At 41.2% G+C, this 71498-nt stretch overlaps 7 protein-coding genes and 3 pseudogenes across 9 annotated transcripts; 9 read left to right on the top strand and 1 right to left on the bottom strand.

Moving 5' to 3' along the window:
• Nucleotides 1-6631: 6631 nt before the first annotated feature.
• LOC145450218 (peroxisomal 2,4-dienoyl-CoA reductase [(3E)-enoyl-CoA-producing] pseudogene) lies at nucleotides 6632-8692 on the top strand (annotated as a pseudogene).
• A 68-nt stretch (nucleotides 8693-8760) lies between these two features.
• LOC145450195 (FHF complex subunit HOOK-interacting protein 1A-like) lies at nucleotides 8761-14709 on the top strand. The gene has a single exon (XM_080328702.1). The coding sequence runs from the start codon at nucleotides 8768-8770 to the stop codon at nucleotides 12068-12070; it is 3303 nt and encodes a 1100-aa protein (XP_080184828.1). The 5' UTR covers nucleotides 8761-8767; the 3' UTR covers nucleotides 12071-14709.
• A 30-nt stretch (nucleotides 14710-14739) lies between these two features.
• Nucleotides 14740-16760, top strand: LOC145450207 (THO complex subunit 5 homolog). The gene has a single exon (XM_080328714.1). It carries the CDS (start codon nucleotides 14740-14742, stop codon nucleotides 16678-16680), a length of 1941 nt encoding a protein of 646 aa, XP_080184840.1. The 3' UTR covers nucleotides 16681-16760.
• A 2841-nt stretch (nucleotides 16761-19601) lies between these two features.
• LOC145450691 (denticleless protein homolog A-like) lies at nucleotides 19602-26147 on the bottom strand. 2 transcript variants are annotated; one of them, XM_080329195.1, is made up of 10 exons: nucleotides 25916-26144; nucleotides 25729-25817; nucleotides 25600-25636; nucleotides 25251-25538; nucleotides 25030-25190; nucleotides 22360-22486; nucleotides 22134-22305; nucleotides 21950-22070; nucleotides 21050-21260; nucleotides 19602-20377 (listed from the first exon to the last, which is right to left on the bottom strand). In XM_080329195.1, the coding sequence occupies exons 1-10, from the start codon at nucleotides 25989-25991 to the stop codon at nucleotides 19746-19748; spliced, it is 1914 nt and encodes a 637-aa protein (XP_080185321.1). In that variant the 5' UTR covers nucleotides 25992-26144; the 3' UTR covers nucleotides 19602-19745. The 2 variants fall into 2 exon arrangements, with proteins under 2 accessions (XP_080185321.1, XP_080185320.1); XM_080329194.1 differs by having other exon boundaries at nucleotides 22134-22486; nucleotides 25916-26147.
• Nucleotides 26148-30187: 4040 nt separating this feature from the next.
• On the top strand, nucleotides 30188-30791 carry LOC145450228 (prefoldin subunit 2-like). The gene has a single exon (XM_080328731.1). The coding sequence runs from the start codon at nucleotides 30268-30270 to the stop codon at nucleotides 30688-30690; it is 423 nt and encodes a 140-aa protein (XP_080184857.1). The 5' UTR covers nucleotides 30188-30267; the 3' UTR covers nucleotides 30691-30791.
• Nucleotides 30734-32499, top strand: LOC145450211 (tRNA ligase complex-associated NAD(P)H dehydrogenase PYROXD1-like). Its single transcript, XM_080328717.1, has one exon. It carries the CDS (start codon nucleotides 30734-30736, stop codon nucleotides 32183-32185), a length of 1452 nt encoding a protein of 483 aa, XP_080184843.1. The 3' UTR covers nucleotides 32186-32499.
• Nucleotides 32500-32531: 32 nt separating this feature from the next.
• On the top strand, nucleotides 32532-34801 carry LOC145450220 (aspartoacylase pseudogene; annotated as a pseudogene).
• Nucleotides 34802-34820: 19 nt separating this feature from the next.
• LOC145450219 (aspartoacylase pseudogene) lies at nucleotides 34821-36472 on the top strand (annotated as a pseudogene). Its single transcript, XR_013918452.1, has one exon. The product of XR_013918452.1 is annotated as an aspartoacylase pseudogene (transcript).
• Nucleotides 36473-36504: 32 nt separating this feature from the next.
• On the top strand, nucleotides 36505-37787 carry LOC145450221 (aspartoacylase-like). The gene has a single exon (XM_080328725.1). It carries the CDS (start codon nucleotides 36505-36507, stop codon nucleotides 37423-37425), a length of 921 nt encoding a protein of 306 aa, XP_080184851.1. The 3' UTR covers nucleotides 37426-37787.
• A 16-nt stretch (nucleotides 37788-37803) lies between these two features.
• Nucleotides 37804-49165, top strand: LOC145450206 (poly(A)-specific ribonuclease PARN-like). The gene is made up of 10 exons (XM_080328713.1): nucleotides 37804-38002; nucleotides 38911-39016; nucleotides 39075-39250; nucleotides 42241-42412; nucleotides 42985-43176; nucleotides 44472-44661; nucleotides 45421-45574; nucleotides 45636-45748; nucleotides 46868-47077; nucleotides 48481-49165. Exons 1-10 carry the CDS (start codon nucleotides 37804-37806, stop codon nucleotides 49024-49026), a joined length of 2058 nt encoding a protein of 685 aa, XP_080184839.1. The 3' UTR covers nucleotides 49027-49165.
• Nucleotides 49166-71498: the final 22333 nt, after the last annotated feature.

Below are 71498 nucleotides of genomic sequence, written 5' to 3'. Positions count from 1 at the left end.
GAGGCCTACCTAGCTCGGAGACGCCAGATCGTAGAAACCCACTTTACGAATGCAATTCAATTTGTTATCATAAATAAACTGCGGTGTAACTTGTAATCATAAATAAAGAAGGAAAGAAACTGCGGTGTAACTTGTATAAGACCGAACGAAATGGAACAGAACAGTACCTATCAATAATGCACAGTTACATGGCAATAGCGAAAAAAAAGCATTAATATAGCGGTGCTGTGTTGCAAGTCGAGGCTTATGCAGTTGAATGGGCATAGCACAGGGTTGTAATGACTCGACTCGGGTCACGATTTTCTGATGACTCGAGTCATTTTCTCAAAATATGGAAATGACTCGACTCGTAGGTAGACTAGTTTCTCCTAGATCTGGTGAAGGCGAGCTTTTGACTTGCATCTGCTATCAACAGGTGCTTGGTCACAAGTACCAAGTGCAGATAAACAAGGGACTGCTGCTCCTCCACTAAGAGCCTTTGCTGTTGCAAGCAGTCAATTTCTAATTCAATCTTTTCCACTTTCAGCTCATGCTCCAAGAACATGGTATCCGCTATGAAGTTATTAACTTCAGCTCTTTTTGGTTTCTTTTTTGACAACCCTGTCTTTTCCGTTTCTTTTACCACCGGTGTTGCAGTCGTGAAGTCACATCTGAAATAGGGACATATGATATAGAAAGCCCTCATTGCATAGCAAATGCGGATAAATTCTAATAACTTCTATACGGTATGCTTATAAAGCTTTGCTCATGTTAGTCATGTATCTGTATATATTTACACAGATTTTAGTTAACGCTCATTAATAATAAACAATATCGATGACCACACCACATCGAGGATATGTCCTAGACCCAGATCACCATTGACTGGCTATGGTCCTCACGCCTAACCCTAACCCTAACCCTAACACCCTAACCTTAACGCCTAACCCTGGCTATGGTCCTATCAATCACTGCGCTTTGCTAATTCTGGTCAGTGTTAGCTTTCGGGTTTGCGAACATATGGTTTTACAGTTATTTAGATGGAGCGATTTTGGAGGTTTTACAGCTAAGCGGTAACCCAACACGCAGCAAAACCTACATAACCAGAGTCAGCGATGCTCGCATATCAACAGCGAATACCGTTGACTATACTAATTTGTGGGGATCACTGCTTGATATGGTGCTTTTAACCATGAAGTGTCCATTATTATGGCATACCGTACCTGAAGATGTTGATGAAGATGTGGCTCGAATTGTTCTGGTATCATGCTATGGATCATCTGTGACATATATGGTACTGCCTTGGTTGGAGGGCCTCCAGTTGTCGCCATGTGGGCCCGCCCGTTCCTCTGTAATATCTTCTTTTGATCTGATGAAATGCATACGCATTAGAACTGGCCTCGGCAAATTCCTAGAATTTCATCAAAAAGCTTACCTCGTCTTCATGTTAGTCCAACATTTTTTAAGCTGCTTGGATGATACCTTTCGAGCATCCGGGAAGGAATTGTATTGAATGGCAAGATCTTCCCATGCACCATTTTTCCTTTGGATAGAACTCTATCATTTCTTTTATCCTAAGTACATCCAGCTTTGCACTTTACATAAGACGGCTCTAGTCAGCCAAATTAAACCTTAATTTTGACATACTGTAACTGAATAAAATATTCCTGTTGATATCCAACAAGTCTGTCACATGATAATGTTCAGGTAAAGCAGACGCATCGAGTAACTTTTTCTCTTTATGTATCAATACACACCAAAACCTATCTATGATTATACAAACCACACTATTTCAACGAAACCTCATGCAGCTGGATTCAATATTGAAACCAATTGATAACCTGAATAATAAGAGTGAATATCACGACTTCTCTGGCTCCTTAAATACACTCCTGATATTAATGCTTTGATAGCCGCGCCAGTGGCTATGTACTGTATCACTAAATAACCTGTTCTGATTGCCCTATATCCTATCCGCACCAAACATACCTGCATTTTTAACAGCCAATCTGGCCGACAAACCTGGCGCTTTGCCCGCTTCATGCTATGAAGCGACAACAAATCTGACGAGCATCCCGTCTCTCGACCGTGAATCACGTGTTGCCCATCTATCCGTAGGTTAGTTATCTATAATAATACACTACCCATCTACACATCCGTGAGAATATAAACGCATAAACTACATTTGTTCCATTCAATTCATACAAGGAGGTCGGATAAGGTGGGCACTGCGTGATGTAAGCCGTCTAAGAAACAGAGACACGTTTGCAATTAGATTATACTTCTGATTTCACATAAGCGTAAGCTGTCATCAGTTCGTTTTCGGTCAATTTATTTGTGATGTAACAAGGGGGGCCACTGAAAGGTACAATCAGTGAATTGACTGATTGCTCTCACAAGTGACACATACGTATCAGAGTTGGATCAATTACATTATTTCAGTTCAATTACAATTACAATTACTTTCATGTATGTTTCAATTACATTACAATTACAATTACTCCATACTAAAAATATCAAATTACAATTACTCCTTGCATGCTTCAATTACATTACAATTACAATTACAATTGCTGCTGTTGAACATGTAATTGAATAATCATAAATTCAACCGTGCTCCTTGACAACCGTAGCGTCGTATTTAACAACAATTCAAGTCTAGTTCAGATTGTGTAGCAATAAATGCGTTTATGTGCGTACATAGTATGCTATGTAAGATGTCATTGTGACGTAATATAAGCGTGTTTTGTATGCTCGGTAATTATGGCTCACGTAATTGGAAATGTAAAATGTTATTTACCAAATTTCCTATGGGTTAAGATTAAGGATAGGGTGCAGTATGTCGTTGAAAAAGTATTATAATATATGCACGTGTTGGATTTGCGTATATAGTATATAATTAAAGAAATAATATTATTTTTATCGAGGGACGTAGGAATTAGGATGAGGAGTAAAAACAAAACCGTGCTTTGTCAGATAAGACGTTATATAATATCCAGTGGTCTGGTTAGTTAGCCAGACGAAGTAACGATGCAGCATCGTGATCTGAAATCGTATTGTAGATTGCCAACCCACGGATAGATGCGCAAGATGTGAGTCACGGATGAATGCACCGACAAACGTAGTGCAGAGCCGGCTAAAAGCAGCAAACTTTGTAGTCCTAGAGCTGGCGATCCATGCGTCCAAATTTGATGCATCTGGTCTTTATCGTAAGCTATTGATGTACTAATTCCGAAAATACAAAATAAAATCTTGTCAGGGCAATGTAACTGCTCCAAAATAGCCGTTTAAGGCCGACTGTTCTGAAAAGTGAGAGCGCTGCAGCAGCATGACCACAACAATTACCAATTACGCCCAGCGATTGTTCAGAACAATGCCGATTCCCAGACTTTCACGACTATTTTGGGATGGTACCATTGCCTGGAAATATACTTTTATTGCGGAATCAGTGCGACACTAGCTTTCGATTAGGACCATACATATTAAATTTCGTCGCTTGGATCGCCAGCTATGGGACTATCAATTCTGCTGCTTTTAGCCGGCTCAGCAGTTCGCTTCTCGGCGTATTCAATCGTGAGTCACGTGTTGCGAATCCATCCGTTGGTTAGTAATCTAAAAATTGTATACAATGGCAGCCGAGGCCAGCATAGCGGTAAAAATAAAAAAAACTTCGCCCGCAAGGGCGCAGTCAAGGGCTTCCGCGAATGGATCCACCAAATTCCTTGTCGACATTTAAAGAGAATGCATTATAAGTCAATTATTTTATGTTGTGCTTGTCAGGTCTCAATAGCAATTTAATGTAATTGAAATTGTAATTTGCAAAATTTTTGTGAAATTACAATTACAATTACACAAAATAAAAATGCTTCAATTACAATTACATTACAATTACATTGAAAAATGCAATTAATTACATTCAATTACAATTACAAATTACAATTGATCCAACTCTGATACGTATCGCGAATAATCCGAACATAAAAATGATACAGAGATTTAATCGACACAGTTTACTTGATGACTTGAAATTGACTCGTAAATTTTTCTCCGAGTCACGAGTCAATCCGCATTTCTGAAGCGCCGAGTCAAGTCAAGTCAAGTCAAGTCATTTTTTCAAAGTGACTCGAGTCAAGTCAAGTCATACGAAAAAGTTGACTCGAGTCTGACTCGAGTCAAGTCATGACTCGAGTCATCCCAACACTGCCCAGCAGTACAGATACTTGTTGTGAAGATGAAAGTCACAGTTAACGTCCGATATCAATATCTCCGTAGCAATTTACAACGTTGGTATAATGGCACTAAATATAAATACTATGGTATAATTGTAATACCATAGCCTTTATTTGGCGTTCATGACAACTCAAGATCAGTGGTGGCTTTTGGGGTGGGCGAGGTGGGCGGTCGCCCGAGGCCCCTCGCTGGTCAAAGGGCACCCCTCTTTGGTTTTAGCGCTTTTTTCAAGTAATGTAGCGAATAGACGTGCGAATCCTTGTACCAATCAAGAAGATGATTCCGTTCAGACTTCAGATGAGTCAATCATCAAATCTCCGTACTTGTTATAAAAGTCCCATAGCACGACAATCATCAAGTCTCTGCATGTCTGTTAAATTGGTGGCCGACAGGGGGTGTGGGGGGCACCGTCGCCCAGAAGCTGCGATTTCATACTTATAGGGGGCCCCCCGGAAGTCTCGCCCAGCCCCCCCCCCAATCATAGGGCCACCACTGCTCAAGATACTTTTTATCGTATCCTTTATCAAAGCCTGGCCTTTGTGATGGCCGTGATAATGATAAATATTCGATAAAAGCTATGGGTCCTTTTTTACATCGCCTACGCCACGTGGCTGTCTGATTTCTAAGACTACCTCAAGTCGTTTCGACACCTTACGATCTTTCACTGTGTCGCAGTGTTGTGGTGTATTGAAATGATAAAAAGTTTAGCAATAAATTTTTAGAGGAGATTGACGAATATACGTCAATAAAACTCCAAGACGCAGTGACGCGTGACGGCGTTGAAGACGCTGATGCTGCAGCGGTTGCCAGTAAACTCGCCCCAAAGTAAATTCGGCCCAGGCAAATTCGGCCATTACATCAGTAAATTCGGCCCACCGAGAATATTGTATTAAGATGTATTACCAACCGTTAACATGAATTAATTACATAATTATACTATTATTAAGTGATTTGGATGTCAGGGTATGCGTAGATCGCGTAATCACGGGAGATAGCGCGGATATTCACGGGGACCGAATTTACCGACGGCCGAATTCACCGGTCAATTCACTGGTTACTCGGTCAATTCTGCCCTCGGAGAATTTTTTATAAAAATGTATTACCAACTATTAATGTGAATTAATTTCATAATTATATTATTATCAAGTGATTTGGGGAACAGGGTATGCGTATAAATATATATATGTATATATATATGCCGATGTTTACGGGGCCGAATTTACCGACAGCTGAATTCAATCGGTATATTCGGCCCTCGGAGAACATTGTGAGAAATTGTATTACGAACTAATAATGTGTATTATATTACATAATTATAATATTATCTAACCTGAACCCTAACACTAATCCTAACCCTAATTCTAACCTAACCCTAACCCTAACCTAACCCTAATCCTAACCCTAATCCTAACCTAACCCTGATCCTAACCTGACCTAACCATAACCCTAACGCTAATCCTAACCCTAAACCTAATAACTAATAACTAATAATGTGTATTATATTATATAATTATAATATTATCAAGTGATTTGGAGGTTAGGGGTTACGTTTAGGGTTAGGATTAGCGTTAGGGTTAGGATGATGTTAGGGTTAGGATTAGGGTTAGGTTAGGTTAGGATTAGGGTTAGGTTAGGATTAGAGTTAGGTTAGGATTAGGGTTAGGGTTCAGGTCAGGTAATGGTATTGTAACTGTTATTGTTACTCTGGCCCTGGCCGAATTTACCGAGGGCCGAATTTACCGACGGCCGAATTCACCGACGGCCAAAGTGACCGAGGGCCGAATTCGACGGGCCGAATTTACTTTGGGGCGAGTTTACTGGCAACCGCTGCAGCAGCAGAGAATGCGGGGAAGGGAAGGAGGGAAATTATTTACAATAATAAAAATACAGCTGTATATTTCTGCTCCAGTGTAATCAATAGCAGTCTGGACAACACATCTAGTCGATCCACAAAGAATGTTTTCGTTTTAATCGAGGTGATAGAACATCCATTAAAATATCAGGGGTACGGTATAGCGTAAAATTCACAATTCTTATTCATAGCTATGCGCAGTTCAGACTTCAGAGTCCATTAATTTCCTCGAATATACAGTGCTGTATATAAAATTTCCGTAATACGCGACGCTATAGTCATATTTGGTGAGTACTCACCATGTACGATCAGTAATGTATATAGTGCGCCGGTGGTATAGCGTGAGTGAGTTGAGACAGGTTTTCATTAATATATCTGGGTACCCATTTGAATAATATACATAACCAGAAAATTATTCAATTTTACACAGAAGCTCTGTACCTCGCGGAGTATCTCCAAATCCAGTTTTTAAGCATATGTGATTTTATGAATCATGTAACACTTGCCACTAAACAGACATTTTCACACTGCAATCTCCTTAATCTCCCATGATATTTGTAAATGAATAAATCCAACCAACTGATGTGTATCGTAATGCTGCAATGTCCTCGATTTTTCAGAATAGATATGTCCTTAGCAATCGTGAAGAGACTATATTCACCTACGTTAGTGCGTAACGTTGCTTTGTCCGGTCGAATAAGATGTTCCTCTTCAATACCCCGAAACACTGAAGTGGATTCTGATGACTGCTTGAAGAGTTATGATTCTGTCTTCAAGCCGGACTTGCTAAAAGGAAAAGTAGCTTTTATCACAGGGGGAGGATCTGGCATAGGGTTTCGCATTGCGGAAGTGTTCATGCGCCATGGCTGTGATACAGTGATCGCTAGTCGGCGACTGGAAAAAGTTGCAGATTCATCGAAAAAACTTGAGGCAGCTACTGGACAGAAATGTCTGCCTTTGGCTCTCGATGTGCGCAATCCGGAAAAAGTTGAATCCTGTGTCGACACCGCCGTAGACAAAATGGGAAAAATTGATGTATTGATCAACAGTGCCGCCGGCAATTTTCTTTCGGATGTCGAAAGCCTATCGTACAACGCATTCAAAACCGTTATTGATATCGATACAATTGGCACTTTCAATTGCAGTAAAGCTGTCTTTGAGAAGTATTTTAAAGAAAACGGGGGAAATATAATCAATATAACTGCCACATTACATTATAAAGGCGACTCCTTGCAGAGCCACGCTGGTTCTGCCAAAGCTGCGATTGATGCGATGACAAAGCATATGGCTGTCGAATGGGGCCATAATGGTGTCAGAGTGAATGGAATAGCCCCGGGTCCTATCGGTGGAACAGTTGGTATGAACAAATTGGGCGGTGGGTCTAGTTTGTTTCAGCAAGCTATTGAGGGAATGCCATTGAAAAGATTTGGTCAAAAATGTGAAATAGCCGATACTGCTTTGTTTTTAACGAGTAATGCGTCTGCTTACGTTACTGGAACGGTTTTTGTTGTGGACGGAGGCTACTGGTTAACATCTTTCAATAATTTTGCAGTTCTCAAAAAACTCTTTCTTGGATCAAAGAAATGATTAGAGCATCCAACTTGGCCTATGCACTTTTAATTCACAACTCTTAATATTCCACTGCGTAATTTCAAAGTTCTATTGTGAGTAGGCCTATATATTGACATTGGGTACCGCGGCTATTTGCCAACTGCATAGTAGCTACCTGGATTTAAGTTTGTGTTAGGCCATTTTACTGTGACTCACAATCTGAAATGGTTTTACGTAAGCATGCTGGGTGGTATACACTGACCTTGGTTGTTTTTAGGACCATAGGCTACTCACCGATACTTATTCTAGGGCAAGTTTTTGTTGCAGTCAAATCGGTGAAAAGTTGCACTTATTTTTCACAAAAGTTGCACTAATTTATGGACTAATTCCTTGAAATTATTAGGGTATAAGATTCTCGAATCGATCTATATCCAAGGCGCTGTAGCAAAACTCATTCTTGGCGACTTACACAAAATTAATATACAATTCAACAATTGAATAGTATCTACATATTGAAATGAATATACTATACAATTGTATATTGAACCTCCAAGTAGCTGTACAAAATCAATAGCCTGAAATAATTAACCTAGCGGAAATGTAATTTTCGGCGGGGTAGCCTGAATGTACGTCAAATCAGAAAGGACCTCAAATTTAAACTACAGTGAAATTATCAAGCGATCTATTTACATATAGTGCCAAATATTTCCAGTAAAAGGTTGGTTGGATGAAAAATCGAAAAAAGTTGCATGAAAAATCGATAAAATGCAAAAATTTGCAATATAAGATTTCTCCAAGCAGCTTAAAACACCATACTACATGACTTCTGAGTATTTAGGAAGCTGACTGAGGCTGTAAAAAAAGTTTCAAAAACTTGCCCTACTTATTACCCGTAATTTATGATGTAATGATTGATGAATAATATGCTTTCTTTTAACAAATTGTAATGCCAAATTAGCTATCGGTTGCTTTCGTTTAAACATGTTGATTGGTTGTATCAGATACATAATTTCCTTTTATATCAAGCCGCTCGTCTTTTACAATGTCTTTGATTGACATCATTATTACTTATTTCTACAGTGTATTTGTAACAGTAGTTGATGTTGCCACCGCTGGATGTAATCATCTGTCGGATATATATATTTGTTACTCATCATGTCGTCGTGGATCAAACGAAAGCTTAGTCAAGTAAAGAACAGCGGAAACAACGCACCGACTTCGCCGACCAAATCGCAAAACCCGGATGTAATTCGTTTCGAGGTCTTCAGATCTCACTGGACCCAGATCGCTGAGATCATTTGTCTGAAAGATGTGGACCTCACACTAATCGTAACGAACGAGACTTTGCTACGACAGCCAAAGCCGGTAACGCAGGACGATGTGGATGCAGTTAGAAACCTCTTAGAACAAATGGTTTATTTATTAGCGGATGAACAATCGACCGGCCAGCAGCTCGGCCCGATCTTAGAATACATGGTTATGGACGGGATCATGATTAAACTTTTCGATTGGTATCTAAGGTCGGGAGAATACATGAAACAAGTAGCTATCAATCTCATCAAAGTGTATGAGGTGATAATCAGCCAGGGAGAACATTCTCTGTTGCATCACAAACAAATCGTCACTCCAATGTTGAAGTTATTGTCGTCGTGTTCTGAGATTAATTCCGAGGAAGTTGATGGGCATGTAGTGTTACTATTGAATTTGTTGTGCGTTTGGATAAGCCGCGACCCCACGCTACTCAACGTGTTCTTTTGGTCCTCTGATGAGGAAGGTTCTAAAAATTTTATCATATTCTCTCACCTTGTCGCTTTCATACATCGGGAAGGCAGCATTGGACAACAGTCTCGCGACGCCTTGCTTTTATGTGTATCCATGTCTTCCGAGGATACCCGTGTCGCAAATTATATCGTCAGCACCGATTTTTGTCCCGTGCTCGCCACTGGGCTGAGTGCGTTGTATTCCAGCTTGCCGAGGCATATCGACGTCAGGACGGAGGAATGGCACTTTTTGAGGAAAGAGGACTGGAGTAGAGTTCCTGCGCTTGTTAATTTTATGAATTCTTTCGAATTTTGCAATTCCGTCGTCGAAGCTGCCGAGAGTATCGTCGGTGAGACCTTGCTGGATTATATCTACCACGGATTTTTAGTTTCAGTGTTCGGCCCGGCTTTGCACAAGCCGTCAGCGAGCGAAGTCGTGGTCACTACGGCTTATCTGAATCTTTTCTTACAATCTGTCACGGCGCCGTCACTGTTACGGTGTTTTTTGCGCTTTCTCCTCTGTCACAGACACGACAACTCCCTCATCATCAACACTCTGATCCAAAGGATCGGAAGCAGCAGCAAGCTGGCGTCTGTATCTTTATCGCTGTTCCACACCCTTCTCGATCTCAATTGCGAGGATTTAATGCTGCACTTGGTGTTCAGGTACTTGATCCCTTGTCAACATATCTTGTCGAGTCAGCACAGGTCGATTTGCGACGTTGATATGTATTGCGCTTCGGCGCATCGATTTGTTACGTTATCGCCGAAATGTTACGGTGCTCAACTCGACGATTGTGACTCCATAAAGGGGGATGTTACAGTCGATTCAGGCGTGGAAGATTGCAAAGATAATTCAGTTGCGGACGTAAAATCTCCGGTCACAAAAGAAAGGTCTGCGTCTAAAACATCGTCCGGGTCGAATAATAGCAGCGACCAATCCGCAGTTATCACAAGTCCGACCACCATGGCTGAGTTTGGTCCCGATCATGAATCTCAAATGTCTCTGCGCACTAGCTACATGGATTATCTAGAAAACGCAAATGCTGCCGTGTTGTCCTGCAAGGAAGCGTGCGAGACATGGTCCGAGCCTTACAACGGCGCGAGTCCACCAACTGACGCTGTCACAGAAATTTCTAGTATAGCGGGAGTGTCTTCGTCGGGGCTTACGCGAACCGCGATTAGCCTGAGGTCGATAAACGAGACTAGTGTCATCCATAAAAAACACGCGGTATCGGATCCAACGCCGATGCAGTCTCGGAAAATGACCGACAGCACGAATAACCCGGCTTTACATGCGTTGAACGCGACGTACCAGGCTCTCAACGCGACCGCAAACATCTTGAATAACGGGCCGACTGTGTTCATTCCGAGCAGAGAGAACTCGCCCAGGAAGGATGCGTCTGATTCTGGTAGCGTTGAAAAAGACGTGCCCGTTTGTTCGAAAGGTGATTGTGAATCTGAAATCGTCGTGGAAATGACTTCAGAAACGAAATCACAAAGTGATGAAGAGGCCGCTACATGTGAAGACGTTGAAATTAATTGTGACTCCGTCAATTGTGAAGATAATGAACAAAATTCTGACGCTGGCAATTGTGAAAATGCTGAAAAAAATTCTGGTGAGGTCAATTGTGTAGACGCTGTGTGCAATCCGGCAAGGATCAGCTGCGGAGACGCCAAACCGACCGAGGAAAAAGGCCCGGCGTCTCCGATGCAGGCATCTTCCGTTGACGAGTTTTTCCGAAAACTGATGGACAGCGTACCTGTTAACGCCAGGCAGAACGTAGAAGCTCAGATCGCGTCGATAGACAGTACCGACCATGGCGAGGCATTACCGAGTCCCACTGAAGAAGAATCGGGAGGCTTTGATGACAATGTCAGTAAAGATTCGGAATCTTCTGATGTAAGCGTCACCGACAGTGTCGGGGATGATTATATCGATGACTCCGTATCTGTGAACTCGTCGTTTTATGAAACAGATTTGGAGTACGCTCCTGTAGAATTTTCGACCCCTTCTCTCGCCGCCCCGTTGAAAATGAACGCCACCCCGTACACGGGTCCGTTTTTAAGCACTTTGTTCGGAAAAATCGATCAAATGCCCAACAATTCGCTTTACGAGAATTTGCTTCTGACCGGGATAGTCTCAAGATTGTCGTGTTACCCGCAACCGTTGCTACGGTCGTTTTTGTTGAACACGCATGTCGTGTTTCACCCTGCGGTGCGGTCTCTGTATCAAGTTTTGTCCGGCGTGCGCGATCGTATCGACGCATATTCGCAGACTGTGGACGATTTTTCCGAGTTGCTGTGTAAGGCTGAAAAATATCTGCTAGTTCGCGACTCGGGTGAGGAAAACAAAGGCGCGAATCTTATAAAAGACATGCCGATGCCGGTGCCTAGAGTGAAAACGCGCAACACCGTCTTGGGAGAGGTGTTCATGAGACGGAGAAGGCAGAAACAGACTCAACGTGTCGGAAAACTCGAAAGTCTGATCGAGAAACAGAATCCGCAGAAATCAGGGATTGAAGGGCAGTCCATGTTTTACGCGAACTTCGACTCGAAGTTCTCGAATCGTATCGGCAAGCAGATAAGCGACTCTCAGACGAAGAACGTGGTGTTCGCGTGCGTCGTACTACACGAGTTTTTGAAGGAGCTAGCGGCCGTGTCGCAAGAACACGCGGTCACATGCGGCTGGATTTAACCCGGCGATTTTCAACCTTTTTACGGTCGTGACCCAATATCCGATTTAAAAATGTTCCTCGAGAGCTGATTATAAGGTGGACACCTTTGCACTGACCTACTCACGGGCTATTTAGGAAGCTGGTAACTCACAGAAAGGCTAGCACCTTTGTACAGACCTACTCCTGGCATATTTTGGAAGCTGATTACTCACGAAGAAAGTTAACATACTCACCCACTCATAGCCTATTTGAGAAACTGATTACTAGAAAAAAAAACGATCAGCAGCTTCGCGACTCCCCAGAATAAAGGCAAGCTACCCCCAAATCAAAAACCACTGCTTTAAAGCGATAGGATGCTGTAGGTACGCCATCATGGTACGCAATTATATTTGTTTGTCGTTTTAGTTGAATCGTCAACGGAAGAGCTGTTACGACCTCTGTAGCAATGTAGGTCTCGTATATTTTTGTTATTGATCCCCGCGTTCTGCTACTTTTGCCTTGTTTACGATGCCTGTTGTCGCACTTTTTTCGGTGTTTGCCGGCCTGCTATAAAAAATGCATGAACCCTGTGACTTATTTGAAATGGATATGATATGATGACTTTACGTGCCGACAGTATTCAACTTTGGTATGTACGAGTCTGCAAATATGGTGCCGGTGTTAGCATTGTGCTATTGAGTTTGTGCCTTTTATGTTGAATAATCAATCCATTTTTGAACTCCCAACGATGATGGGTGTGGGAAAGTATCAAATCATGTTTATCTACAATTTTGTAAACTCGGCCTAGCATACAAGCATTTTATGGTTTCAATGTCGCTGTCGTGCAGGTGTGTTCCTTGCGAGTGAGTCCAATGATAAATTTGGCCTTATGAAGTTTCAGTTTCATTAGTCAAACATGGTCGGTCGCGTAGAACATCTGAGATCAATGTAAACTGTGGGTGTGTCACCTCTCTATTTTATTGTTTAATGTTAATAAGTTATCCGTATCGACACAGAACAAATTGGCTTCTTTGACACTTTTTAGACTTGGAATGTTATCAATGATACCTTGTTATATGACATACTTTTAATAATCCACCATGTACCATGAGCATTACATAGGACTAGATGCAGAGTCATTACCATGTCCAGATACTTGCAAAGTCTTATTGTGATACAATCCCCCCCTATGCTGTGCCTTACTTTTTAATGCTGGGTTTCATTGTGAAATTCATTGGTTTCAGTGTAGTTTATAACCCACCTGATTTTATCCCATTGAAAATGTCTGCGTTTTACGTTTCAAACATGCAAACACACGATTGGTGATAGCCTATTACTTTTGGGTATGTGACAACGTTGTCGTCCCATATTTAACAACTACATTATCTACCAAGTTCAATTTGAAAATAATGAATATTGCAACATTTGAAATAATTATCTTTTAGTCCCCGGATAATGTATGATAGGCTATTACAGATTGAAGCCCATCATGTGATGACAATGCGGATTAGTTTTAAAACATCTTTTATTGCTCCAAAGAGTTCTTTTATCTATGTTCGGTGAAATGCATTTGAAATTAGAAAATTTAAATTTGAAAGATATTGTCTGCACACATTAGTCGTTGATAACGCAAAACGTATGTTTCTGACACCATCTAATTTGTGACTAGAGTTGCCAATTATTTATTTCAGTCTGCTCTTTTTTCAACTGGAATACATTTCCTTTCCATGAAGTATGCCCACATCAATATTTTCCGTTTCAATGTGGAAATATATTTTAAGTAATCCTGTATTTCTCTGATGGGAATGTGGGTTCTAAACCTTGTTTAGTCATAGCCGAATTCAAGGTGTTGTTGAAATTAGTAGGAATTTTGTCTTTGTGACATAAAGACAAGGAAGCGACTGTATCCTTTCTATGTTGTGAATTTACCGACTTTTGCTCCTGATGAGTCAGCCTGTTGGGCAATATTATTTACATCAAAATACAATTGAGTAGTATACTCATATTGTAATGAACCCGAATATTTTCGGCTGGGGTAATCGTCAGCAACTAGTAGAGAATTGGAAAGAACATTGTGCATCAACAATCGTACCACAAAATATGACATCACCGGCATGACGATTGCCGTTGCGATTGTTGATATATAATGTTCTTTCCAATTCTCTACTAGTTGCTGGCGATTACCCCAGCCGAAAATATTCGGGTTCGTTTAAATATGAATATGCTATCCAATTGTTCCTCCGAAAAGCCAGAACTAAAGTTATCGTTGACTTCACAACTTTCAAATTGCTCCATGCCACATAAACTGCTCTTCTGACCCACCAGTTGAGAACCACGGAGCTGGGGCTGGGGCATTATCATTGGCGACCGTATCTCTTTCATCGTCGTTGTTATTATGTCATTTCTTATGGATCCATGTATATGCTTTGTAACGGAATTATCAGAAATACGATTACATATCCTGCTGCATAGGATATATGTGTTATTCATAGCGACGTGTGTTTCTGCACGATCTGCCAGAGTTACGGATGGTTTGTTCTAGGATTGCTTGCCCGACTACTAATTTTATCGCAAATATTTTCGTATGTCGCTCTACGTATCCTTTTTTTCTGATTTAAAGATACTATATAACATGCAAACTTCTAATCTTTCTTTCATATTTTTCTGCGTTTCAAATTAGTTACGGTAACTTAACCGCGTCGGTCAAACGATGGCGACTTACGACGAAGCCGCCGAGGTGAGGTCGGAAGACGCCTTGCGAGACTTGAAGCTGTTTTCGACGGTGACGCAGGAAATCCGGGGCATCCTGGAACAAGTGGTGGTGTTGAAAGAGAAAACTCCGGACGATTGGAAAGACACGGTACAGGAGTTGCGCGTCGACGGGTCGTTTCAGTTTCTGACCTTGAAAAAGCTGAACAGGATGGCGCAGATCAGAAGCAAGAACTCGAAAGACGCGACCGCCGAGGCCAAGCAGAAGTTGGACGAGAATTATCTCCGCCTGCAGAATTTACAGTACGAGATCAGCCATCTCGATCGCGAAATCAACAACTGCCTGCAGTTTAAATCGAAGCACGAAGGCGTTGACCTCGTTGAAGTTGATGAATTTTACAAGCAAGCCCCTGACGAGATAGCCAAACGGGATTTGACTACGGACGACGAACATTTGCGAATGCTCGCGCGCTTGGATTGGGAGTTGGAAAGCCGTAAAAACCTCGACAAGGAGCTTAAGGCGACGCACGAGCGAAAGGAGGCTTTGGCGGAAAAGATTAAGAAACGGAAGCAGGACTTGGAGAGTTTGCGTCCGAATTTAGACACAGTACTTAAAAGTACGATGCCGCTGCAGGAAGCTCTCGGAGATCACTTTACTGAGAAAAAAGCGCTTGACGCAAACGCTCGATTTCTTCCCGGGCCGCTGTACGTGCTGTTTGTAGAGTCGAAAGCCTTTTCCGAGGCTTGCGATCACGGCACCGAAATTCAAATTGGCGGCAACGTGGAAGCGGCCGTGAAAGCGAAGAATTTGGAAAATCGGGCGTTTGTCGACGCCACGAATTTGTATCGGAACCAAGACGACGAGGAGAGCGATTCTGATAACGAAGACGAAAGAGAGAATCAGAGCCTGCGTAGGAGAAGCACGTCAGTTAGTGCGGCAGCGGCTGACAACAAGGGTAAGCCGGATGCTACGGCAAAGAGGCATCCGTTGTACGTATCATTGAAAGTGTCTCTTGACGCAGGTTCGGAAAATTCACCATGCTTACTGTTGAGATTCTACCATTATCGCGACCCGGATTTTGTTAGCGTACTACCAAGCTTGGAGCTGCCCGGCAAGTATGCCGGCGTCAAAAATAGTGCGGTACTGGTGGCCGCATCGCTACTGCGAGACCTTCAGGAAATCGATAGTGTCAATGGGAGCTTTCGTGAGGTTGGGGAAGGGGAAAAGCGGTATCTGTGGGCGCAAAGACTCGCAGGGTTGGACGCGACTGATGGTGACCGTGAAGAACGTTATTCGAATATGAGATCGGTGATACGCTTGATACGTCACCGTATTAATGCCAGGATCGCCGTGGCTGAACAGTTGATCAAGTTTAAAAGTGGCTCGATTGATTGCGACCAAAGCATTACCGCTTCTTATGCACCTGCCTTGTCGTTTAATTTAGTAGCTTGGAAAGCGATCGATTTTAGCGGCTACTGTAAATTAGCGTACACGAAATCTGTGTTAGACCTTGGTGTCGTGTCTGAAAACGATTTTTTCTTTTTGGCATCCTTGCAACGCGGTACTACTGCGAACGCGAAGGTAGCCGTGGCCTTGTCGAACCAGTACCCCAAAAAGTGGCCCTTGCTCGTAGTTCATTTACAGTGGCGCGGCGATCACACTTCAGAGGAGGACTTGGACCTGCGAGAGATCGAAGTTGAAGTGAACTGCAACGTGCCGGGTCAGATATACCCGCGTAAGAAGCTGCGAAACGCGCTGCTGTCGTATCAGATGTACCGGCTGCTGGCCATGCTGGACGTGTACGTCGAGACTGGTTCGAATTGCGGAGGCGAGATGCCGTCGGAGTTTCCGGCGACTAAATTGTGTCCGCGGATCGCGAGGGGGCGGTCGCGGACGAAGCCATATAATTACGACGCTCGGTACAAGTTTCAGTGTTATTGAGCAACGCTGCCGCGAGAACCGTTTCTTTGTCGTGTTCAAAACTGCCTTTTATACTGAATAAATGACGACGCTTTGGTATAGTGCTGGCGTTATGGAATTTTGAGTGGTAGCCCTGGGGTTTGCAACATATGTCATGCAGAGAAGTTTGATTGGTGTGCAAGGCTACGGAATTTCTTGGCACAGTTGGGCTTAGCATTGAGCTTGCCCAACTGAGCTAAGAGAAGGGTCAAAAACACTGAAGTATGTGTAATGGCATACGTATGCCAACTTGGTGCATGATATTTTTTTAAAACAATTAGTACATACCAGAGGTGGTCAGTAACGAAGTACTCAAGTAGGTTTCCCCTACTTCTGCCACTTGCTCAAGTAGATTTGTTTTTTTGCTACTTCTACTTTGTAATATTCTGTGAACTACTTACATACTTTTCGCTATTTTCAGTTTGTCTAGTAGAAGTAGTTTAATCCCCCAATAAGAAAGATAGTCTGAAGTTTTTCGGGACTGTTTTCACGTGGTACCAACATTTAATTTTCATAAAAGTCATGTAATGCCCATAATTTTCGTTGCGCTTCGCGCGCTGTAGATATGGCGTGACAAATATGTTTTAACGGAAGTATCACTGAGTATAATTTAAGATAGCGGGTTGCATGGTTCCGTTCACACCGCATTGTCACCTATACCAAATATTTCATCACAGTAAGTATGGCCCCCCATAACGTTTGATACTATCGTTTCGCAATCTAGCAATAACCTATTATACTTAGCAGCCCATGACGTGTCCAAATCTGGAAAAGTGGACTTCGACTTTTTTTAACGTTAGACCCGTTTTAGCAGAACACTGTTGAAACTTACTGGGCAAAAGACATGAAATATTTTTTCCGCTTTCTTGGTATTTTTCTTTAAATTACGAGTATTATACGTTGAGTTCTAATCATTGTTTCAGTTATTGTGTAAACATTTTGAAAACATACATGTTAAAGTATGAAAGCAAGTGTAGCAATGCCTTATATTTTCCGAAAATAAAGCTATACACTATATGGCATTTTTACGATCTGTCATATTTTTGATTAACGTTTACTAATCGCGCAAAGTGTTAAAGCCGTATCCGACACAACTTGTCAGTATTGCTCTTCGACTGAACTAGGCGCCTTATATTAATATGAGGGAGGGCGCCATGCCATGATATTCTCTAAAACGGGGTGTTCAAGTAAACAAAGAATTAGTATCGTATTCCATATCAATACTATTATTTACATCCCATGATATGGACAACTGCTTATTCTGTCAAAAATTAAGCCCTCCTGGGATGCATCAATATTAATCAAGCTCTATACTCCTTCCTCACAGCTTAATTTGCAGCTTTTGACAGTCAATGTGAACGAATTACGATGATTTTCAGAACTACTTACTTGAGTAGATTTAAAGTCGGTCAATTCTACTTCAAGTAGTTTTAGATTGCTTATGGAAAAAGTACTTCTACTCGTACCTGAGTAGATTTTTTCGTCGCTACTTCTACTTGAGTAGCTTTCTTGACTACTTTGACCACCTCTGGTACATACCACGAGCATTTTTTCTCACTTGATGCTATGTGCGAAGTCTGGCATCAGATTTTATTGAATAATTTCGTCAATGCCGTCACCACTACTTAATGAGACTGTGTCACATTGCTGATTATTTGTGGCCTGTCTGTCGATAAGCTTGTACAGTACATGGCCTGATGTAGGCGATTGCACACTTGTACTTGTAAATCACAGGGCATGATGGACTGATGGTGCTAGATTGGAATGTTGTGGGCATACATTTAGCGTTAAGGAGTAGTACGGCGTTAGGCTACTTTAGATCTTGAAGTTTCGTGTGATAGTTAACAGATTTGCGTGTTGAGTGAATCTTTCGACATCAGATGCATTGCCACCAGTTGTGGTTAGTACAGGGGTGGGCAAACTGCGGCCCGCTACGCCGTTCTGTGCGGCCCGCGAGAGTCTAAAGAAACATTTCAAAAATTTTGATAAAATGCGTACTAAAAATCTAATTGATGCACCATGATAATTCCAAGACAGTGGTTTTCAAACCCCCCTTCCCTTGGAGGCGTGAAAGCATCTGATGAAGGGCGCGAAGCTGAGTTCAACTGGAAAAAATTTTCGTCCTGTTCGTATTATTGATATGTATTTAGTATGAATTACATAGTAGAAGCGTGTTTGAAGCTAACATGGTTATGATGCTGTCAGCATTGTATGTCCTGGAACTGAGCCGAAAGTTGAATTACTAAATCTATGAACAGATCGTTGCTCACTAATTTATATTTAAATCCAGTTCTAGGAATCGGGCCAACCGACTTTCATCTCTATAGTTTTGACAAATTGGTTGAGGTCCGCCAGCCTATGAAATCTCGCCACTATATGTTTCTGACGCGTGTACGATATCATTGAAGCAATATTTGGCTTCTTTTAAATAAGCGCATATATTGTCTCCATGTCCTCACTATATAGCGTTTTGGTTTATAATCCCAATTTTATATAGTGCGGCCCACGAATGAATTCAGACGTTGAATGCGGCCCGCGAGCTCAAAAGTTTGCCCACCCCTGGGTTAGTAACTATGAAATAATTTCTAATAGAGTGTAGTAACATCTTGAGCGATCGCACATAATGAACACAACACACTACGTCAGTCACATACATTATTTTGACTATAAATTCTTACTGATGTGTACGTCTGTACGACACCAAGATAGTCAGAAACTCTACTTAACTTGACTCAGAATCAAATTGGCTAGGTACTCAATTTTGCCAAACTGTTCATCTGATCACCTTCGATTATTGTTGTGTGATGTCTTACCAGAAAACAATCATCCTATGATTCTCCATCTGTAGGGCTCTCGCGCTAGCAAACTTCCAAAACGGCAATTTCAGTGAAGATAGACAAGAATACCACTTTTGTCAATTCCTTCAGTCAATGCAATTTAAAAGCAAATTACTAAAAGACCATCGGCAGTACACAGTCAAAAACACGACAATCGACAGGCAGTGCATTTCGCCTAAAGAATCAATAAATGAGTTGTGATTGCAAATATCACCTCAAATTACCGTCTTTAAAATACGACGATATCGACTTGACATTACGTTTCGGAGTTCTGTTTTGGTTATCGGCACTCAGCGGCGACGCAAGCGATCTTCTCTTACGCTTGGAAGCGGACCCCCCGCCACTGTTAGACTTTCGTTTCTCACCCAATTCTTGCAACCAATTTTTGGTCGGGGTCACGTACGAGTTGGCCACGGAAGAAGCGTTTTCCTTTTCTTCAACTACTGATTTTTCCTTTGGTTCAATTGCTGAATTGCGCATTTCCATATCGAGACTTCGCGACGCTTTCGGTTCGCTATGCCCCCGTTCCTTCACGACTTCTCGTTTTACGAGCCATTTTTCGATGGAAGGAGGAGTCATGCCTGTGTCCTTGATTTTATGGCGGGGCGTCGTGGCTTTTTTAGGCGGCGGAGTAGTCAAACTTTTGGTCGGTGTGAAAAGGGAAGTCACCGACGTTTGCACGAGTTTTCGTGATGGCGTTTGAAACGCGGGAGTCTTTTCTCTCAGTGATTTAACAGGAGTGAACAGTGGCTGCATGGCGTTTGAAGACGTCGGGGTCGAGTCGGGCACGGAACACCTCGATGCAGCCGAGATGGGACTGAAATCGCATCCGCATTTGCACCCTAAATAGAGAGAGAAAAATAGTTATTAGTCACTATGCCGTGTACAATGGACAATCTCAAAATAGTACATTAAACTTGAGTGATCTCTTCGCTACGATTATTCGAAATTTCATGTCATATGTAGTGATACCAATGATATACAATGTTCTTTCCAATTCCCTACTAGTTGCAGACGATCACTCCTGACTAGTGTCAGCCGAAAATATTCGGGTTCATGTCAATATGAATATACTTTTCAGCTACTATGCTGTTGATTGGATGTGACCAATATAACAAAAGAGGTGGTTCCATTATTCTTATCCGCTCAAGATGCACGATGCGGGATAACGAACAGATGGGAGTGCGTCATATCGACTGTGACAGGTCAAATCAATTCAACATTCACCATGTAGCCTACTACTTATATATCTAGTATTAATGGTCAACATAACAGCGACATAAGATAGTATTCATGTCTCTCATTCTATTCCGTTTATTGAGTTTTTCAACTCTTGAAACGCGATAGAGCTGGGACTCGAATCAGAAATCTGTAGTTTCTTGACAGAGGAATTTAAACAGCAGCACCAAGTGCATTTTCAAATTTTTCATTTTGGCGCCGAAAGCTTCAGACACCTACATTTGTCGCCATCATGCATTGCAAAACGCGGGCAGTAGTGTCAAAACTTGCATTACCTAGTACTACGTCTTTCTTGACCGTCTCCGCGTATCCCTCCAACGGCAAGTTGGGTGGTTCCTGGCGCGGCATGTTCCACACACGGACGCCGCAGTCATCGGAGCAAGTCACGAGGTGAGCGATATCGCTCGGGCACCAAGCCACGGCAGTCGTTTCCGCCATAGCGTCGCTGGACAGAGAGACAATCGGCAGCTCGCATTTTCCTCCCGCCTGAATTGAAAGAGGGACATGAACCGAGGTGATCAAAGTAGTCAGAATTGCTACTAGAAGTAGAAGTACTGACATAATAGCGCTACTTTAGAATTAGCAAGACGCTTCTGAGCAACAACACAAAATCGCTGATGACACTACAAAGAAAGCAATTTTCGAAAACGTGTTACACAGCCATCATATAGTGGCTATTTCAGCAGGTCGATATGAAGATTTCACTGGCAATAGAGTGATACAAACCACTCCCACAATTTTCTACTTTACAAAGGCCAAAATGCAAAATGTAAGTAGTCAGGTGACCAAAACTTCCAGGCAGATATACTAGTCTGAAAACAAAACTTTTGATCTCGATTTTTGAAAAAGCGAAACTGGGGCAACGAACCAAGGACATTTGCCTTTCGACGAAGAGTGGTGATGATCGCATGTATAGCAACCGCTATACATACACAACAGTGGCACAGTTAACCTTTTGTTTGTTGCATAATTTCTGTAGATGTAGTTGGGATTATGTTCATAATATCATAAATCTCCTTATGGAACAGTCTGCCGCTAATCTATCATCATCACAAGACGAGACTATTAATATTCACTTTCAGTTAGTACAAAATGTTGTAATACTTCATTACTGACCACCTCTGGTCATTAGTGATCGAGAATAATTGTAAAAACATACACATTGAAAAACTTACATTCCATATGTAACCCTTGTTGTCGCAAGAGCCGCTTAATAAAAACTGATCGTCGCAACTCAAGGCAGTCCCGATATAAAATGACGAGCTGATGTGACCGCGATATCTACAAATCGGCTCTCTGCATGAAACAAAATCAGAAGTAGCAATGTGAGCTCATGATTCAATGACACCGGTACTACACCTTTTTCCATCGGGGCACGCTGGCATGAGGTGATATTGGTAGATGGAGTCATCGGTACAGGATGCGTAAAGTAGAGTATTTGTTGAATCTAGAGTCAAGCAAGTGTAACCTCTTCTTCGTAAACTGTTTCCGGCATACTCCAATGTTTCAACTGGTTCTACTTTTTTTTTTGCTGAAATTGAGAGATTGTACATTACTGTGACGGGTAATGAGTAGAAGTAATTACCTGATGTCTTTCTGGTCTGCTTGATTTTCCGGATGTCCCAGAGTTTTATGGCGCCATCTCTTGTTCCGGCTGTGATCACAGTGTTGCAGTCTTGGAAAAGCGCGCATGACACTGACTGCTGTGAATCCTGGAAGATGAATGTTAATTATCATGGCAAACTGTGATGAAATTTTGACATATCTTTTGAGGGCCCTGTGGATATAGGCCTTTTCGTGTATCATGTCTGGATTGTTTTCACATCCATCTCACGCTAAGGTACCATGTCTGGGTGTGTTCAAGTCTGTCGGATGCTCAAGTATCATGTCCGGGATGTGTTTACATATGTTTGACTCTCGGTTATTGCAGGTGTGATTCAGATATCTCCCCATACACATTATAGATAATATACATGTGATCATAGGCGCCGAGTTACGGGGTGACCCAGCCACACCATGACACAATTATAGGGTGGCGGCCACCCCATATAAAATGCTTAAACACAATTTCAAATGTTTGTATATTTCTATTGTCTGGCCAGTTCGATACGACATCAGCCAAACGCTATCATCAGTGCGCTGTCAATGAAGGAGTCCGTGATAGCGCGTAGGCCTAAATGCCAACTATTTATCATTAACCGATACGTGTGTTTAACGAAATATATTGTTCACGCCATTTTAAGATTTGAACAATAGGGAGTGTTGTGAACTGACTTAATTCCCTGAACTGATAATACCTTTGTGAGTCGTATAATTTGTCGTACGATAAATCGTACGATGTTTGGTGCATGTAATCGCTCGTGGATATTCGAGATGTACGTGTGTAATACCACGTAGAGACGTTGATGCATTCGTTGGTGATTATTAGATGGTTCGGAAGTCGATATACATTCATGAATATGTCGCTGGTTCGGAAGTCGATAGACATTCATAAGTACTTCGCCAATTGCGAGAAAGATATATTGCATTTTGAACCATACGTGATAGGCAATAAAAGTTACAAGTCGTGGAGACAGAAACAAAATATATTCGTCCGTGTGATCCATCGAATACGTGTGCAAGTGACAGGCTTCGTGGAACGTCAGCCAACAAGGCCGTACGGCGTGGTTAGTCGGTCCGTCGAACGAAAGAAGAAACACGCAGCGAATTGTAAACGCAACCTTCTTGGAGTCAGATATACAATTATACAACTACAAACATTCGCTCTGCGTTAAAGTGGTGACCCCGACGTGATGCTCGGAAATCGCAGAAGCTTAGCAGATTTGCGGACAGTGGTGATCCAAGCATGCATCACACGGATTAGAAAAATTTAAGGTAGATCGATTTTATTTTCTTGCACTACGACGTTAGTCGGTTACTGTTATTGGGATATTGACAAAGTATAGTTTTGTAAAGTAACTTGCAAACATTGGTTTCTAAACCCAGGTAGGGGTCGCATTTCCTGCGGGTCAAATCCTGCGCTGCTTGCAGATGTATGACGCAGGTGCTTATATAGCATGATGTTTTGATAAGAGATGTGTGCGGGTACACCCGTGGCAAGAAGGCTACCCTATTTATTCGATGCCATGATGCATCCACTAGCTGAATAGCTTGATATGTATGTGTAATGAATAATGATATATTGCAAGCCTTATGAAGAGATATTAGGCCTCTGCCATACAACGATACCCTTATGTTGAGTATATCATTGAGAAAATATGCACCGCGGTAGTGCATGATATTTGCAAACATTGCTTTGCATGTAATACAATAAATAGGGCACACTCTCGTTCTGTTGGTATATTCTGTTGGTATATACCAATGTTAAATGCTACGTGATATGAATTAGGAAGTTTCATATCAATTTAGAATAAAATGATTGCAGGTGAATATTCGATTTTTTTTATACCCATAACAGTATCTTGCTAATTAGAATAATTGAATACCGGTACAGCTTTGTCGGGGCGACGACAAACTAATAAAGTGTAATCCGTGATTAGTAATCAGACAATCGAATCGACTTCGTTTACGGTTGATTTCGACACACGTGCGTTGAGAGACACCATCTCCTCTCTCGAGCAGACGAGCGAATTCACGTTTTCCTTCTCTTAATTGAATTGTATTTGCGCGCATATTCGTTTACAGAATAATTCTTGAGTTAGTTGAATCTCGATAGTCTCTTTTATTGGAGCGCGAAATAGGACAGTGTGTTTGTGTATGCTTGCGCAAAGTGCGCATATTCATTACTCTAATAAGGCTTTGCCAACTTTTATCGGGAAATGCAGCAATGCAGCTGCAGCGGATGGAATGTCCTATTCCCCCGCCAATGTGTGGGAATGTGCAATCCAGATTGACATAATTAGTTTTATTTTCCTTCATATGCAGCTTCCTCGTCTTCAAATAGATGGCGACCAGGGTGGGTGAGTCTGAGTCACAATTTGATATATGAACGATTAGCCTAGACATAGACCTGTCAGTGAACGATTTTCTGAGGTATGCAATTGCTTTGATAATTCGAAATTAGGATCATTGTCATGGTTCTGGTAAAACTGCCAAGTGTGGAAGTATGAAAAATATTTTCCATACCGTTTCCATAGAATAACGATATAGTTCCTGGTAGTACAGATTGTTGACATTGACAAAAATAGATAGACCTGCACCATTTTTACAGACATTAGACCTTATTTTGAAACCATCACAGAAAAATTGAGCATACATGCACTAATTGGCCTGGTGTGGTGGACGCTAATCTTCGTTTTCTCTTCGGCGTCGAGCCATCGTTAACAACATGGGCATCATGGATCCTAAGGAACGGTTGAGAGCTTCTTCGGTCCCATAGTAAGACATTGCCATCTCTCGATCCAGTCACGAGAAGATCTAAGCATGAAATAGATTCATAACAGTCATGTCACCCTTCGATTTAAGAATGAATCATACCTGAATTTTGCTTGCACGCATTTATCGTTCTGAGGGTACATGAATGCCCTTTCAATTTAGTAACCACTTCTCCTTTGATCATATCCCAAATCGCTGCCGTATTGTCCCCGGAAGCGGTGGTTAATATATGTTCCCTCGGTATCCAGGATATATCAAAAATAGCATTGTTGTGAGCTTGCATTCTAAATAGTGGCTTCAGGGGCCATGATTTCGATGTGCGTTCGGATGTGAACAATGATATGTTGCCGTCTTCGTCAGCTACGGAGAAAATGTATTCACTACCCGCAGCTAAAAAAATTGGAATACTATAGTCAGATTGAATTGCAGTGAATAAAATGAGGAAGCCTACCTGTGCAAAATTCTACGGCATATGGTGGTACTTCTGGCTGTGGAAAAATGAGCATTATAAGCCATCTCGAAAGACCAGCAACATTACAACAAAATGTGCATTAATATAGCCGTATAGGGTATACCATACCTCAGTATAGGATCCTGGAATCTGATATTTCATAGAGTTCAGGCAGTACATTCTCTTCAATTCGTTTTCATGAACATTTCGCGCGAACTCTGCGGAAAGCAATCAACTTCAATTCATATTCATTTACAAACCAAAAAGAATTAGACCAATACCGGCAACACGATACGAGCTCGGCGATGTCACATACCTTTGTATTGATTCCTGCGATTTCTTTGAGAATATCCATTTTGTCGAAAGAAAGAAATCTCGGGAAATATACTCATCGCGAATAAAGAGATTGTAACGTTGCTACAGAATCCAACGAACAATTTGCTTAGCCCAGCACGTTTCGGGTTCACACAACATCAATAGGAATCTCCCGCTACGAAATCAGCTGATAGAAGCGATAGAAGTGGCCGCGGTCTTCTGTTTAGTTTTCCCGCTGGTGACGCGTGACTTACGTAGGTGAAAGGTCAATAATAGAACTAACTTTGAATGGGCTCGACGCTCGACGCGTAAGCGACTGTAGGATTTCTGGCAATCCAAAAGCTATCTTCCCGAGGGCAGAAATTATTGAATCTGGTCTTGATCGAAAGCTACTGTTGCACCGATTCCAAAAATATAAATTAAAATATTGATCAAGCACTGATCCACCTAGAATCTGTCCTCCAAGTCTGAAATATTGGCATTGTTCGATGCAACAGTAGCTTTCGATCAAGACCAGATTCAGTAATTTCTGCGCTCGGGAAGATAGGTTTTGGATTGCCAAAAATCCTACAGTCGCTTACGCAAAACAATTCTCTACTCCAGCCTCAGCGAAGCGGAACGAAGCTGCAAAATCGGTCGCTGCCGTTCCATGTTTAATTTTTATAATGTCATAGTGTCACTTCGATTGGGTTGGCTGTGCGACATCGGTCGATCAAGATAACCAGATAACGATCTGACATATCGGCCTCGCCTTCCGTCACATATACCACATTGATTTTCATCGCTATTCCCTCTATGTTCTCTTCTATTGTTTTTCATCCAGTGTACTATGTACATTGTACAATGTACAATTTGTACATGTCTCTTCTTTACATCTCGTATAGGCCAAAGGCGGAGGTGGGTGTCTCATTTCAAATTAATAATTGAATTTCATCAATCATCTCAGTAATTGCATGACTTTGGGATCCCTTTTCCGCCCACGTGATCAGATTAATCGGTAGAGCTGAAGGTGATGGTGTCTTCGAAAACTCGGGGCACGGTAATGATATAGGATAATTAATGGGGACCCGCTGTTATAAATCACTCTGTATTTCTCTGTACTCTGTATTTCGTGACCTCCCGCGTCCTCCTCATCGTCCAATCAACAATAATAAAAAGTAAAGCCTCATCATTAGTGAGGCGCACAGGTTGACATTGTTTGTATCATAATTTCTCATATTGCCACTTATAGGCGCTTATATGAACAATTGACAATTGGACTTATCTATAAATATATGAAAGTCCCGAACAACATGCGACGATCATTTTCGGCCCCTCGCCGCCGATGTTTTGGCAGCACACTTTGACGAGTCTCATATGTTGGTCGAAACTTTATATGTCTTGGAGCGTCCTGGCGCAAAAACGGCTGTTTCTATTTATATACATGAAATTAAATTCGATTTTCTTTAGGGGGAGCGATGTATAGCGTGTAGAGATGAGGGGATTTTAAATTTCTATGTCCTAATCCAATCCAAAGCTTCAAATCCTAATCCACGTCCTAATTCAGAATATTTGTATATTCCAATCCTAATCCTGATCCTAACATAGGATCGTTGGGTTATATTTTCATCTGAACAAGTCACACACAATGTACAATGCGATAAGACACAATGCGATGTCATGAACAGATAGGAGCATTAGGAGGCAGAGATGAGCGGATTTGAAATTTCTATGTCCTAATCCAATCCAAATCCGAACCTTCAAATCCAAATCCTAATCCATAACTTTTTCATATTCAAGTCCATGTCCAATCCTAATCCGATTCCAACTGGAAATTCAGAAAAAAAAATTAATTTATGCAATGGAGGGATTCGAAAATTTTCTTTCACAACCAACGATTCACTTGATTCAAGATAACCTAGTAACTATAAGTGCATTATTAGCTGATCTGAATAAAGTTTGTCGCCATTCGCCACACGACATTTCAGTCTCCCAGAAAATACATAAATCCAATCCAAATCCTAATCCGTTCCGAAAAAAATGTCTAATCCAAATTCAATCCAAATCCGACAAAATTTCACAAATCCTGTTTTTTCAAAATATATATATATCGGCTTTCAATTAAATAAAAGGGCAAAAGAAAACAGGAAACAAATGAACATCAAGATAATGAGTTTTGGGCCCTTATGAAGCGCCTCCATCGTGGGCTGTCGTGGGCGTCTTCGAGCGATAGCCCGCGTTGCGCTAGCTCGGTCCTCGGTTTTTCAAAACCTAATCCTATTCCATGCTCATCTCTGTTAGGAGGATGTCGAACGACACGCATCAGTAGCGATCCTTTACTCTAACGTCCATCCCGGCCTAGAGTGCCCGCGCGATGTCACAGTTCTTTTCGATTCTGATCTTTTTTGAAGCCGCGGCCCTACTAGTTCTTTTCCATTCTTTGTGAGTGCTTTCTTTCGTCGTGCATTTTACTTGGCTTTTTTGTAGCCGTAAGAACGGCGACGGTAGGGTAAGAGGAGCTCAGATAAACCTCCGACGGGAATCGAACCCGATCCGTCTGATTGGTGGGCGCTTATCGTAACCACTTATACACTATCTCCCCCGATATACGCTTGGAATTACTCGTCAACAGCCCACATATTATGTCTATAATTATGTAAAAAGAAATATAACGCATAATGAGTGGGAAAGTACATGAAGTAACTTTGGTATGACGAAAAACCTAGTCGCCATTCGCCACAGAACAACAATTTCCCCGAAAATCGGTAAATCCAATCCTAATCCTACTCCATTACAAAAAAACTAAAATCCTAATACAATCCAAATCCAACAAAATTTAACAAATCCGTTTTTTCCAAAACCTAATTCTAATCCATGCTCATCTGATAGCGTGATGTACACGAAATTAAATCGCGCGCTGCGTGAACGAAATTTACAAGTTTAATAATTCTAGCAAAAAAATAGTATAGAATTTATGTTTATTTACAATATTATTTCGGCACCCCTCGAGCTCGACCCCTTCGGTTTGGGGTGCGGCAGTTACGCAGGGTTACCATGCGTCCTCCTTTAGGTCGAGGACGCCCAATGATATATATATAATTGGAGGACGCCTAAATGTCCTCCTTTTTAACAATTCAGGTTCGAGTGAAAATGGGCATAAATGACGCTAAATAGCTAAGACGGACGTTTTCGAACGGGAAATTCGTGGTTCGATCGAAGGTGACGAGCATTTTTTTAATCAACACCACTAAATTTAAGTAAAAGGTGTATAATCTGGAATCGAACGAAAGTGATGACTTTTATTTTCTTATTTTTAGTCAACTCACCAAATTTTACAGCCGAAATACCGAAATCGGCTGTCTTCAGACTTGATCAACTAACTTCTCTGATTTGGTAAAAGTCTGGTAAAAGTGTCCTCCTTTCCCGATTCCAAAATATGGTAACCCTACACAGCTACGGCCACTGTGTAGGTTGGCAATCATGGATTGCACATTCGACCGCTAGATGACGGCCGGTAGTCGTTAACGACTTGTGACTTCACGCAGTTCACATGGGAAAGGTTTTCAAAACGAGTCGCAGTTGACGTTGAGGTATATGCTTATTTATCTTATATATTTTAACGAACGTAGTTTTCAATAACTGGTGAGTATGGTTTTCTACTGATTGACAGAAATACTGCTCCAACTTGCTTCGTCTCTATTGTATCATATTCATTTTATCGCAATCTTGTGATGTTTTTGAAGTTTGAACGATAACATTGAACCTGAATATTATCGGCTGACACTCGTCAGGAAAGTATTAACAAAACTCGGGGATGTCTATGGTTCTAGAAATCCCTGATAAAACTGAACAGAAATCTTTCATTTCATCGTAATCTTGCAATTGTTTTGAATTGATGATGTATATATCAAACTCTATAACTGAGGGTTATGCGGTACTATAGGTATCTTCTATCCAGGGGTGGTGAGTTGAGTATGAGTAATGAGATAGGCCTACTAATTATTTGAAGTACTCGAGTAAATATTCCATACTTTTACTACTTACTCAAGTGGGCACGATTTTATACCATAACTCTACAATTTTAGGTAAAACTAGTCTTAAAATACTTGAAAATCCGCTCTATTTCTATTTGGTAGAAATTTTCCACATTACTTCTATATACTTAGTACCAATGATGACTACTTTGACCACTCTGTTTTATCTGTGGTATGCCTTAGACTTGAACAGAGGAAAGTGGCTGCAGCAAGAGCATTAGGAGTATAGTAGTAGCTAGTATAGGTGTCTAAGTGATAACACTGATATGGATAAATTTTAACAGACATTTCTTATTTATGTAAGTGTTAAGTAAACATAACTGATCAGATTGAAATAATAATGAGTTCAAAATCCAAAACTCCATCGCATCAAGAAATATTAGACGGCTTCAACAAACTGCGCCAAGAACAGCGTGCATGTGCACTGAAAATTGCGGAAGTTGAGGGAGATTTATTGGAACACGGCACTGTATTACAAGCTTTGACAAAAGTGGACAAGAGCAGAAAGTGTTATCGTCTTGTCGGGGGAGTACTGGTTGAGCACAAAGTTGCAGACGTAATACCAGCTCTCGAAAAAAATAAGGGACAAATTGAGAACGTTAGCAAGTTACTCAACAAGCAGCTTGAAGAAAAAGGTAAAGAGTTGAACGATTTCAAAGAGAAGAATAACATCAGAGTTCAAGGCCCCGGGGCACCCGAAGAATCAGCAAAAGAAAAAGAAGCTCCCAAATCTTCAGGGGTTCTCGTGGAAGGAGACTCTTAAAAATTTGCATCACGTGATTGATATTTTTTTTTAGAAAATTTACATGGCATTATCTCACCCGTCTCCTGTGTATGTCGTCATCGGTGGAGGCATTGCTGGAGTATCATGTGTTCAATCACTGCAAAATTTGTCGCATGAAAATGAAGCAAAAGTTATGTTATTGTCGTCATCGTCTGTGGTAAAGTCTGTAACAAATTTGAATTATGTGACAAGAAGTCTGACTGAGTTTGATGTTGTCGAAAAAGATTTGGATGAACTCACCCAAACTTTACCCGGCATTGAGACGAAATGTTGTCATATCAAGAGTATTGTCCCGCATAAAAAATTAGTTGTAACCGATCAAAACGAAAAGATACCTTACTCGAAACTATGTGTTTGCACGGGGGCCAATCCGAAAATTATCGACGCAAATTGTCCGTATGTTATCGGCATTCGGGACACTCATACTGTCGAAGAGATGGAAAGACGTTTGGAACACGCGAAAAAGGTTGTGATTTTGGGAAACGGCGGTATTGCATTGGAGCTCGTATACGGCCTTAAAAATGTGGAAGTCGTGTGGGTGATCAAAGATAAATCCATCGGTAGTGCGTATTTTGATTGCGGCGCTGCAGAGTTCTTGATTTCCGAAATAAATAATCCAAAAGTGGAGGGAGACTTGTTAAAACCTGATCCACGCAGAGCAAAATATACTGTTTTCAATCTGAAAAGCAATTCCTCGTCCTTAGTTGATGTTCACGGTGGTAGTGCACTTGGCCCGGACTGGCATGAGAATGCCTGTTTACGGGGGTCTGGTGATAAAAGCGTCACAATTGAGAACGAAACACAAATTGAAAAGTTGGAATACGATAAAATACCGCAGCAATCTGGTTATCCTCTGAAAGTGATTTTAACAAACGGGAAAACAATTGCCTGTGATTTTCTAATTAGTGCAACTGGCGTTACCCCTAATGTCGATTTATTCAACGACATTGAAGGCTGCAAAATTTCTGCAGATGGTGGTGTTGAAATTGATGATAACATGCGTGTCTGTGGCTTGAACGATGTGTACGCGGCTGGCGATGTTTGTCATTGCTCCTGGGATAAATCCCCTCACTGGCTTCAAATGCGTCTTTGGATGCAGGCGCGGCAAATGGGTATTTACGCCGCTCAATGCATGGTCAGAAATCACGACGACGATGAGGATATGCTGCTCGATTTTTGTTTCGAAGTTTTTGCGCATTCCACCCGTTTCTTTGGACACAAAGTCGTGTTGCTTGGCAAATTCAATTGTCAAGATTTAGAGGCTGACAAATGTCAGCTGGTGGTCAGACTGACTCCAAATAAGGAGTACGTGAAGGTGGTGCTTTTTGACGGGCGCTTGTACGGAGCTGTTCTTGTGGGTGAAACTGATCTGGAAGAGACTTTTGAGAATTTGATTTTGAATGGTATTGATTTATCGCATTACGGGGAAAACCTGCTGCATCCTGATGTTGACTTGGAAGATTATTTTGATTGATTTTGGGATTCCTGCATACCTTTCGTGTTTGATGTATCTAATGTCTAGTTTTGTGTCGATATGTTGATTGTTGTACCAGATCTGACAATATGTTGATATTTCTCACGACTTCGTTAGCTTTAGCGCACACCATGATTATTTCACAGTGATGAATACTCTCAACTCAATTTTTGCAAGATTTGAAATGTTTCTGCTGTGTTACTGATTTACTATGCTGCTAGCGGTTGGTATAACATTTGTAGACTTTAGACTACCGCAGAGTTATTGAAAGCGTTCATACTTTTTTTTACTCGCGATGTCATTCAAATTTCAGATTCCATAGCAGTGCATAGCTCTTTGACTGAATATGAACGGCATCAAGAATGTCTGCATCTTGGGAGGTACTCATGGAGACGAAATGTCTGGGATATATTTGTTGCAGAAATGGAAGAATAATCCGGACATCATCAAAAGGTCGTCTTTCGTTACGAAAACACTGTTATCTAATCCGGAAGGTGTAAAACTAACGCGAAGGTACCGTGATTGTGATTTGAATAGATCGTTTACGAAAGAAAATTTACAAGCCGAAATCACCCCTGATACGGCTTATGAAGTTTCTCGGGCCAAAGAGCTGAAACGCATGCTCAGTGAGGGAGGGGAAATCGGTCCATGTGAGGTTCTGCTGGACCTGCATAACACAACAGCAAATATGAAAATGTGCATTATCCATCGCAGTCTGAGTGATCTTATGCTGCATATGCTGGTGTATGTTACTTCGAAACTGCCGGAAGGTGTGTGCAATTGCGTGTATACCCCAGATCCGCTAATTAACACAAAAAGTCTTGCCGAGCTCGGGATGACGCTAGAAATAGGACCCCAACCCCAAGGGGTCCTTCGGGAAGACATAATGAAGTTGCACGAAGAGGCAATTGTGCATTGTCTCGATTTTTTTGAAGCTTTCAATTCTGGTCAAGTATTTCCAACTACAACCGTTGTTATACATGACAAATGCGAAAACATAACATTTCCTCGTCATCAGGATGGTAGCATTAAAGCGGTGATACACTCTTCCTTGCAAGATACAGACTGGTGTCCTCTCAAATCCTGGGACCCAGTGTTTACATTGTTCGACGGGAAACAATTGCTGCTTTCCGATGTTGCAAAGTCGGAAATGACCGATGATGATGTTTTTTATCCGATTTTCGTCAATGAGGCTTCATATTATGAGAAGAATTTAGCATTCACTCTGACAAAAAAGAGAGTGATACGCATCCCTGAGTTGCAGAAGTAAAAGCCTTGAGCCATCGTTAATTGTTGTAATATGCAAGGATTTATTGTGTTGTTACAAAGGAGCTATCATGGAATTAGTCTGTCTTGAAAGCTGTGTTATAAATATGAGCCTTTAAATATTATTTATAGTTGTAATGTGCAACGATTTTTTGTGATTATGTTGTTACAGATAGAGATATCATACAGTTAGTGTTTCGAAAGCTGTTTTTCAAATATATGTCTTATTGGCGAATACATCACAGGTTCTCTGATGTCTTTACTGAGGCCAATCAGAGGTAGCCTATCCATGTGGAGTTGCTACCGATTGCAGAAAGCTATAATTCCAAATATTTTGTTACAAATCATTTGGATTAGTGTTATTGTCTTCAAATTTTTACGATAAATGATTATTAGGGCTGTTCAAAAATAACCTTTTTTCCTGAATCTTGCTGGCTACGTGATTCCGTTAGGTTGCCTTAAAAAAACGACGCACACCAAATTTGAATTCATTCTAACCAATATTCGCGGGTTTCGTACAGTTTGAAAATTTTGAATTTGCCCAAAAATGCAGAAAAAATCAAATTTTTCTCCCAACCCCATGAAATTGTTGCGCTGTCTTCAAAAACTATGCAAAACAAATTTGACTCAATTCCAAGCTGTAGGAGCGGAGTTATTCCAGTTTTCGATGATATTTCTTGGATTATCCACCGACTATCCACTGAAATACCTCCGCTTCTACGGCTTGGAATTGAGTCAAATTAATTTAATGCAAATTCAAAATTTTCAAACTGTACGAAACCCGCAAATATTGGTTGGAATGAATTCGAATTTGGCGTGCGTCGTTTTTTAAGGCAACCTAACGATTTAATCACGTAGCCAGCAAGATTCAGGAAAAAGGGTTATTTTTGAATAGCCCTAATGAATATACAATATACATATATGCTATAGCCTACTGTAACAAGATTCGCTAGCTATTTGAAAAATGTATGTTTTGCTCCGCTGAAACATAGCCTACTGTATTGCTATCTATGTGTTCTGTGTGTGGTCTGACACTCATTCGTGTAAACATAGAAATGATTGTAACAGTAGATATCCTGTCTAATTGTGTTGACTGGCGATTTTGCAATTGACCGCTATGTGCTTTGAAATTTTCATGGAGTTCTTATAGTCACTCCTTTCGTAGCAAGAATATATTGGTATCCCTATTTTCATTAACAGAGATAGCAAAAGCAAACGCATTTGTGTATTGTGATCTTCCTATGCCTGTATCATTGCCGTGCGGCACCAGTTTCCTCATTGACTTTTAATCTGCAGTGCCATGACAACTATGCATCAATACTACCAAAGTTTCAATTTATCGCATTTAGATTGAGGGCCTGATTGATATATTAGCATGGATAAGGTTGACAATTTGTGCATCTTGGGCGGCACTCACGGCGACGAGATGTCTGTGATATGCTTGCTGAAGAAGTGGGATGCCAATTCGGACTTGATCAGAAGATCGAATTTTGCGACCAAAACGTTGATTGCCAATCCGGAAGGTGTCAGGCTGTCGCGGAGATATCGCGACTGCGATTTGAACAGACTTTTCACAGAAGAAAATTACGAGACTGTGATTGCTAGCGACACACCTTACGAAGTTCGTCGGGCTATCCAGTTGAAAAACATGTTCAGCGAATCTGGAGACGTTGGTATGTGTGATTTTCTGATCGATTTGCATAACACTACGGCAAACATGAAAGTCTGCCTCATCTATTCCACTCCCAGTGATTTTGTAATGCATTTGTCGAATTACGTCTGTTCCAAGATGCCAGAAAATGTATGCAAAAGTCTTTACTGGCCTGGTCCGGTCACAGACACAGTGGCCTTGGCGAACGACGGAATAGCGGTGGAAGTGGGCCCTCAGCCGCAACGTGTGTTGCGTGAAGACATATTACACCTGCAAGAGCAGGCTACTTATCATTGTCTGAACTTTGTTGAGGCATTCAACTCGGGTATTGAATTTGACGATGCCAGAGTTACGGTTTACGAAACTGTAGAACATGTGAAGTTTCCACGTGATTCAGAAGGTAATATCAACACGGTGATACATTCGTCCCTGCAGGATAACGATTGGCGTCCGATTCAAGGCAGTGATCCTGTGTTCAGATCATTTGATGGCAAGGTGCTGAGGTTGAGAGATGTTGTTACGTTCGCGTTAGAACAAGATGAAATTTGGTATCCGTGCTTTATCAATGAGGCCGCTTATTACGAAAAAGATATTGCTTTCTTTATAACAAAAAAGAATCAGGTATCGGTATCGAAATTCAAGAAGAATTGACCCAGGCTGGGTGATTTGCAGGACTATTAACGTTGGAGTAGCTTATTTTACAAATATATTGCATATATGCAGGTTAATGGAGTTGATGTTTTTGTAATCTGTCACTATTGGTGCGATATCATATTAATAATCATATATTACTGTAATATTATTTAACCGTGTTGATCTCATTTGATTTGCAAAAGTAGCGCTAACCTCCATTTTCATAAGCTATATTATATATCATCATATGTCAGTTTTTTCAATATGCAAGCCCATAGTATAACTGTGGCCCCATGTCACTGTACTTTTCCATGATTGCCATAGCAACGTAATGGATTTCCATTCATACGGCACTATTTGCCAACATTCTAAAAAGTTATATAATTTCCAGAATAAGTTTGCTTTATCTTTCTTCAAAAGTGGGTCTTGTGATGCCAATTAAATTCGAAATCTACAGAGCAAAGAAACAAAGCCTCATCATTATCGTCAATTGTTTCAGTGCATCAATCGATGTTATGCAATGCTCACATTTAGTTCACTTTGCTCCAGGCTGACTGTTTCTTATCACTCAAGTCCGTTAATTGAATTCTCTGGTTCTCGGTATGTCTCTGTCAGGTGGCCACTCTGCCTTTGACCACATTGTACAGGCTTCCGGTCCATTTCCAGTTTACCTGGTGCCTTGTATAAGTTTTCCCGCTATAATTACATTTTTCATATTAATTCACAACCTCGACAGATTCAGGTTCGAATTGCATTGCAAATTAGCCAAATGCACGCCATTGAGAATGTGTGCATATTTGGGGGAACTCACGGAGATGAAATGTCTGGAATATATCTGTTAAAAAAATGGAAGGGTAACCCGACCATCATCAAACGATCTTCTTTTGCTACAAAGACGTTACTGGCGAATCCAGAGGCCGTTAAACTGGCTCGGCGATATTGCGACTGTGATTTGAACAGGTCGTTTACTGATGAAAACTTGAAATCTGAAACGGTCGAGGAAACCCCATATGAAGCCCGTCGCGCTAAAGAAATTAATTCATTACTGAACTCAGGAAGTGGACCGTGTGATGTCTTAATCGATCTCCATAACACTACAGCTAATATAAAACTGTGCCTCATCCATAACACGGTGGGCGACTTCGTGATGCATATGATGAACTACATCAACTCTAAACTACCACAAGGCGTGTGTAATAATATTTGCATTTCTGGTGCTAAGCAGTCAACATTCGATTTAACTTCTTGCGGAATTGGGATTGAGGTTGGACCTCAGCCGCAGAGGGTATTGCGTGCCGATATAATGGATTTGCAGGAAAAGGCGACTGTTCATAGTCTCGATTTTCTTGAGTTGTTCAACACGGGAAGTGTGTTTAGCGAAACCGTTGTTCCTTACCACGTGATAAAGGAAAATGTCAAGTTTCCTCGTGACGCGGAAGGCAATATTTGCGGCGTGATACATTCACGTTTGCAAGATAACGATTGGACCCCCGTCAAGGCTGCAGACCCGGTCTTTACGTTATTTGACGGTACGGTTGTGTTGTTACGTGACGTCATATCATCTGTGATTATCGAAGATGATATCTTCTATCCTTGCTTCATCAATGAAGCAGCGTATTACGAGAAAGACACTGCGTTTGTGATAACTACAAGGTGTCAGAAAGCTGTAGCGAAATTGCAGAAATCGTGAACCTGTTGACAACTATTCATCATGTCTATGTGTACATGAGATTTAATTACCCGCTCAGTGTCAATACATCATCAGTGGTCAATGTTTAAAGATTATGGTACATTTCTGTTGTATTGCTCGATGTTCACATTTCTAAGTGCTAATTTGGACTATCCACGATGCTTTCTAAATGGCGGGTATGAAAAATATGGTACGTGAAAGAGTTCGGTTGTAGCGTTCTTAATGCTCCCGTTCTTTATTGAATCCTGCCCATCGTTGAGTGGTTACCTGCGGAAAATTTTCTGTGCAAAGCTGTTTGACCGTGCGAGTGTGCAATTATAGTGAGTACAATAATCATTTTTACGACACACCGTTTATCGCAGGTAATAGTGAATAAAGATGGATGTTACTAGGCATAATTTCAGAGAGGTATTCGAACACGTCGAGCGGACTATAGCGGACGCGACTTTCCTCGCGATAGACGGCGAATTTTCGGGAATTACAAATTCCGCATTCAACACCACAAATTATGATTCGCCAGAAGAACGATACTACAAGCTCCGACATAATATTTCGGATTTTCTCCTTATGCAATTCGGTAAGGTTCTGAGTTTGATGCGATGTGCTCTTTTATAGGGTCGTGAACTCGGAATTTTAATGGTAATTGCTGAATGTTTAGAATGTGCAATGTTAATATTGATTTTGTACAATCACATTGACTCTACTCTCCAGGTTACAGTAACTGTTTGCCTGCAAGTCTGTAATGGATCAATTCGTTTGGCATTTTGACACTCCTGGAAGCACGAAAATTTACCAACACACTTGTCTAAATTGGAAGATTTTCTTCTACCAGCAAAATGCGAAATTCGGGCTTTGTTTTAATACAAAATTAGTTGAAATTCATGTAGGTTGATGAGAATATATTGGTGTATGAGCGGCTGAGTGTACTTCCATATTTTCTAATACTTCCTCCTGCACTGAGGGTATTGGTAATGGTTTGTATTGCATATTTGTACACTAGGCATTAGGCAATAGGTGCAGCGGTATGAAAAGTATTTGAGTCGTGATTGCTCTGAACAATATTGCTAACAAAGCAATACCGATATATATGCAATGACGATAATGCATAAGCGACAACGTAGAATCAGCTGTTTAACTGGATGTCGCGGATCAATACATTCAATCAGTTCAAGTTGAGAATTCCAAAACAGCACAATTGGCTCCAATGTTATTGAATTTCGTGGACACAATCAATTTGACGTTCTGAGAAGTTGAACCAATGCATCAAAACCTGCCAAAAATGATATAGCTTTGGTAACAGGAGCATATGTCGTGCCAGTGCTGTCTTGTCTCATATTATAAATGAACTATAATAAACTATTTGGTTCGTTTCATGTTGTGCAGAGCAGATACCTCAACCAGGAAGCTCATGTCTGGTACTGGCAGCATGGATGTATCGATTGAAACGTTCACGCGTTCACCCGATTTCGTATCTGATTTCTGCAGGTCTCGTAGCTTTCAAGTGGGACCCCGACGAAGAGAGATATGTCTCTGAAGCTTTCAATTTTTATATATTCCCATTTCGATCAACTACCCCGGGTCTTCCTGACAGGTTAGTAAGAACATTTCTATCTTTCAACCCCCGTCTTCATTGTCATCATTTGTTTTAGGGTCTTTTCATGTCAGAGCTCCAGCATCAATTTTCTTAGCGCGCAAAATTTCGATTTCAATAAAGTGTTTCATCACGGAATTCCATATATGAGACAGCAAGAGGAGTTGGCTCTGAGCAATTCTCTCAACGAAAAGCACATGATGAGAATACAGAGCTTTAAATCGCCGGGGAAAAGTAGGAACGTTTTTTGATTTTGTTCTTGCTTTGCTGTTTCTCTTGAAAATAACTGCTCAGCAGTGAATAACTTGGAAGTCTGACTTGCATAATAATTTTTTTGCACATGCAAATATATATTCATATTGAAACGCAATATGTTCGGCTGACACTCAGCCCTAGTAATCGTGAGCAGCTAGTAGAGCAGTGGTTCCCAACCTTTTTTCACCCACGTACCATTTCGAGGTTTTATGCAGTGCTCGCGTACCACCTACTTAAGTTACGCGCGCTGAATGCGGTCAAAAAATGTTTCCATCATTTATGACGTCATAATGACGTATTTGGCGCATGCAAGGCGTAATAGCAAGTACTATTAAACTAGGTAGTATCAGCCAGGGTTAATGGGATACATACAAGCCTAATTGTTTTTTCACCACCGCAGTCACAAGAAGAACAACATAATAATGAAATGAGAGCAAACAACAAGCGTCAATTGTTTTAATGCGATGGCTGCATTTGCTATTTTCCACTAGCTCAGTGGTTCTCAAACTTTTTAGACACGCCCCCGTTTCGCCGTTTCGCGCCCCCCTTATCGTCATATCACAAAATTCAACCAGCAATCCCAACGAATAATTTGATGGCATGGAAGGTTATATTAGCAGGGCCGTAACAGCATTTCGTCCCCCCCCCCCCCCCAAAAAAAAACGTCACCACCCATAGGGTGATAAACCGAACTTCTGGGGTGCCGTCTAGTGAGGCAGCTATTTTCGCGAAACATTTCAATAGTTCATGATTGATTCGGTCAACATATTCAGGAATTGCATATATAGATATTGCTATCAATTTTTACCCTCTCTCTGCTCACGTAATCAGATTTACAGGTAGAGCTGAGTGAGGTGTGTTTGAAAAGGTAGGACCCCTCATTAATAACTAAACATCTTCAGTCGTATACCCATCGGCAGGAACGAACGAGCACTTCGTCAGCCCCCCCCCCTAAAAAATGGGGTATTAGGCTCCCATATGGTGATAAACCGACCCCCCATCTCGTTGTTTGCTTTTGCCATGGAATTATTTGTACTGTTTAGCGAGCTGGCGCTAAGCGCGAAAAATTTCGATAATTCATATAATAAAATCGGTCAATAAGATCGGGAATTGCATGTATATTGCTATCAATTTCTTGTCCTCTCTGCTCACGTTATCAGATTTACCGGTAGGGCCCGTAATTAATAATTAAACATTTTCGGGCGAGCGGACCCGTTGGAATGACTTAGTTACACTATGTTATTTCGTGACGTCCTGTCTGCTATACCAAAAATATAGAATCACCCAAACGTACTAAACTAAAAGACGCACACGATTTCAAATTGGTATTTCGTCACTGGAATTTAGTTTTTCCCTGCGGGATGGTATTTGCCTTCTGAGGTTTAGATTGCCAAGACATAGGAACGTTCGGCGCCAGTCATTTAGGCGCTTATGGACAATTAAACCTATCTGTATTTTATATATATACCGACGTTTTTGGTCAGCGTAAGGGCAGTCCTATTCGTCCAAAATTTTCGCACTGCCTATCGTTCTGGCGCACCTCTTGGAGTCGCATGTAATATGTCCTAAATCGTTGTTATATGTCTTGGTGCGTCGTGGCGCGGTAATGGCCAACGCAGACATGTCCATTTCTATAAATCTTGCGTGTTTTTCTTGGGGGAAGAGTACCAAATAGTCAGGATATTTGTCAACTTGAAATCGCGGGGAAAATCCCCCCCCCCCCAATTAAGTGATTTGAGGTGCGGCAGTTACGGTCCTGGTTATGAGTCTTATGACAGTTGATAAGAGAATTCTTAAATATGCAATTAGGACTATGCACAAAGCAAAAACAATGAATTGGAGGTAAATCGCGCGAAGAGCGAAAAACTTTTTCAGTTGGAATCAGCTTCTCGCTCCCTTCAGATGCTTTCATGCCCCCCAGTTTGAGAAAAACTGCACTAGCTGGTCGATGCATGGCATATGTTTGCTCACAGCGCACCGAAAGTCATGCATGGGCGCAACAAGTCGGTTTCGTTTCTTCGACTTGGATAGTCATCAGAGATGAATATCCTTGATCGCACTCCCACGTAGAAGGGAAAATTAGCAGCTGGGGAATAGCGTGAGAAGCTAGAGTAGGGTTGCCATACGTCCTCTTTTAAGAGGATTTGTCCTCTTTTTTGACTTTTTTTAAAGTGTCCTCGGAGGACGCTCTTTTGTCCTCTTTTTTGAAAATTTAGGTAACATTTAGAGCAAAATGCGAGTGATATGCCGTAAATTAGCACAGAAGTGACGATCCGGCGGCTATTCCGGAGTGAAAAACGGTGATTTGAGCTCTGAGCGAAAAGTTGACCTCATATTTTAGTCACAGACCTAGCAATGTGGAGAGAAAAACGGTATTTTGAGCTCTAAGTGGAAAGTTGACCGGTTCTTTTAGTCAACCGATCACAAAGTGGGGAAAATTCACCGATTTTTGAGAATTCTTCTCCGGTTTTGCAAGTCTCAAATTTCTGAAAAAGTGTCCTCTTTTTAGATTTCCAAAATATGGTAAGCCTAAGTTAGAGTCGAGTATGAGGAAGCCACGCTAAGCCTGAAGTTTGTTGGAGAACAATCTTTGTGTTCAACACCACCTTAACTTATAACTTCCTTCGGTCGAAAAAAACAGAATCTACTCGCATACCACCTCGAATACCTTCGCGTACCACTAGTGGTACGCGTACCACAGGTTGGGAACCACTGTAGTAGAGAATTCAAAGGAAGTTTGTATATCAGAAGCCGTATCACCGAATGACGAGTGCCAGGTGAAAATCTTTGGGTTTATTTAAATGTGAATATATTATTCCATTTAATTTACAGGTTACTGCACAGGCTCATTCATTATTTTATTTCTTCTAAGTGTTATTCAGTAGGCTTAGTTTTATTCGGTATGATGGAGATCGCGCAGCCTGTCCACTTTCTACGTGTCATTCTTCACAGCTTACTTTCCAATGTAGATGCCGATCTACTCAACCGAGACTCGAAGAGTCCCATGGGCAGTCCCACAATGATCACAGACATGAAAACGCAAGTTTTTCTGGAAGGCGTCAAGGATAAAATCAAGGAATTTTTAAAGACATCCGACGAGAGCGATGTTCTGGAACTGGAGCCGTGTAATAGTTATCTCAGGTATGGCAATTTCACTCTCGTGATAGCGGTGTGAGTTAGGGCGGTGACTTCAAGTCACAAATTCGGCCAATGTAATCATAGGATACGTGTGTGCAACTATTATAGCAAATTTCGCCTGAAAGTGTCTTTGTCCATTTGCCTGCCGAGCGACTGTGACCTATGATTGTAATCTGTTCGAACTCGCCAGGGAATCAAAATTCATGCCCCAGTCGCGATTCCAATTTTTTGTGATTTGAAATAAATCAGCTGAATCTGGATTTTAGCCTGATGTTTGAAGGCCAAAATGGCAATTTGATTTTCCTCTTTTGGGTTTAGGTGTGGGGTGGAGTGGCGAATAGCAAAGAGGTTCAGATTCTTCAGCTAGGGAATTTAAATAAATATATATATATATTGGCCAGTTGTGAATTGACCAATTGACCATAGATGTCGCAACACTGAGAATAATAAACAGCAATGGCTTATCAAGTTATTGTCCGCATGGCTCGAATCATTGGGAACCAGATTTCTGTACGTCCGACACTACTCTGAAACGATGTGTTAGTGATGGATGGTCATGCTTTGCTCATTTTCAGAAAGATTCTGTTTGAAACCGTCCCTACCATGTTTTCCGAGCCTCTGCTGTTGGAATCGCGAACGACTGAAAAAACAAAATTGCGATATCTGGCGGTGTCGCGGCTGGGCAGCGACGAAAACAGATTGAGGAAACAGGAGGAGGCCAAAGCGAAGGACGACTCGTCGCTGCTAGACGCTGTCGGATTCTCTAGGTTTGGTGCCTTCAAGTGTTGAACGGTGCAATCAAGTGCCGCATTGATCGAGTTTGAGATCTTTTGAACCCGGGCAGAATTCCATTTTGTTAGTATGAATTTGCGAGGTTTAGAGTATTGTGTTCGATAATTGCATAACCGAAAATTCTCGATCAGTAATCCCCAGAGGTCGTCAATAACGGGCTTCTACTTTTTCAAAATACTCAAGTATGTTTTGCCTACTTCCACTTCCACTTATAAGCAAAACCAGGCCTGGAATGCTTACTAGAATACTTCTACAATTAGTGGCGCTCATTTGAAAAATATATCCTGTACAAGCCTTTCCATCTAAAATAGAACTTAAACTGAGTATGAAAGTATTGCTTCCAGTTTAACAGACATAATTTTAGTTCAGACATCTCTACTTTTCAACATTTTCACCCTGAAGTGAACTCATATGGTCTCCGGTCCTAGAACCTCTCACCTACTGTGGTTGTAGGGGCAACTACATCATTGAACAGGCCGATAAACATGTATTGGAGTCGGCCGCGATACTGATATTTTTGTTAGACAAATATAGGTTGGGCTAGAGCAAGAAAAGGCTTGGTGCAAACATGGCCGTTTGAATATTTAATGCCTGTAGTTTTCCTGGATTTTCGGGATATTTCTCTGGAATATGGACAAGGGGCAGATTTTTTCTAAATTCTAAAAGCAGCCTTGGCATATAATAATTACAGCACTGAATTCACATTCCTTTGAATGTATAGAACCTTGACAGGGTTGTAACCAAGTCGCAAGTCAATCTGCCTTTTATAGTTTTGACTAGAGTCAAGCCAAGTCATTTTCAATTCAACAACGAGTCAAGTCCGAGTCCAAGTTAACGAGCAGAGGGTTGAGTCCGAGTCATGGTATTATGACTCGAGTCCAAGTCATTTTGTTGACTGCTCAGTTTCCAGTTAAAGTCTTGTTAAACCTAACTTTTATAACTCTGTTTGGTGATATCGAATAGTTCGCATTTATAATATACTAATTTTCTGATAGCAATTTCAAGTACCAGTACCAATAGGCGAAATACCAACGGTGTGGTTACTTCACTATTCTTCGAAATTACATTGAAATGTCGGTCTTGGCCGTCTGACTTTCGAGTCATATGACTTGGCTCGAGTCATACGCAATGACTCGAGTCCAAGTCGAGTCAATACACAAATAGACTAGAGTCGAGTCAAGTCGAATCATCAGAAAATCGTGACTCGAGTCATTACAACCCTGAACCTTGAAAAATATTCATGGAAGTAATGATATCCTCTTATGAACAGGGTGGTCCGGTTACTGAAAAGCAGCGAGAAGCTCATCGTCGGGCACAACATGCTGCTGGACCTTTTATTCACCGTTCGTCAATTCATTCAACCGTTGCCCCCTACTCTGGACGAGCTGAAGGCGCTGGTGACCGCCAACTTTCCGCTGATTATCGACACAAAACTGATGAGCAGCACGTTGCCATTTCGGGTAAGGTTGATTGACGATGTGTTCAGTGACGAAGCTCTCAAAAAAGTTTTCCCTGCTTGCGCCACTAGGGCGATTATGTTTTGTAACTGCATCCACTTTTGGAAACCAATCTAATTACTTTTTCGTTTCGGATTCGGTCAAGTGGCAAGTAATTTTTGGACAAGTTTGCTTCACTTTTACAAGAAAAATTGTCGCTACTAACGGGTGAAATTGAGCTCCCGCGTCACGGTAAAAATTGCCTCTATTGTTTTGCGTTAGTCATGGTGTTTCATCTCCATCTCCACTTGTCCTCGACCAAATCTACCTTTTAAAATTACTTTCTTGATTACTTATCAATTCTTTCAATTTCTACTTCTACTTGTTTATTTAGTATATATTTATGACCCTACTTCTACTTGCATGCAAATGCCAACCAACTCTCGGTTATTGCCACATTATGAAATGGTAGTTTCTCTCATCCTATATTGCGACTCTCGAGACATTGACGTTACATTTAGTACAGATGCTAAATAGCAATCAGAGGCCTCCGATGTACCCTGTTTTTGTGCGGTTTTCTGGATACGCATGATTCAGCGTAGTTCGCTCGGTTCTAGGATTCGGCCTGGACGCTATATTGGATTTGATCCCGTTTTAGGAAACTCGATTTGGAAATTTGGTCCAAGCTACCGCTAATTCTGCATCTGCTGATTTCTCGCATTACTTGCTGTAACGGCCGTGATTAAATCGGTGAAATTTGTTGAATGTTGATTGTTGACGCAGGAATTGATACCTGTCACTGCGCTCGGCGAATTGCACAACAGACTGCATGAGAAGCCGTTTGCGTTTCCTACGATTGTGCCTCCTGACAAATACCGTTCCAACGTCAACAGCGATTCCAATTTGCACGAAGCCGCCTACGACGCGTATATCACAGGTTGGTTTGCGAATTGCGAATATTAATCCCCCGCCGGTAGTTAATGCAAGGTTCGATTCAGGGAAATCGTTTCTGGGAATGCTCGATTTTTTGGCGTCCTTGAAGTCGCAGGATGCAAAGAGGGAAGTCTTTGCCAATATGTCGTCGGAAATCATCTCTCCATATTTGAATAAGGTAGTATCTGTATTTGTCTGGTGAAGTTGAACGTCTTGAACTCTGCTTGTGAGTGACAGTTTTGGCGCCTGCAACGAACCGTAACCTGTGAACCATACTTATATAGTTTCTGTTATTCACGTCTTCGAGTCAATTTTAGTCATTGTAGCTTGCAAAATTTTCACTGCGTTACCTCTAATAATTTTCTATACCGCTCGACACGACGAGTAACTGATTCCACAATCTCGCAGTTACGGCGTCATCATGTATAATGTATATAAATAGATTATATATCCCTTGCAGAATAAAGCAGTTTCGATGTGTTTTCTTGATCAGCTTACAACTTTGCTGCCTTCAGCAAATGCACGCCTACAAATGCCGAATGTTTTGTTCGTCTTGACCAGTGATTCCCAACCGCGGCTCTGATTGACCTCTAAATATGCCACAAAATATAATAGACGACAGTTGTTTGTTTCTATGAATAGGTACAGACAATTTCTGTATATGAATGCTAGAATGAGGGATATTAGTTCTGTTTAAAGCCGTCCAAGGCCGCTTCTGAAAACCGGGAAAGAGAATTCTTGCAGACTATCGTCAAACGCATGGATATTTTGAGTTCTGCTGGTTATAGACATTTATGCGCCGTCTCTGTGAAGAGCAAATTTTGACACAATTTTACTAATGTCAAAAAAACGACTCACAGTCAAGTACAACTTGCAATAAGTCTAATATTACTTGATGTATAATCCCCTGCAAACTTTTGCATTAAGTGCTGGAATGTATGAAGACTGAAATATACTAAAAATACCATTATATCGTTATGTGATAGCTCTTCAATGTATAGCACTCAAAATAACCGAAATAGAGTCCATAGAAGTCTATGTGCATGCTTTTGAATTACCTGGAGGGTAAGATCCAGAGGTAGACAAGCAATTTTTGAATTTTCGTTATAAGTCGCCTATGTGTTATCATGCGGCCCCATACATACTGATGTTTGAAATGCGGCTCTGACATCCACAAAGGTTGGGAACCACTGGTCTTGACTATAACATATCGTATCAGGTGTGCGCATGCAAGCACGCCCCTCTACAGCTTCCGAATAAGATTGACCTCTTATGTACAAATAACATTGCGGCACAGGTGTTCCTGATGAGAAGCTCTGACATTCCGTATCTCAACATGAGCGGGAACGATCTCTGCCCGTCACGCGCCCACGTGTTCCACGTCCAGTTTCCTACGGCCTGGAAGTCCGGGGACATCCGGACGCTGTTCGCCCCGGTCTCGTCTGCAATCTACATATCTTGGATCAACGACACGCAGTGCTTCGTCTCGCTGCTCGACAAAAGCCAGGTGACGATTTGCGGACTTGCGGAGGTGGTCAAAATTGTCGGCATTGTAGCTCCGGTACGGAGATATATAGAACTATTTAGTGTATAATATATATCTATGCTGGAGCAGAGGTAGAAGACTCGACTAATAGTGGTAGTGGAAGTAGCTATATCCGAGAGCAGTGAGAGCTACTTCAAGTGGAAGTAAAAATTGACAGTGTGAAAAGTACTCAAGTAATTTTGAAAAGTGGATAGTGTGAGTGTAATTTTCGAGAATATGTTCAGTCACTGCCGTCTTCCACACTTCCAATTTAAGTGATGCAATTAGGAAAAACGTAAATGAGTGCTTGGAAAGAAGTAGAAGTACTCAGTTACCGTTGGTAAACAGTAAAGTAACTATGTGATGGAGGTGTAACGCGGCAATGCCCTTGTTTCGAGAATAAGACTTGTACTTTACAAAATACAAATATAGAACTACTTTGACCTAAAAATGTCAACAGTTTTCGTGACATCACAGTTTGGTGGTAGGAAGTCAGAAAACTATAATCCTTGACCATTGGACTGGGGATATTGCTGTGTTTCGTATAACTTACACTTTCAAGGTGTCCAGATGCAGCATTTCCAGTTTACGTCATGTTCGAGTACGGCAATGACTGTAAAGCTGTTGAAATGAATGCTCTGCAGTTTCAAAAAACGCCTTTTAAGGTTGATGATACCTCGTTTGAATATCGGCTGAATATCTCGGTCTTATCGGTGAAGATGTTGGATATCGGTATCGGCCCAAAAATCCAACATTGGTCGGGCTCTAGTCTTAACTATGGCATATACGCTTCACGGCACTAAAAATTTATTAACGAGAATTATAGTTCCGATACTAGTTTCCACTTTGTAAGGCTGCAAACCTTGATTGGCCGTATCGCAGCATACAAAACACAGTACAAGCCACTAACGTTACCGGAAACAACATATTTCTGAAGTCATGATCAAGCCCCGACATGTCACAAAGCGCAATGAAATCGGTGTGGTCGAAAAAGTACCAAATTTTTTTTAGCGTGACGGATAACAGGCATCATTATATTCTTTGTGGACACGTAAAAGGTACAAATTTGAACATGGACATCTTACCTACTGTTACGTCATAATGAGTGATACTCGACTAAAAGCATAATGCGTGATTCAGAATCAAATCACTTGGGTACTTGGTTTTGCCCAGCCCTAGTCGCAACACATAAACACTTGAGTAGTGTAAGTAGGCAGAACGTATCAGACTGCTCGTAACAAGCCAAAATACTTGGTTACCAGAATTTGTCAGTGAAGAGGTACTTAGGAATGGTACCAACGATGACTACTTTGACCACTTCTGTGAGTTGCCTGTCCGTCTTGTGATGACAGGTAATAACAGCAATATTTTTATTTCGTATGCAGGTTAGACAAGTGCGTAACACTCTCATAAAACCTGGCGGCATGGAGTCGAACCCCTACATCATACGCACTTACGAAGAGTATCAGCGCGACGTCGCTGGTCAGTCGTTTACGGCGCCACCCTGGCGGCCCAGAATCAACGCCACGCCGTATTCGCGAAACAAAGTGTGGCGGCCAAACTCTTCTGCCCATAATTCGGCCGAGTCCTCCTCGTCGTACATCACAAACTCTAGCGGGGGCAACGAAACACCCAAGAGTAGCACTAGCAGGAAACGGTCGGGCGAAGACGCCGCGCTACCGAAACCTTCGTCGGTACGAAGGATTTCGTCAACGTCCAACAGGATAGGTAGTCTCGATCTGGAGGAACCGGACTTGAAACGACACCGGGTCATTGACGCCGTGTCTGCCAGTGTCCCGGTCGCGCAGTCTAAAGCGAAAACTGATATTCCGGCCCTGGCGGTTTCTGAACGTCGCGACGAGGACATGGATAACTCCGTGTCAACTTCGAAGCCGGCAGACGAAATGTTTGAAGTACCCGAATGGGAGTAATGATATTTCCCGGCGGCATACGGTCTGCGTTGCACGCCATCGGGTTATTCTGCCGTCGCCTCGCACTGCCTTACGGATGTCTCCCCCACTGTGAGAATGGTGGTAAGTCACAAGCGAATAAACGAGTCACGCGCGCCAATCTGTGTGTTCGTTTGGTTGTGTGAAGTTTGGGGTGGGTACTGGCAATGTCTGAGAGCGGTATCTAACAGGGTTGTAATGACTCGACTTTACTGAAGTCATTTTCTGAAAAATGACTCGACTCTACTTCAGTCAGTTTGTGTTTTGTCTCGACTAGGAACTGAGTCTGTTTGTTTTGGAGTATTCATGGTGTTTGTCGACTACTATGGTCATTTACACCAGGCCGATATTCTTCTTATTTTCCGTAACTGCCGACTTATAGTACGGCCCACCTCTAGGCTTTTTGTAAGACACCGCTGACGCGGATGAGGTGGCGAGGAAGGAGCCGAGTCATTTCGCATGACTCTATCACCATGGTTATCAACCGGTGTGAAATTGGACTGCTTAGTAGGGATGGTGTGAACCTCTGAAAGGTTCAGGTTCGTGTGAACGCGAACCTTTTTGAAAGGTTCTGTGTGAACGCGAACGTGAACCTCATGACGTCATGTGACGTCATATTGCTAATTCCAACCCTTCATGTCAGTGAAGTGACAGCCTATGCCCTATATTAATGTACATTGTACAAACACGATACCTAGATACGTTCTAAACATCACCAAATGTATCAACTGGGGCAATGGAATGATACAATAATCTCATAAAATCAATAACTTCCGTCACTTTGCCAACAATTTCGACGAGGACTTGCCTAGGAATATAAGCTTACGCGTTAACGGTCTAGGCCGGACCGGACAATGTATTCAGAGTCTGAATATAATTGCTACGTTAATATTGAGCAGAGTGTAAAACGGGTTTCTGTACTTGCTACCGATATTATTACACTTTAACAAGTTATACAGCAGGAGCCAACACCCTAATCGCACGGATTCGATTTGCATTATACAATAAACATATGACCCCGTAAGACTGCTAGATTTTTTACATCAGACAACGATATCAATTCTATTGATTGGTTGAACAAGCATCATTCGCTGACTGCCTAGTGCCTACATGTAGTGTATTTCGCTCTTAATGTGTGATTGCGGTTCAAGCTCACAGCAGAGAGTCACTAAATATTCTCAAACAGAAAGCTGGATATTTCGAGCAAACTTTTGTAACAAAGCAAGCGAAATGTTTGAGATTGTCAAGGTGCATGCACGTTTGATGTTGATTTTTTTATGCTGTCGGCGCCTTGCATAGAGTGGCCCGCAGTTGAAATGCAATAAATTTCAACCAAAGATGATATAATGAAGTGAAAATTGTAATACATGAAAAAGGTTCACAGTGCAGAACCTACCAAGGTTCGTTTGTGAACGTAAACCTCTAAATTTCCGAGGTTCACACACAGAACGCGAACGTGAACCTCGCGTTCACACCATCCCTACTGCTTAGGTGTGCCACGAGAAAATGCGATAAACGAGGTCCGCGCGTAACGAAAGTTAAAGGGGCACTGCGCTCTAAAAATGATGTGGTCTCAAATTGAAGGTAAAAACGAACAAAAATTTTTGGCCGAGGCCATTTCCCTCAGAACGCCACCGCAATGGAGCTGTAATTTATTGAAATTTCTACAAGACCAGCTGCCGCGGCTGCTTACCCGTTACATGGCACGATATCTTCACCGTCGCACTTGCTCGACGCGATTAGGCAGTCACGCAGAGAACGAATTTTAGATAGTTGTCAGACGATGTTATGAAGGAAATGTGTCTAAGTTTCGTTCTCTGCGTGACTGCCTTATCGCGTCGAGCAAGTGCGACGATGAAGACATCGTGCCATGTAACGGGTTAAGCGGCAGCTGGTCTTGTAGAAATTTCAATAAATTGCAGCTCCATTACGGTGGCGTTCTGAAGGAAATGGCTGCGGCCAAAAATTTTTGTTCATTTTTACCTTCAATTTGAGACCACATCATTTTTAGAGCGCAGTGCCCCTTTAATTAGTCCAAATGCTGAGTGTTTCATAATCAATGGTTCTGTCATTTGACCCGCTGAAGACGTGTAATGCGATGCAATGAACAGATAGAAGGATGTCGGAACGACCAGTTACGGTCTCTCAATCTGGCTTGTTTGCTCTTTTCATTCTTACCTTGGATTGGGCGTTGATCGGGCTTCTAATTATTAAGACAATGTGAGCACAGCGACGTAGGGTAGGAGAATCTCAGATAAATATAACCCAACGATGTTATGTGAAATCTCCAACGCTACGCTACGGGACTTGCTACGCTACGGGACTTGCAACTGCCAACAATTAAACCGGGCCTCCACCGGCAACGGTGGTTGCACAGTAACTCGCCCTCACGTAGTAGCAAGGTGATAATTAAAAAGATGTTCACCTTTTTCTAGTCATCCATAAGAACCGGGACATTTACATTACGCAGGTCGATGATCCTTTTCTGTTTCTTTTTTTTAATCACCAATTTTTCAACATCTATGATCGTTATATACACCAGACCGTTATTGCGTACTATTATTCCTGATATGGATCTTATAGCACGGCCCACTTTCGCTCCAACATTTTGTAAGACACCCCTGTGCGGACCGGGGGGGGGCGACGAGAAGCCTAGATGAACCTCCAAAATTTCGGAAACGATTCTGGACTGGAACCCGCGACCACCCATTTGTGTTGTGGCAGCGAAGGTTTGCGACATCATTTTTGTAACGTTTACGTACCTTCAGATTTTTCACTGAATAAGGGTGACCTGCAGTTTTTCGATGTATAATTTATCATCCAGGGCCATCCTATGCGATGATTTCAACGCTCATCACACGTCGTGGGCCATGCGTGCGGTGAATGAATCGCTGGTCCCTTGTCGATTTAACACTGGTCTCGCGAGATATTGGGGCAATATGACCGACTACGGTAGCAGAGCGACTTCTTGGAAGCTATCACCTTGTCGCTTTCACCATCAACAACAGTGCATGGTCCTTAACCAGGGGTCCAGCAATTCCAGGGACAGACAGACAGTTTTGTTGAACAAAATTGCAATAAAAATATAATACATGTTACACAGGGGGTCCGGGAAACCTCAAAATTTGCAAAATGTGAGATGACCTAATTTTTTTTTAATCAGAGAAATCACGAAGCAGTTTCGCTTCATAACTGCTAAAACTTAAGGACTCTTGTAAACATAATGGCCGTCTGAGATGAAATATTCTACTGTGCAAATCAATTAATCATCAAATCGCCAATAGACTACTGATACAAACTGTTTAGAGATGTTTTGTTGTGGTTTCGAAATAAATTCGTTTGCAGAGAAATCTATTTTCTCCTGTGATATAGCCTACATAACGACTATTCCAAAATAACTTGATGAGCTGCTACATATAAATGACTAGGCTTGACGCCATATTAATAGAATGATGATCATGTATTTAGGGTTACCATATGCCCTCCTTTGGGAGAATTTGTCTTCCTTTTTCCGGTTTTTGAAAGTGTCCTCCGAGGCAGACATGACTCACATGAGTGATTAGGCCTACTTCATGAATGTAATCGATTGCGATTACGATTAGGCCCACTGGCGTAGCAGCATGTGCTGCCGCCCCTGGCTCTCGCTTAAAATGCCGCCCCCCTAAGTAGACCGAAGCAAATTTCGACATAAATTCATGTTCAAGCAATCTTTTCAATAAAAATTATTTCAAATAATATGCCGCGTCTCAGCCTCACCGTCTTAACGTTAATAAGGCCAAAAATAATAAAGACAAGAGATAGCGCATGACTGTATTTCATTTTCGAGTCTTAATTAACACTTGTATAAATTTAAGCACAATCTGCCAATCTCACAATTATTACCAACTTATACAGCTCCTAGGACTGGTTTACCTTCACAGCATATTGGATTCGCCCAAACATAAGCCTACCAGAAATAAATTTGCTTCGTCATGAGGAGAATATGATAACAAATTGGCATTTCTTTGTGGACTCCGAGTCAAAATACTCGTGTTTACTTATCAAAATACTCCAGACAAGGCTGTGTCACCAAAAAGAGTTTGTGTACCATTCAAAAATAGTACATAATTAGTACGGCGATTTATTTTTGACATGCCAGAAAAAGTAAAAATTAGGTCAAAATTGTATCGTTAGGTCAAAAAATGTCAAAATTGTTTACAAAGTAAAAAAAAATTTTGCAACCTGCATTTCGTTTGTAGCCTATCATAGATTTTGCAGTGTCGGTGAACTTACCGTTTGACATTTTACAGATTGTAGCCTATAGGTCCTATAGTATAGGAGTATACTCTATAGGCCTACCGTTGCAGACGGCGCAATGTCCACTCATTGTGAATCATAAACGGTCAAATGAATCAAATAGGTTAACATAGCGTTATGCTCAACGTACCGCAATATCCTAACTGAAGCAAGACTGCGTCTGCATTGCATGGTTCTTATATCAAGAAGCGCTTTATGAAATATTGCGATGTAGACACCCTTATCAGAATGAATAAGTAACACGGTGTGTCACCAGTAGGGCTGGGCAAAATCGAATACCTGAGTGATTCGATTCTGAATCACCTATCATGCTTCGAGTCCAGTCGAGTATTCGAGTATCACTCATTATGACGTCACAACAAAATATCATATGTCAAAGTTCAAATATATACGTTTTGTGCCTGATATATCCATCACATTCAAGATACATTGGTATTTGTTCGACCCACTGAGCTATATAAACACTGGAGTGCGCTACTCGCGATATTTACGTTGTCACTAGAAACAGTTGCATTGTGGGTAGTAGGCTGGACGATTTAGTATAGGAGCTTATGGAAAAACGTCCAGTTTTAAAATATATTTGATTCGTATTGGGTTTGTAGTATTTTATACGAATGGAGCTTTGAATGAATAATCATCGTAACATTCAGGATTTGTTTCAGCCCAATATCTCGTGTTTATATCTGTGTTATCTGTGTATTTGGACATGTCGAAGATATAAGTGGTTTCGATTGTTCGTGGTAAAATAAGGTTGTCTATGTGTCATCGTATGTATTTATTTGTGGTTATATTCCTGATGTAGATTGCTTTACTCGTTGTATCCAGCTAAATAAACGTACTTATGTTTAGAAATTTCTATGGTCGCTGAGTGCCTTTATCACAATTACTTGGATAAGGCGATTGCCATGGCGTTAACAACTTGACTTGGGTATGATACCGTTTATCCTGAGGGAGTTTTCTGATGCTGTCTTCTTACTCCTTACCTTCAGTTTCAGGTCACCGTATATGCAATGATACAAATACACATTGCAGTTTGCTTTATTACTAATGTTGGATAGCAACAAACTGGCATATTTTACGTGTACAGTTACCACGCTGTCAAAAGATGTATAATGCCAGTTCAGTTATCTTTCAGATATATGTATCTATAGGAAGTAAGAGCATCTACGATTGCCAGCTTGAAGTTATTATCGGAGCGTGCCTCAGAATTACCTATCCTGGATTCAAAATCTTCATACTGCAATGGAGCTGATGTGAATGCTGTAACTGCCAGCTACGTTGCTGATGGAGAAAATTCGGCACTTCTTTGATAGTAGGTAGACATCGAAAAGTGTTCACCATGATCACCAATAAATGTTTCCCATGAACACGAATAAAAATTTATAAACGTTAAAATGAATTGTTGTTTTTTGTGTCATTGGAGAGACGGATATTAGGGTCGGGTTGGGGGGGGGTATTAGGATTGGGGAAAGAGGGATATTAGGGTTATGGGAGGGGGGATATTAGGGTTTGGGAAAGAGGGATATTAAGGTATGAGGCAGAGGGGGATTGGAGGTGGGTTGGGGTTAGGTATCCCAAGATTAGGGAGGAGGATATTAGGGTTGCGGGAGGGGGATATTAGGGTTGTGGGAGGGGTGATATTAGGGTTGGGTGAAAGGGAGATTGGAGGTGGGCTAAACCCCGGTTAGGGGTAATCTAACCCCAACGTTGAACCTAACCCACCTCCAACCCTATATCCCCTCCCGTAACTTTAATGTCCCCCTCCCACAACCCTAATATCCCCCTTACCCCAATATCCCACAACCCTAATATCTCCCTCCGGCAACCCTAATATCCTCCTAACCCAGCCCTAATATCCCCCTAACCCACAACCCTAATATCCCCTCCCGCAACCCTAATATCCCCCTAACCCAGCCCTAATATCCCCCCTCCCACAACCCTAATATCCCCCTCCCACAACCCTAATATATCCCTCCCGCAACCCTAATATCCCCCTAACCCCAACCCTAATATCCCTCTTCCGCAACCCTGATATCCCCCTAACCGCTAACCCCAACCCTAATATCCCCCTAACCCCAACCCTAATCTTGGGATACCCTAAACCCAATTTTGACCCTAACCCTCTCCAAACGCAAAAACAATATATTTTGAAGTTTATAAATGTTTGTTCGTGTTCATGGAAAACATTCATTGGTGATCATGGTGAACACTTTTCGATGTCTACCTACTATCGAAGAAGTGCCGAAAATTCAGCATCATGGGACATATCAAAAGGCACTGCTGAAATCAATTGAATGCCATTGTGGTTATTCTACGTATTCATTGTTTCAGCGTATTTAAATAAATCCAAAAAAGAGAAAGTAAAGATATGTCTGCTATGTGTAGCGATGGGGTAGTGATTTCTGAAGAAGTGACTGAATGAGAGAAACAAGAAATGCACGGGTCCTTATTCAGATGTAGCTAGAATTGCCTAATTCACAGTGAAATTGAGGCTATGTTGGTTACAGCAATCCGTGCACTGTGGGAGTTCATAATAAATATTAATTTCATCGAATCAATACGGCACAAGATACAATCTAGATGGCGTAGATGTATTTGATCATAATTACACCTATAGCTACCCTACCCATATACGTGTGTACATGAAGCTTGGCTCGTTTTGCACTTTCATGAAACCAGAAATTAGATTAGATTATAAACTAACAGGACATGTGAACATTTCAACACAGTTTTTCTGCCCATGATACTTGCCTACCCTACTAAATGAAGCACTCGAACCTGGCTTTAGATCAACCATTTCTGTGGTCACACGCAATAACGCGCTGAACTGCCTCGTCACACGAAATACCGCGCTGTACTGTCTCGTACCAAAATGCTGAACTTTCGTTTTCAGAAACACCAGCTTCAGTTATGAAACGAATTTTTCTATTAAAATAACAACATAAAAAAATAAAAACAGAAATAAATTAATTAATCGTGATCGACTTTACGTCGCCTTCGGCGTAATTAACGGTGATCTGAAAGTAAAATGTGGGATAAGTTAGGGCTTAATATCTGCGAACGAGCAGTGGCGGCTCGTCCTATAGGGCAACTGGGGCATTGCCCCACCTAAAATTCTGTTCAATAACAATTCTTCACCATTTATAGACGCACACCTATCTATATAACACAGCGAAAATCGTATACTTCTTGTCCTTTCGCTTGTCAATGCCCATATATAGCGAAGTCTCTGCGAAAATCGAATTCTCTTCTGTGTTTTCGCTTTGCGAATGCCTAGCCGGGGCTTGCCCCGGTAGCGCTCATAACAAGCTTTCACTGTCTATTCTCTCAAAGCCGCGCACAATAAAGAAACGGTGATTTACTCTCTCCTATTCATAAAATTACCGAGCAACCGGGGCACGATAGCTCTGTGCCCTAAAGGTGTGATGTAACAATCGTATCTATAGCTGAACTCTGTTACCGTCATCTGCGTTTAGTCGACCTTTGCTGGTATAGGTCGATTTTAATGGGGTTTCACACCATGAAAACTCTTGAAACTTGTTATGTCATGTCGTGATGGTGGTATTTAACACTGCCCCAAGTTTCAGGGTTTCTACTTAAAGTTTAGGGTAGCAATTCCGTTTCCGAAGTTGAGTGTGTGCTGATCCGTCATGTATCGCAAACAGATTTTACTCAAAAGCCGGTATTGGTATCCATTGGTTTTGACGATGTTCAATACCGAGATCGGTTATGACATTTGGCACGGTAAGTCTTAATGTTAGTATCGAACGCTGTACCAAGTTTTAAGTTTGTCACTGAACTGTGTTAGTGGTAATTTGGTTTCCTAATTCGAGTGAGAGCTGACTAGTCATTTATCGCTAACAGATTATACGCAAAGCCGGTATTGGTCTCTATTGATTTTAACGATGCTCCTTACCTAGATCCGTCATAAGCTTTTGCACGGTATGTCTTGATTTTAGTATCGAACGCTGTGCCAAGTCTCAAGGTTGACACTCAATGATTAGGGCAGTAATTTCGTTATCAAGGTCGAGTGTGGTAAAGATGTGCTCCGATCTGACACTTTAGCCTACAACACATTGCGGATTTCACGCAAAAGCCGGTGTATCTGCGGTAACGTTAACTGAGATGATGATATCATTCTCAGTTTGCATTCAAATATTTACTTTGATATTATATTCTCCAATGTCAATTTCACCGTGAAATTGTGGCCTTCAAGCCATTTGCTTACAACCCCCTGTCAAGCGCGATAGTTATTTCATTTTCGATGGCGGCTAACAGCTGATCACTTGATCAGCCTATTCCTCAGTAAATCTTACGCAAAATTCGGTGTTGGTCTGTTCGCATTAATTTTGACAGTGAAACAGTGACCGAAAAGGGCCATGAGGCCACTTCTCTATAATGTCATGTAACAGTGTACCAAGTTTAAGGCTTTCATCCACGTATTTATTCGGTAATATATTTTCCAAAGGCGATTTTGCAGCAGACCTATAAGACAGTAATAAAAACGTATGTGTCGTGTTACAGTCTCCAGTTTCAAGACCAAAATCTCTTATGCTGTACCGACTACCGAGACCAAATTTCCGAGGCTGCTATTCTTAGTTCTTTAGAATGATGTTTTGGATTCAATAGGACAGGCCCAATCTATGAGATAACAATTGCGTATCTGTCCGAATTCGTTGACCTTTCCAATTAGGCTTACGCTATCTCTCGAGTTATAGTCATTTCCATTTCTGCAGATAATTAGTCAGGTCTAATGCGAACATGAACCGTGTTGAATCTTTGTTCCGTACGCCGTTTACGCAGTTACCACACTTCAAGTCACAGCTCACCAGCAGACCTCTCGTGGCACATACGTTAAAATCACTGTTGCCGGGAAATTCATGTTACCGTACCATCATTAAGTTACTTGTTTACGTTGGAAAACGCCATTGTGACGTCATCTTGATAAAAGTCGCTTGCAGCCCTTGCCCCACCACCCGATATTGTCACGAGCCGCCACTGCGAACGAGGTATAATAAACGAACCGATTATGATCTTAATTCCAATTTAATGGAATTTCTTCTCTTCTTACGCAGCACAGGCACAGTCACATTGAAGGCCACCCCACTGCGGGGCCTGTCGTTTTGGGGCACTGTTCAAGATAAATGAACTAACATATGAGAAATTGTTCACTTGAAGACACATTGATCGACATACCTTGATGTCACGACAACGTTTTTCTCTACAGTGGAGGGTAAGTTCCATATGATTCGAGCTCTGAAAAATAGTATTAAATGTAAATGCAAGTAATAATGACATATTCATTGGGATACCTTTAAGCCGTTGTATCTTCCCGTTTCGGTCTATTTTCTTCATTTTATCTCCATTTTTTTCTTCAGTTTTTTCTTCATATTTTTCTTCTTCGTACACAAATAATAATTAATAATCTTCTGTAAAGATACGAAAAACGGTTAGTACAGAATTACAATAATGAAAATTCTGCGGCATATGAAGAAAGTGGCCTCAACATTGAGGGAAGCGAAAAGGATACCAAAATGCTCAACTATGCTGGGCAAAACCGTGTGGCCCTGAATTATACCTTTCCTTCTTGTCCTACCTCCAACCTTCACGACAATTTTAAGCAAGGATTAAGTACTAAGCTAGTTATTGGCTGAACTGCCCATACAGAATACAAACAGTGACCTGGCTGGTCATGCTATTACAGGTATACTGATGAACTGACATGGTGCTGGGACTGCTGATATAGTCTGCTCTGATCATACCAACATCCATATACTTGTGACAAAATGTTCTGGTATAATGACACTTTAACATGGCCTATTCATTAATGCTGTGGCTTATCTGGACATTGATTGACTGTGATGGTCAGGAGATATTAAAAATAGAAACTGATTCTTCGAAGATAGTCTTGCTGCCCTGCATATTCTGCCATTCACTCACCGGTGAAATGTTCTTGGATGCCGACGCTATACCAAAGACTCTTCATCGCTACTACCATCGCTATTACTTCTCATATATGAATCCGTGGATATCTTTTTCTGCCTTTTACTGCACCCATAGGCGCAACAAACACTACCACCAAAACGAGATGTCTTCGACATGCCGAAATACACAGATAACACAAATATATACACGAGATATTGGGCTGAAACAAATCCTGAATGTTACGATGATTATTCATTCAAAGCTCCATTCGTATAAAATACTACAAACCCAACACGAATCAAATATATTTTAAAACTGGACGTTTTTATATAAGCGCCTGTACTAAGTCGTCCAGCCTACTACCCACAAAGCATCTGCAACATGGTGACCACGCAAATTTGCTTAGCCGGAGATGGCAGTGGTTCGGGGCTTGGTTCGACCCCGCCAATTTCATTGCACTTTGCGACAACTTGTGGGAGGATCATGACTTCGTAAATGTTTTTTTCTAGTAACGGGGTCGTGACATTGTACGATATGTTTCGTATGCCGCGATACGGACAATCAAGGTTTCAAGGCTTCCACAGTGGAAAATGGTATCAAAACTATAATTCTTATTGATAAAATAACTTCCAGTAGAGAGCAGCGTATAATTTCAGTACTCGATAAATCGTCTTTTGCTACTTAACTCTAATCATTAAAATAATTACTCGATTCAGATACGAGTACTCGAATCATTGTGCCCAGCCCTAGTCACCAGCATTGTGCACGCGTACAACTTCAGTGTTGCCAGCCAACAACTGCTACTGTTGAACGTTCTTTCTCCATTCTTGGCAAGCTACTATAGTAAGGACAGACACTTTCTACCGGAGAAAGTAGGAAAGTATCTCTCTATGTACTACAACAAATTTTAATTATTTTTACCATAATACGTGATGCAACTACTGGAATTCTTCATATAGGGCCATATTTCGTTAAAATAAAGTTTCTTCCTGTAAAAATTTGTCAGTTTTTTATTAAAAAAAGTTTTTTTTAGGCCAAACTACTTCGTAAGGACAGACAGTTCGAACCGGAAATGAAGATAAGTAGTATAATTCTAACATTATGTTGGAAAAAAAACAATTTGCATACGTTGGGTCAAAATTTGGTCAAAATTTTGATTTGTTAGGTCAAAATCTTCCGTTTGTTCGGTCAAAAAAAAATCGCCCTAATAATTATTATATATGTGTGCTTCTGACGCTCCAGTCTCGCGATCGACAGAGCGGGCGCGAAGACGAGAAGACTGGTTGTGCAATTTTACTGGAACGTTTTAAAATACATATAGTATATTACAATGACTAGTTTTACTTCGATTGGTAGGCTGTAACCTTTGCGAAATCCTTTCAGTCTGTGTCTGGTTTCGCGTATTCAAACTCAAATTTTTCAAATGACAATGCCCCTATTCGCTATACGTAAAAGAAAGCTTATCAGTTCGGAGCAGGGATATCTAGAGATATCTTATAGTTATAGATATCTCTGGTTCGGAGAACTAGCTCTTGTAATTGATAGACTTGTTTTAACGTGGATATGCACCCATTCGTGAAGTACGACGTAGGGGAGATGTGGTACCAATGGATCACTGGGACCGAAAATACTTGAAAAATTCTCCATGATAATTCCATGATTACACTCTGTGAATTTGTCTACAATTACATGCTGACAGAATCTTTCCTCACATGCAAAAAAATTCGACCTGTGTGAGTTATGGGGTCTGTGACGAATGATTTACGTTTTAGGGGGTGTAAAGTAAATTTGGATCGACATTTGCATTTTTCTATATCACCTTTCAGACTAACAAACCCGCCATAATTTTTGATGTGAAGTATAGGGCTTGTATCAGGGTATATAATGCCACATATTTTTCGAATCAATACCATCCTCGAGTGGACTATTTTCAAGTCAATTACAATATTTATGGGGTGGGGGACCTATGGTACCATAGCCAAATCAAGTAAAATAGATGGACCAACTAATCACTTAACAACAGAAACTCGCCTATTATGTATATAGGCTGTAAATCATAGTTACCTGTGGTGTTTTATCGCTATTACGAGGTATTTGAAAGTCAAAATGTCGATTTGCGGGTAATGTATATGTATGTGGCATTAATTTTGTAAGTGTAGGCATAAATCAAAACATGATTTTATGCTAACATTTGAGTTGTTATAATCTATTTTATTCTTGAAGGTCACAACGAAACATTCTTCATTGGCTTGCTGTAGCTTAGCCTATAGTACACAATAAAACAAGTTAACAAATTTGAGTTTCTGAGCGTATGTGTCATAGGTCCCATGGTCGTGTGCCTTTGGACCCACCGGGTGGGGACCGATGACACGTTCGAGCAACAAATTTTAAACGTTTATAAATATTTTTTGAAAAGGCGGATATTCATGTAAATGCCCGCGAACGGTAGAGCTTGTACCGAAGTGTTGAGACAGCAAAAGATATGCTATTCTCGGCTGAAGATTTGAGGGCCAGAGATTATTTTGCAATTTTTGATCCATCGGTACCACATCTCCCCTACTTGCTATTATGAGCTCATTTTTTGTCGACTTCGAACACATCGTTCACGTTGACTGCTCAAAACTGAAGATGTATTCAACGAACTGCGTCACAGGAGCACGTCCAACACGCATGGATGCATTGTATATCCACGAAAAAACAAGTCCATCAATTAACCTACCTAACCTACAAGAGCAAAGTTCTCCGAACTGACAAGCTTGCTTTTACGTATATAGTGCATAGGGGCGTTGCCATTCGAAGGACTAGCGTTTGAATACGCTAGACCAGTGGTTCTCAACCTTTTTTTAGACACGCCCCCCTTTTTATGGTAAAAAATTTCGCGCGCCCCTTATCGTCATATCACAAAATCCCACTGGGATGCTAGCAACCTCAACAGCTTGTTTGGTGGTGTGGAAGGTTATGAATGTTTATGAGAGAATAAAAAGTATGAAATTCGGTCTATATAGAGATAAACATGCGTCCATTGGAGGTAAATCGCGCGAAGCGCGAAATATTTTTTCAGGTGACCGCTTCTTCGCGCCCTCTTCAGATGTTTCACGTCCTCCAGGTTGAGAACCCCTGCGCTAGACCATAAGTATACTGCATGGAATTCGCAAAGGCTACAGCTAAGTACCGGAGAAGTAAATCAATTGATCAAATTATAATATCGTGTAGGAAGGGGCCGTTCGCACTTTCATTTGTGTACCTTGAAGTCCACTTTTATCAAAATACATGAGCCAAGGCTGTGTCAACACAAAGAGTTTGTGTACAATCTAAAATAGTACATTGAACGCTCCCCTATTCGACATTTCATGCTGGTGACGTCATATGTTGTGATGGAATGGTGATACAGTATATGATGTTCTTTTGAATTCTCTACTAGTTACTGACGATTACCCTTGAAGAGTGTCAGCCGAAAATATTCGGGTATATTTCAATATGAATATACTATTCAATTGTATAATTTCAAATCAGGTCGTGGGCCAGAATATGACCTCGTGGGACGCATGTTGGTCACCCCTGATGTATGTATTAATGGGCACGACACAGTGGACGGACCTTATCGTCTTTTAGGCCTTGTGCTCCACGACACGAATTTCATAATGATCATGGGTATTTGCTTTTGTAGTCTTGGAACGTCTTTCAATCTCTCTCGCCGTCATTCTCCATTCTCTTTTAATCCCATGCGTCCCGATCGCAGTAGGTATCTCAGCTTCCCCGTGGCCACTTATTGGCGACAGTAAGTCAGTCAGTCACCATCGCTTTCGTCCAACGTATGAGCCACACCTACACTTCAGTTGTTCGTTTTTTTTGTACGCCAGTATGTTTTAGTTGTGAAATTTGTGATGAGATCAATAGATCACGGGGGAGGAAGACCAAATAATTTCCCTTCCCCGTCAATAAATCACTCGAAGTTTAGTTTGAAATATCGATACGTGTACACAGCGTATTAGCTTTTATTCGTTTCTCCATTTATCCTGTTTACTTGGGTTCCTGTACGATCTTCAGACCAAGGGGAAGTTTGCCGTTTCATACATACACTACGTGTTAGAATTGTTCACTTGATTTCCACGTTTGAAGTTACATCGTTGAGTTATGTGCTGGTTTCTCTTGTTATATTTAGATCAAGGGGAAGTGTCATTGTGATTTAACTTAATTATTATATGTGTGCTCCAGATGCTCCGGTCTCGCGATCAACAGAACGGGCGTGAAGGCGAGGCACTATAGTGCGATTTTACTGTAACGTTTTAAAATACATTTAGTAGCCTATATAAAAATGACCAGTTTTACGTCGACTCGTAGGCTGTAACCTTTGCGAATTCCATTCAGTCTAAGTCTGGTTTCGCGTGTTCAAACTCAACTTCTTCAAGTGGCAACGCCCCTATTCGCTGTACGTTAAAGAAAGCCTCTCAGTTCGGAGAACAAGCTCCTGTACCGTAATTGACAGACTTGTTCTTACGTGGATATGCACCCATTCGTGAAGTACGGCGTACTTGTGATTATGAGCTCATTTTTCGTCGACTTCGAACACATCGTTCACGTTGACTGCTCAAAACTCGAAGTGTATTCAACGAAATGCGTCCAGGGGGACGTTCAACGCGAATGGACGCATTGTATATCCACGAAAAAACAAGTCCATCAATTAACCTGCCTACAGGAGCTAAGTTCTCTGAACTGATAAGCTTTCTTGTACGCATATAGCGCATATATATAGGGGCGTTGCCTTTCGAAGAACTAGCGTTTGAATACGCGAGACCAGGAGTAGACTGAATGGACTTCGCAAAGGTTACAACTAAATACCGGAGAAGTAAATCAATTGATCAAATGGCAATATCGTGTAGGAATGGCAATATCGTGTAGGAATAGCAGTAGCCTATGTCAATATGAAAAGCCAGATTGACTCTTACGCAAAGCGAGATAGTGTAACGGTGATGCGTTCGCGGCTTCTTGATCGGTAGCTCGTGGGATCAACCGAGTCACACCAAAGACTAGAAAACTGTTATCCGCGGCTATCCTGCTAGGCGCTCAGCATCCACGGTTAGCATGGAGGAAAAATAAAACGGGCTAGGTGACCTTGCGGTTGTATCGCATCTCTGTCGCCAATATATATCGATGGTTCAGGCGAATATTAACATCATCTCAGAACTCGTTAGTTGGGCCTACATTGAATAGAATGACTGTCTTAATATCGCGATTTCGTAATAACACTCGATGAAACAGCAGGGTATCCCTGAGCCAGTCTCAGGGGCTACCTGGAGGCATAGACACACACTCAACTCATATAGGCCTAGGTACATATGATTTATGAGGAGTGTAGCAAAAATATCATTATCTCTTTCGCACGATATAATTTCGTTGAGGTATATATAAACAAGGATTTAAAGTTGTTGTGCGAATTTCAGTGTGGTGCTGTTTCACTTACGATTTTAAGTCCCGACGTCATACAATGTGTACCTTCATATCTCAGAGAAGGCGAATATGCAAAAAAGTAAATTTAGTTCTGGGTTAACGGTGAACGAATAGTAAAACGTACGTGATAAAACTGCGTACGCATGCAGCTGGTGGCTATTTAATTGAGTATAAATTTATTGTATACTCCCCTGACGACAAATAGATGTACTCAAAGTTGAGTGTGCAATTACTGAATCCCGTTGCTGGATATTTTCTCCATAACCCAGTTAGCAGTGATCGGTTTGTCTTGGAGACGTGACGGGTTTGTCCGCATTTCACTCGCTATAATGGTGTTTACTTGGGTTGCATTTAAAATAAAGAGAGAGAGAGAGAGAGAGATACACAGAGAGAGAGAGAGAGAGATACAGAGAGAGAGAGAGAGGGAGAGAGATATGATACTCCTTTTCTCTTGCACAATCTAGATGCTTTGACGACGGAGATGCGATACCACTAGGGTTGCATTTTAACAAAAATCATTTTAAAACAAACATGTTTAAAACAAGACCCTTATTTAAAATACGTTTTTTTTTGTTTAAAGGTATGACGTCACCAATAAGCAACTGTGACGTCATAGTGGATTGACATTGACAATTGAAAATATAGGGTAAATATAGCTTCTTTGACGAGATATCTGTACCATTAATGTTGAACCGACTATTTTTCGGGTTCCAACCATCCCATATCGATATACGTCGGCATATTGGGTGGTAATTGTCCGTAGGCTCATACAGTATGTTTTTTGGAAAGTATTTACACGATTATAACATAATTTTACAACTTAAAAAAACACAATTTAAAAAAAAAGCATTTAATAAAAAATGTTTTGAAACACCGTTTGTTTTAAATGCAACCCTAAATACCATCGTATTTTCACCGAGTCTGCACCCTTGTTTTTCTCCTTCAAGCTATCCTTGGAAGCTGGGCGGCTAGCAGGATAGCTGCGGATACCAGTTTTCGAGTCTTGGGTCTGACCCGGCTGAGTATTGTAACCAACGACCTACCGACCGAGAAGCCGGACGCATTACCATTACACTCTCTCGCTGTTTTAAATGGTGTTTTGAACAAAGGCCTTTTAAAAACTGTGTTTTCAAGTTGTAAAATTATGCTATAATTGTGTAAATACTTTCCAAAAACATGTTGTAATAGCCTACAGACAATTACCACCGGATATAGCCGATGTATATGGGTATGGTATGGTTGGAGCCCTCAAAATAGTCGGCTCAGCAGCTATAGTACAGATATTTGGTCAAAGGAGCTATACCCTATATCAGAAGGGGGCAACCTTTTTGCTAATCGCGTCCGTATTTCGATTACTTATGCAGCCTTACTGTCGCATTCCAGGATTTAGGCGTAATGAACTAACTGGACGCAAAAAGTGAAATTGTCCATGTCCATTGTCCATTTCCGGTGATCTCCGGACTATTCTAGTTTTATATCGGCCTATTAGACGCTCCGAACGTTACGACTATAGTTACTGGGACTGGGTATGGTCGCCCCAAGCGCGAAAATGTTTCACTTTCACGAATAGATTCCGTCTTTGGATGGATTCGGTCACTGGTCGAATTAATAGAGGGGGGCTTTCGAAAATTTACGGCAAGTTACAAAGGCTAATGTATATTCGGGTGGGCCAATTGATATTAGTCAATCTGTTGCATGCTGTTGATTATTGACCCCCCCCATCAGGATTGTCGGCAAAGTAGAAATATATTGGAATCGCCCGGATGTACCAGAAACAAATTTCTCACGTTAGGAGCACACGAATCCGCTTCCAGCTCCAATTGCATAGGGCGCTACTAGGTTAAAATCGAAAACAAAGTCGCATTGAATCGCGCGAACCACAAAGAAAATTTCAAGAATAAAATCTCTCAAAAATTTGGCATTAAATTCGTAGTTCCAATTTGCATGCCGATAAAAAAACATATTTTAAATAAGGTCATTGTTTTAAACATGTTTGTCTTAAATTGATTATTGTTTTAAATGCAACCCTAGTGTTGACGACGCACCAAACAGACTCTTTCAATGCCTTGCTTGAAATGATCTCTAAAACGGTTATGATGACTCCATGAAGAAGGTCATCACCATACTATAGAACAGGGGTTCTCAAATTGGAGGCGTGAAAGCATATGAGGGGAGGTGCGAAGCCGCCTGAGAGAAATGATGTTTCTGGAATTCGAAACGAGTTTATTTTGTGCTGAAACTTTCAATTTTCAATAATCTTGATTATGTTTCGACTTCAATTATGTCTTAATTGCGTCGTACCATCAAACACACTGATATTAGATATTGACTGATACCGAACCTTTCACTTATTAGAAGGTGTCTAAGGATGATGTGTAACCGCTGTAACTGGCGTGCACATACGCCATTGGTTTTTTATTTAGCTTGTGATCAGGTGTACATTTGACTTAAGCTCAATTGAAGCAACGGGGATTAGAGGCACAAAAATGCTGAAATATATTTGTGCCTGTCGTGATACGATTTTGCATGATTATGTTTAACAAAATATTCAAGTGGAAATTCTTTCCCGCTCGGCGCGATTTACCTCCAGCTCATAATTATAGCTTTGCGTATGATCCTAATTTGATATTTTGGAAGTGTTACAACTAGAGCTCTATATATTCCTGGTTACAACAGCCATGACAACTTCCCGGCTACCGAGAACGATGCGTTGGGATTGCAAATATTCCGATTTTTCATTTTAATGTTTTTTGATATGGCGATATGGGGGTAAGAATATTTTCACTATCATCACAGCTGCGGGAGGGGGGAGCGGCAACATTCTTTGCTCCGCGGATCAGTATCAAAATTATTTTCTTTTTGCGGATGCCGAATCTCCAAAAACACAAATGATCAACAATAAAAATGTTTTGCATCACATACATACGCTAAGGTACGACTGAGATGGTCAGTAACGAAGTACTTCTACTTTTTGCAGTACTCAAGTAGTTTTGCAATACGTCTATAGTACATTGGTTCTCAAACTGGGGGCACCCCCCCCCCCCTTGGAGGGCGTGAAAATATCTGAAGGGGGTACGAACATGCGGTATTCTGAGAATGTTTTTCGTGCTCCGCGCGCTTAAGCTCCCATTCATATCTATCGCTTTGTGTATAGTCTAGGCTAGGGTTACCATATTTTTGTTTCACAAATTCCGGACGCTCGTCAGCGCCCACTAGCGTATTTCAAAATGAGGTGTGAGCGCATTGTCGATCAATATGACGTCACACCATCAACGCTTTGTCTATCGACTAGAGGTAGTCGCGATCCGGTTCAGGAGTATGTGGTTGTGTATTATTTGTATGTTGTAACCTGGGCCGAAGCCACATATTTCCAGCCCCTTCCCGCGATCGCACGCACCGGTAACACAAATCCGCATTGCTTCAAACGCATATATTCATACAACGACATAACACCGCGAAACATACACATTAGCACAATACCAAATCAACTATACGTTACACACATAATCACTGCACAAGCCCCAGTAGCCTTGTCAACCCTAGACACTTCCTACCGTACTACCCCACTTGAGCTACTACTTCAACGTCAAACCCAACATACTCGCTCACAACCAGCAACTCCAGCCACACTCCAAGCCAGACCAAGCAATTCTCCTCACCAAAGAATACATTCTTTGCTTCTCACCAGACTTCCACGTGCAACTCTCCTACCGAACATTCTAGAAACAGCTCAATGACAACACAATGTGATCACCAGGGCGTTACACGTTATTAAAAAATATGGTGGACCGTAATAATTCCATATTGTGTAGCTTTATTTCCGGAAATTAAAGGCATTACTACACTTGCTTTTGCACTTCAACATGTATGTTATCCAGACAAAAGAACTGATATTAATTATAACTCAAAGTACATGATACTGGGAATTGAAAGTGAAACAAAATTATTACTTATAAAATCGGAACATGTATTTCATGCCTTTAGTCCAGAAAGTTTTAAAGGTGGTATGCTAAAACAGCTCCAAAAGTAACAAAAAATGTCAGAGTCCACTTTTCCAGGTGAGGACGCGCCATGCACATTGCACATGCTAGATTACGAATTTACGATATCACAAGCAAATGCTAGATTGCGAAACATCAGATTCAAACGTCATGATGAGCCATATATACTGTGATGAATTATTTCATATGGGCGAAGGGTGACAATGTGGTGTGAACGGAACCACGCCAACCAGCTACCCAAATTATATTCATCGATACTTTCGTGAAATCATACTGATCACACTGTATCCACTGCGCGCGAAGCGCTACGAAAATTCTGGGCTTTACCCAACTTTTATGAAAATTAAATGTTGATACTCCGTGAAAACAGCCCCGAAATTCCTCAGGCTATCTTCCTGATTGTAAGATTAAACTACTTCTACTTCACAAACTGAAAATAGCGAAAAGTAAGTAAGTAGATCACAAAATATTACGAAGTAGAAGTAGAAATAGCGTAAATCAGATCTACCTGAGTAAGTACCACAAGTAGAGGAAAACTACTTGAGTACTTCGAAAAAGTAGAAGTACTTCGTTACTGACCACCTCTGATGATGCTAAATCGCGCGCAGCGCGAAGAAAAAGTTCATGTAGCAAAAATCTTCCCAAAAATAAACTTGTTTAGGTTGATTTACAAAAAAAAAACTATGAGCTTACTTCAAGCCTTCAAAATTCCGGACATTTAGGCTTATTTTAGAAATTTCTCCCGGACGCAGTTTTAACAGTGAAATTACGGACGTGTCCGGGAAATTCTGGACGTATGGCAACCCTAGTAGAGTCCTAATTTGATATTTGACAGTTCTCTCATCAGCAGTCATAACCTTCCATGCCATCAAACTATCCGTTGGGATTGCATACATTCTGGTTGCATTTTGTGATATGGCGATAAGGGGACGTGAAATTTTTCACTGTCGTAAATGGGGGCGTGTTCAAAAAGTTTGAGAACCACTGTTCTAGTACATACACGAGCAGAACTAATACTTCGCTACTTCTACTTCATAATATTTTCTAATTTGCTTGAAACTCTTGAAAAGAGGCACCCGAAAAGTCCTCGAGTTTAATACATATACTGCTACAATGGATGTTGTATTGAAAGCTATAATTTGCTTCTGTAGCAAGACTAAGTGTTAGCGACTAAAAAAAGACAACAACCTGAAAAAATTAATCCACAGAAAATATAATTTTCGGTGGTCTAGCCGGAATGTACGTCAAATCAGAAAGGACCTCAAATTCAAACGATCCAGTGAAATAATCACACGATCTATTTACATGTAGTGTCAAATGTTTCCAGTAAGAAGTCTTTTGCATGGAAAATCGAAAAAAATTACAACTATTTTCATGGAAATCGGAAAAGTAAAAAAATTCGCATGCAAAATTGGAGAAAAGTTACAAAAGTTGCGATATAAGATTCCTTCAAACAGCTTAAAACACTATACTACATAGCTTCTGAGCATTTAGCTAGCTGCCGGAAGCTGTAAAAAAGTTGCAAAGAGAGAGAGAGAGAGAGAGGGGCTTTTCTTTTTTTCCGAGTCTCTATTTCTATCTTGTAAAAAATAGAGATTGGACGAGCAGAGGACTATAGAAGAACTGAAGCCGAAATTAAAACCCATAAATAATGTATATTGTTAGCAACGACTAACAGGGTAAAGAGAAAATACTCTCGTCTACCCGCTTTCTCGTGCTGGCTGCTGTTGTTATCCACATATTTGTATATATTTCTCAAACAGGCTACCTTATGTGCGTGTGTTGTGTGGGGGGGTCATTGCCTCACCAGCCATTAACCTGGCCGCACGCCATTGATATATAGGAGTGGTCGGGAACCTTTTCTGTCTGAAGAGCCATTTTGACCTTATATTTTCCATTTTACCTTCCGAAGAGCCATACATGTCAAACAACTACTACGTCACAATTGAAAAATCGTGACGTCATGGTAGCGCAAATTCGACATCACTACATGGGATTCGTCGTTTACATCGCATTTTCTCAGTAAAAACTGGTGCTAATCATGCTGGCTGCCTTAGTTGTATAATGAGTATGCAAAACTTGAGCTACATAGATTTTTTGCAAGTAATATATTTTTAATTTTATTGCACTCAGAGGCATATGATATTTTTCGAAGCTCAAGAAGACGCATAACATTTAGATTTCCAACAGACGTAGACAATAATAAATGTATGAATCTACTTTTAACATGTCTTTTACCGTTGCGTCTACAATGCGTCTTTTGGTGTTGCATGTTATTCCTGATGGCTTTTTAGTATGGTTGATAAATCATTGAGGTTAAGCCTCATATTGAATTTGAGACCTTCGTCAGTTATACGAGATCGTAAGTTCGTCTTGTAAGTACCCATGATGCAATACGTAGGTCGAGCCAAATATGATCACTATACATTAGTATACATACCGGCACCCGTTTGTGATGTGTCTGTTACATGGGGTTAGGGGAGCCAAGTGAGGCAGTGAGGTATACTAGATTTTAAACATTTTTACCACCAAAATAACGCAACTTGCAGTCTATTTATTGTTAGAAAATAAAGTTCGAAACAGAGGCTAAGGAATTGTGATAGCGCAATTCGTCGTAAATATCATCGAATGTAAAATAACTGATATTATTCGAATGTAATTGTCGCACTGATTCCGATTCGGCTTCTCAATTCTCAAAGTATTCGGCGGTAATATTTGCGCAGCAAGCCTACATTCTAACAGCGACTACAAAGCTACGTTATCAATCAAGAAAGTGGATAGCTA

This window comes from Botryllus schlosseri, chromosome 11 (assembly GCF_051294905.1).
Source record: "Botryllus schlosseri isolate E-star chromosome 11, Bs_hap1, whole genome shotgun sequence".
NCBI lineage: Eukaryota > Metazoa > Chordata > Ascidiacea > Stolidobranchia > Styelidae > Botryllus > Botryllus schlosseri.
This window is presented reverse-complemented; position numbering and strand designations above follow the sequence as displayed.

What these genes read in the sequence shown, in the direction of transcription:
- LOC145450221 (XM_080328725.1), top strand. Translation starts at nt 36,505, where the DNA reads ATGCACGCCATTGAGAATGTGTGCATATTTGGGGGAACTCACGGAGAT.
- LOC145450207 (XM_080328714.1), top strand. Translation starts at nt 14,740, where the DNA reads ATGGCGACTTACGACGAAGCCGCCGAGGTGAGGTCGGAAGACGCCTTG.
- LOC145450195 (XM_080328702.1), top strand. Translation starts at nt 8,768, where the DNA reads ATGTCGTCGTGGATCAAACGAAAGCTTAGTCAAGTAAAGAACAGCGGA.
- LOC145450206 (XM_080328713.1), top strand. Translation starts at nt 37,804, where the DNA reads ATGGATGTTACTAGGCATAATTTCAGAGAGGTATTCGAACACGTCGAG. An exon ending in ACCCCGGGTCTTCCTGACAG is followed by an intron (nt 39,017 to 39,074) that starts GTTAGTAAGAAC and finishes CATTTGTTTTAG; the next exon opens with GGTCTTTTCATGTCAGAGCT. An exon ending in TCTCTCCATATTTGAATAAG is followed by an intron (nt 45,749 to 46,867) that starts GTAGTATCTGTA and finishes ATTGCGGCACAG; the next exon opens with GTGTTCCTGATGAGAAGCTC.
- LOC145450211 (XM_080328717.1), top strand. Translation starts at nt 30,734, where the DNA reads ATGGCATTATCTCACCCGTCTCCTGTGTATGTCGTCATCGGTGGAGGC.
- LOC145450228 (XM_080328731.1), top strand. Translation starts at nt 30,268, where the DNA reads ATGAGTTCAAAATCCAAAACTCCATCGCATCAAGAAATATTAGACGGC.
- LOC145450691 (XM_080329194.1), bottom strand. Translation starts at nt 25,991, where the DNA reads ATGAGTATATTTCCCGAGATTTCTTTCTTTCGACAAAATGGATATTCT. An exon ending in TGCGTGCAAGCAAAATTCAG is followed by an intron (nt 25,191 to 25,250) that starts GTATGATTCATT and finishes TTTCATGCTTAG; the next exon opens with ATCTTCTCGTGACTGGATCG. An exon ending in CAAGAAAGACGTAGTACTAG is followed by an intron (nt 20,378 to 21,049) that starts GTAATGCAAGTT and finishes CTCTCTATTTAG; the next exon opens with GGTGCAAATGCGGATGCGAT.